Genomic DNA, 69,175 nt, shown 5'->3' with positions numbered 1-69,175 from the left:
CAGATAAGGATGCCACAAGCCCTAAGAGAGTCCACCAGTGAGAGCAGTAGGCCTCCTGTCTAGATCTACCCTCTGAGCCACCGTGGGCACTCACTGGGGACAAGGACAGCCTGAGGACGGTCCCAGCCACTGAGATATGGAGCCATCTAGAGAAACTAGCAAGCCCCAGAGCCATGCGTTCTTCTCTAAAGGGCACTTCAAAGCTGGTGTCATTAAAACCAAACTCTAAAAGCTGCTGGCCCACTGTCACTGGTGACAGGCTTCCCTGGTGACATTGGGCAGTGGGTAGGCGAAGAGGGAGAAGTCCAGGATATACTTAGGCAGCACATCTTGAAGCAGGGCTCGTGGGGCGTTGCACAGGTGGTAATGCAGACTTTCTGGGCTGGCCGGCCGGTACCAGGCCTGGCGGGCTGGGAACCGGACATGGGGTGGGGCCCGCACCCACTCCAGCACCTGGTTGGCATCAGCCTCCAGCCTCTCATAGGAACCCACAAAGTCGTAGTGCACAGCACATGGTTGGCAAAGGTGGTAAACGGGCATCCAGTGCTCATTCATGTGCTCAGGGTCCTCATCCACCAGGTATCTCAGGAACTCTGGGAAGGTGACATCGTCCCCCGCAGGACTGGGGCCAGCTCCAGCCCTGTAGCGCCGGACAATTTCAGCTCCATAGCGCTGCTGGTACTCCCGGATTTCCCCAAACTTGTTGCGGTAAGCAGACAGGAGGCGTTCCAAGGGGTCTCGCACAAATAGGAACTTGAAGTAATGCTGCAGACGGTAGCGAATCTCCTCAGGCCGCAGGTCTGCCAGAAACACCAGGTCACTGCGGTGGTCCATCTTGAGGCGGACATCCACGTTGTCCAGGACACCCGCCAGCACCTTCAGCACGCGCTTCCAGTTAGAGCAGGCCACTTTGGGGACGTAGCAGTAGAGGAAGCGGTAGCGGTCACTTACGAGGATGTGGCGCAGCAGGGTGCGCCGCTGTCCCACCGGCAAGTCCCAGGGGTCCCGGGGCATGCCCGGTTGTCCGCACACCGCCCTCATGGTCCGGTTTCGGACGTCCTCCCGCACTTGTAAGTCCGAGTCCCCAGCATCCAAGGATAGGCCTCCAGGCTTGGGAGCTGTCCCACGCCAGGCCGCGCCTTTGTGGCTGGGAGGGTGCAGGGGAAGGGGTTTCATCTCCGATAGGATGCCCCGCTCGATCATGAGCAGTAGCCCGCTGGAGGCCACGATCACTGCAAACATCAGCATGGACGGCAGCAACAGGGGTGGTCCCCCGAGCCCAGCGCGGGCCCTACTCAATGGGGCCCGCCTAGGCGTGCGGCCCAGGGGCTCGGCGCCTTTTGGGGCCGCCAGTGGGGTTAGAGGGCGAGGGAACATGGTGATCCGGGCAGACCTCGCCGATCTCGGGGCTGCTGAAGAGGCGACAGCAGCTGGGGCTGGAGATCTCGGGAGGGGAGGGTTAGTGGGTGGCCAGCTCCCGGGTGCAGCGAGGGACCAGGGCCGGATGTCCCGCCCGGCCGCTCTCCACCCCGCCCCCCGCCCCGCCGCGATTCAGGCTCGAGGGCGGGCCCACGTTGGGGGGGCGGGGAGAGGGGCGGGTGCCCAAGTCGTAAGAGCTGTCTAGGGAGGCGGAAGGCAGACCCTTGCCCAGGAGAGGACGCTTGAGTCAGGGCCACTCCAGACCACCGGGCCTGCGGACAAAAGCTCAATAAGACCTGGAAAGCGGGAAAGAGCTGAGCTGAGGTCCCGCGTCTCGCAACACGTGCCCTCTGGGAGCTGAACATAAGACTTGCACCCACCATCCTGCCTTAAACTGCCCTGGAAGAGCCGTCCCTCCAACGATGATCTGAAGGCAGGGCGACCCATCACTGCGGGTCCAGACATAAAGATCTATCCTGACTGGAAGCACGGTCCTTAGCCGCCCTTACCTCCCTCAGTCCAGGACAGGGCCACTCTGTCAAGCCCCGGCTAATGTCTCCATGGTGACATTTTGGTTTACTAATTCCTGGGGACCACAATGCTTATCCACTGAGCAATGCTGATCTATGTCTGTAAATGGAATATCCCCTCCCAAGTCTGAAGCGGTAGGCTAACTGGGACATTCTGGGCAGGGGCTAAGGATAAGTACCTCGAGACCAAGCGTGGCCAATATCCACTTCAGGATAACCTGCAAGCAGACAGAAAAGAGCCTCGTTTGGAGCTAAGATGTGCCCAGTGGCACCAGGGTGGCCATGTGGGATACAGTCAGATCCCGGAGTGCTTTGAAAGGCAGTATTCAACCAGTCCCTGCCTGAATAGAGAACATAGCTAAACACTCAAGTTTGACTCTACACGTGGGGCCCCAGGAAGGTTGTGAAATAGAGACAACAGGATTGGAGGCGTCAAAGAAGGTGCTAAAAGTTTTGAATTATTTCCTTTAGTCGGTACAGTCACTTGACAGGTGGATTCTGGGGGTAGCTGCGACAAGTTTTTGTTGTTGTTTTTTTTTGATTGTTGTTACAGATTATTTTAAGGGTTTTGCCGAGGAGCCAAGGCTGACCTTCCTGCCTTAGACTCCCTAGTGCTGAGATTACAGGCATGTTCCACCATGTCTATCTCTGCTGATCTTACTCTAAAACAATGTCCAGTCCCGATAGAGCCCAACACTAGACAGGAGGAGGAAATGTTAACCTCAGGACAGGTTATATACCCAGAGGGTGAGGGAAGGACCAGGAAGGACTACCCACTAACGGTGAGATGAAGCTTGTTCATCAGGCAGACGAGGGCTTCTGAAGTATAAAAGTGTATGTGTGTGTGTGTGTGTGTGTGTGTGTGTGTGTGTGTGTGTGTATGTGTTCACGAATAGCTCTCCAAATCCAGCCACACAGAGAACACAGGGTAAGGGTTAGAACTGGGAGGTCCCGTGGCCTTCCGACTGACTCCCTGGAGCTGGCTTGCTACAGCCCAGCTGAATGCTGAGGTACCTTCTCAGGCCACTTCTGACCCTTTACCACACTGTGGTTGGCTTCCAGTCATATATACACAGAGATTTCTGGTGATGGAATTATTTGGCACCACATCTGTCTGCAAAACGAGACCTCTTAAAACTCTCGTGGGCAACACACTGATGACTGCCCCTTTCACGAACCCCCGTAGAGAGCACTGGGGACGGCAGCTTATGCTCTGCCTCTCACCATCACTTCCAATGTGGATTTGGACGGGGCTGGCAGGTGGGGCCAGGATCCACAGCCACCCACCAGCCATAAACGCTCAGACCCAATATGTGCTCCTGCTCCTATACCACACAAGGAATGCCAGTTGCAGGACTCTGAAGCCAGAAGTTTCTAGCCAGACCCCAAGGTTATGATAATGCTATCTTCAAGATTAACTAAAGTCCCACTCAGCTCAGTGACCAGGCCAGGGCTGGCAACCCAAGAATTCCACAAACCCAGGAGCTGTGGCTACCTGGACGTTAACTTCAAGCTCCCATTTCCTGTCTTTTCGCAACTCTTTTCTTCTGGCTTTGCACCCTCATTAGCCTTAGCGAGCACTTGTGCTGCCAGGGTACCTAACTAGGACCCGAAACAAGAACGACGAGCCCCAAACAAAATCAACTCTCTCAAACAAATACCCCAAAAATGACAAGACACACAGGAAATGATTCTTTTCTAAATCAATACAATTTCTCAAATTTATTTATTTTTCTTAAAGAAGTACTTCTAATCTCTGTCAAAAGGGAGGTTAGGAAAGGTACCCCCTCCCTTGTAAACACTGAAATACAGATCTGGGAAACCAGGATCGACACACACAAAAAGTGCATTTTACAAAATATCAACTAAAATATATTTTACATGGATTATACTTCCATTGAAATTCTACCAGCTGCATTTTCATGTTCGAAAAAATATTTCCACATCTAAGAGATTCCAAAAGCATTTAACATTTGGGCAGCAGCCCCTGCCTGTTAGGAGAGTCTTATCTCCTTCCCTGTGGGTGAGGCTGGGCTCCTTGGCAGCACCCTAGAACAAGCAGGCTCTGAAGGGGTCCACTGCCACTCTGCCAACCTCTTACTTATGCCTCGCTCTTCCAGACTGATGCCTGCCTCCAAAGAGCATATTCAATACAAAGTCTTCCCTTTGGGTTTGGGACAGGGCTTCCAAAGCAAAAATTAACCTCTGAAGCCTTCAGGCCCTCACCCAGCCTAGTTACCCATCAGGAGCAATTTATCTTCTAAGAATCAGGACCTGGACCTGGAGGTGCCAGGGCTTTACCTTCAGGGGTCACTCCCACCTCCCACTGTAGCCTGTGCCAGACTGTACCCACCCCAGTACCATCTCCTCAGACTGCTGAACCTGTGTCTCCCCTCCAGGGGAGGACCCAGTGCCATCTTCCACAGCATATGCCCCTGGAGCATGCCTTTGTAGAAGTATGGTTGGCAGGTTCCCAGTGCAGGGCCCAAACCCAACCACAGTGCACCCACCCCAACCCCCATGCTCCTCTTTGGTACAGACAAGGTACAAATAACCAGGCTTCTAGCCCCTCGGAGAGCCTGGACAACGGGGCCTCTGGTGGGGAGCATGAGGCGAGAACCAATCTCTGGGCAACAGGAAGAACTTAGAATGCAGGTCCTAGCTCCTCGGTAAGCAGCGGCTGCAGCTCTGGTCTGTGGACTGATACAGTGTTGATTCTCACTGGGATGTAAATTAGTGCAATCTACAAAAGACTAAGGTAAGGGGTGGCAGGGCAAGGGGAGCCACAGCACTCCTTTGGTTTGATTTCAGGTGGGTGTGGCTTGAAGAGTCACGTGTGAAGTTCTGCAAGAGGTTTCCCAGAACCTCCAAGTATAAGGCAAGAGGAAAAATCATCAACGATCAGGTAGCAATTTTCCTTGTCCCCTGCCCCCCACCCTCTCTCTCTCCCAGCACTCATCAGCTCTTCCAGACACGACAAACTCCATGTTGACCAGTATTCTGGGAAGCCAGACCTGCTGGGTGGCCCTCAATGGAAAGCTGACAGGCGGCAGACACCCATGGGTGGGCCGGGTCAACTTGTGCCAGCACCAGTGGCTACTGCAGGGGTAAAGCCAGGGGAAAGGCTCGAGTCCAGGAAGAGGAAGTCAAAGCTTGGCTCTCGACTCACTAGAACAAGCCGGAGCTGCGCTAGAATCTGCAGAGCCTGGTCCCAGGCTGACAGGGAAGCAGCGGTCACAGTGGGTGAGGTAAAGCTGGCTCCTGCTACCCTTGGAAGGCCTGGGGAGGCTAGAAAGGAGCCTGGTGGGCCTGTTTCTGGAAGGACCTTACCCTTTCTACATGCCTCTGCCCTTCCTTGGCCCATGACCCTCAGGTTTGGCCCAACTTCAGGGAAGACTGAATCTTCGGGAGTCTCCACCCTGGGGTGCACAGATGGGCCCCCCAGGCCAAACTGAGGGCTCAGATGCCTTTCTCATATCCTGGTCTCCCTTTCTCCCATGTGGTCCTGAATCTATAGGACCCCTGCCCTCCCTCCCCCCAAGAGAACCACAGGCCAGCAACCTATGGCCCCTTAACCAAGTGCTGTGCTTCAAGCAGTGCCCCCCCCCAGGCCCCACTCTCCCGAAGGCAGCCCCAGCGTGAGCAGGAAGAGGCTACTGGGGGTTCTTGAGGATGCGGCCATGGCGGAAGTCATAGACATGGCGGCAAAGGAACACCAGCTCAGGGTCCGTGTCCTCTGGCACTGTGCGGTGTGGTGGGGTGGAGTAGTCTGAAGATGGGGGCACCAGTGCTGTCTTTCGGCTGGGAAGGCCCTCGCCCCGGCGCTTGGCCATGGCACAGAATCTGCAGCAACACACCATTACTGTCGTCAGCAGTCACTTCCCGAGGAAAACCAGCTCCTTCCCCGCCCTGCCCACTGAATGGGAACCGAGAGGTGACATTGCCTCTGTTCTTATCCCCAAGGCTGTGTGCGCTCTGACAACTTCCAGTTGACTTCAGCTTCCCCACACACGTGCCTTCCAGGGCTCCTCCCCAAACACCTCCCTTTTCCTAGACTTCTCCCAGAACACTAGTGGGCCACAACATGATCACGAGAGCTGGGTTAACCTGTACTCTCCAATTACTCTATCTCAGGAGGGGACAGTTCTATCTGATAATCGAAAAATAAAATTCCAGCCAAGTGTGGTGGCGCACACCTTTAATCCCAGCACTTGGGAGGCAAAGGCAGGCGGATCTCTCTGAGTTCGAGACCAGCCTGGTCTACATATTGAGTTCTAGGCAGCCAGAACTACATAGAGAGACTGTCTCACACAAAACTAAAAAAAAAAAAAAAGGTGTTAGAGCAGTGGATCTGAATCTTCCTAACACTGCCACCCTTTAATACAGTTCCTCATGTTGTGGTGACCCCCAACCGTAAAACGATTTTCATTGCTTCTTTGTAACTGTAACTTTGCTAGTTATGAATCACAGCGTAAATATCTGATTTCTGAGGGCCTTAGGGGACCTCTGTGAAAGGGTGGCTTGACCCCAAGAGTTTCTCAAGAAACTCTTGGTGTTAGAGGGAAGGTTTTAGGGAAGAACATTTTGAACCAGTAAGATTGGGCCCAGAGCATAAAGTGATTTCCTTGGGAACTCCACACAGTTCCCCCAAATTACCCTCACTGAGCCCAAGGGGAGAGGCCAGCCACGGGCACAGGGTACTACCCACCTGCAGTACTCGGCGAAGGTCAGCACATAGCACTTCTCTTCAATGCAGGCCACACTGTTCTGGTCCTGATGTCTCGATGCAAAAACTTCATTCTGCAAAGGCTCAAGGGGAGATGGGAGCAGGTTCGTTATGGGAGCTAGAAAGAGGCACCTCACTCCTAGAACAAGGCAGGCATGACTCCTCTGCAGGGAATGCTGACCTGAGCCAATACCAGCAAGCAACAGAGTCAGTTTTATCTAAGTCTCGACCCCTGGCTGCCCACACCAGCCCTAAGAGGAAAAGAAATTGGTCCCTTTCTCCCCCATGAGATTAAAAAGTCCCACTAAAGGGGGTGGCACATGCCTTTAGCCCTAGCAGATGCATCTCTGTAAGTTCAAGGCCAGCCGGGTCTACCCATAGCAAGTTCCAGGTTAGCTAGAGCTGTATGGTGAGACGCTGTCTTGACCACAAAAGAGAGAGAGACAGACAGACAGACAGACAGACAGAGGGAGAAAAGTCCCTTCCAAAGAAAGGAAATAAAAGGTAAGCTCAGACCCCTCTCAGCCGCAGGTAATAAAAGGGTTAGGTGCACAGGGCCACCTCATCCTGTTGTTAGGACGTAACTGCTCACTCCCATCTTCAGGGTACTGGGGCTCAAGGGTCATTACTCCCATTTGGAACCTAAGTTGGGACAGTGTTTGGGAGAGGCTAAACCCCAGATGACGTGGAGGAAGACTTGGTTATTTCCTAGCTGTCCTTTCCATATGCCATGTCTTAATCCCACAGCCTCATGTGTGTGCCACCCTGCTGCACCCCCTTGCCAGGCAGCTCACCTCATGCATGCTGGGGCTGCGGCCTCCCTGCAAGTGCTCAGGCCTGTAGTACCACAGGAGGCTCATCATCAGTTCTCCTAGAGGGGACAACGGAAGAGGTCACGGCTGAGCTGGCAACCCTGCTTATTTAAGACAGGCTGGCCACCTGCCTAGAGGTTTGTCCAACCCCAGCTCCTGGCCCAATCCTGTGGGCTCTGGCCACCTGTGTCCCCTGACCAAGGCCAAGCACTCAGCAGCCTGGAATGCTGTCCGACATGGAGATGGACAGGAAGGCACTGACGGGTAAGGCATGATGGGCAAGTGCTTGGGCTCTGGTGGCTCATAAAGCACATGGATTCAACTTAAGTCACAAGTTGCTCGAGTCTCTGCAGCAGAGACCCCAGCTGAAGGGCAGGCAGACTGTCAAGAATGGTGGTCTTGTGCAGGCCAAATTCTAGGCAGGGGCCAACTGAAGGCAGCTGTCCCTTGGGTTCCCAGTCTGAGGGACATGTACCTGACTCAGGGTTCTCCCAGAGGGCGGAGATCTTGGCCACATAAGGTGTAGACGTCTTTCTTGGGCCTGACTTGAGGAGAACAGTGTCTCGGACTCGGATTGTCTCTCCATGCCGCTCAACTGCCTGGTAGCTCTTTCGGATGGCAGGTTCCGGCTCATCCTGGGCAACGAACCAATGGCACAATTAAGTCTGGAGAGCTACACTACAGAGTGAGGATGGAGGAAGCAGAGAATAAAATCCCCTCGACTTCAGGACAGTCAGCCCCCTAAGCAGAGCTGCAGGGTGGGTCCTCCTCTCCAAGTCTGGCTTTTGAGGGCAGGGGTGGGGGTGGGGGTGGGGGTGGGAACGCTTATGCTTGGAAACCAGTAATGTGAATGTGGCAGGAATGTGGCTGGCTCTCTAACCATCTGGGCTAACGGAGTGGCCTGAGTTTGAACCCTTAGATCACCATTTTAGGTGGCAGAGCCTTGGGAAAGTTAGGTGAGCCTCAGTTTCCTTCCCTATCAAAGGGACCGTAGGGTGCACACTACATACGGTAGTGGTAATGACTAAAGAGGATGAAGCGTGCGGAGCATTTATCTTAGTGCTAACATCCAACTTCAGAAGTGCGCACGCATTTCAGTCGACACAGTTTTCTCTCTCCTGGTGTTTTCCATCACTTAACTTTCTGGTCCACCCCAACTCCCCTATACAGTGTGGGTCGGAAGGTGGATCGAGCAGGGATGAGAGGCTGAAGTGTCCTGTGTCTTACTGCCCCCCCCCCCCATCAGCTATGTGCTAACTAAACACTCACCAGGACATACACCGCCTTCTCACAGGCAGCGCCCACAGGCACCCAACCATTAGTGCGGCGGCGACGGCGGCGGCGAGGACGTGGGCGCTGGGCACGCGGCTGCTTGGGGTGGCTGGGTCTGCGGGCAGCCTTGCTCCTCACAGTGTACCTACAGCTGGAGCCTGTGCGCAAACCAGACTTGGAACCGCTGGGAGGCTTGGCACTCTGAGGGCATGCCCGGGCTACCGTCTGGGGCTCCGAGGTGGGTGTCTGAAGATGGGGGATGGGCTCTGCTGCAGGTGGCACACTGGGCACAGGGCATCCCAGGAGGGGGTGAGCAGGTGAGGCTGGATGGCCAGCTTCTGGGAGAGGAAATTCCAGCTGGCCGAGGGACCTGCAGCCTTCTAGAAAAAGGAGAGTGGGTCAAGGTAGGTAGACACCCTGCAAGCCTCCAGCCATCTGCTTTCAGGTCCCAAGCCTGGCTTAGTGCCAAGGTGCAACTCAAAGGCCAGTGAGGCGGGGTGGGGGGGTGGGGGGTGGGACAAGGGCCTTTCTTCACCTTGGAAACTGGCCAACAGACATTTGTGTGTCCCATTCTAACTGGAAGAAGTGACAGCAAAAATATCTTCGTTAGCTCTGACTTAAGCTTCTCCAGGGTTTCCAGAATACTCAGGAGCAGGGGTTCTGGAGTCAGACAGCCTGGGATGTGAGCCCCACACCTACCACTTACCAGCCATGTGACCTCAGGCAAGTCACCCTGGCCCCTCTGCGCAATGTTAAGTAATGCTTACGAGCATGACACAGAATTTTCCTTATTTACATATTAACTCATTTCACCCTTACAACATCCCCCAGGTAGGTACTATTACTGCGGCTTTACAATGGAGGAAACAGACACAGCAGTTACTGGCTTAGCCAATGGTCATGAGGAAAGGGAGCTGCGGAGAACATTTCAATCCAGGTAGTTTGGTGGAGTCTGCCTAATTACATGCCTTGTGACTGTGTGTCAAGGACTGGGAACGGTGCTTGGCACACAGTGCTTATGGGTGGTCTCGCTTATAAGGGTAAAGGGTAAGGGTCTAAGAGGAAAAGCCAGGAAGTAGCCTGCTCTTGTTTCTCAGGACTCCAATCCATGCTGGAAGCTGATATAACCAGTCTGGCCAGAGCCAAGTGGTCTATAAAGCTGTTTTATAGACCCCGACATGAAGGGGCGTGGGGGAGGAGCGAAGAGCCCAGGGAAGGCCCAGCCCTCACCTCCCTTGCACAGGGCAGACCTGCTGGTCAGGATGGCTTTAGTCACCTCCTTTCTACCCAGGGGCTGGAGGGAGCCGGCTGGGGAGAAGGTGCAGACGACCTTTCCAGTCCGGGGCTGCTTTTCCAGCTGAGCACGGACCGTTCCTGAATCTCAGATGACAGACTGAGGGTACTGAACCCCCTGCAGCATGCCGAGCACTGATGGCCTCTTGAGTGTGCCCGCCCACCCACCCTGTCTACACCCAACTATCCACACAATGCCCTATCTGCTCTCCTTGTCTTTTTCAAAGCCTGCAGAGCCAGGGCAAAGCTGTCCCACCACACCTGGGGCTGCTTCCTCAGCCCAGAACCGCCAACCTTCCTATGAACGCTAAACTCACCAGCATGGAGACTGACGGTCTGAACTCCTGGACATGAAGGATGTTAAGCTTTCCAAGGATGAGGGAGAGCCCAGGATATGAGGGACATGGGAATGACTTGGTAAAAGTCTTAGTTTGTCCCCGCCCCACCTCCCACGATTGGCGACTGAACCCAGGACCTCACGTATGCTACGTAAACCAACACTCAACATCACTGAGCTCCAGCCCTTTTTCTTGTTTCTGTGTGAGAAGGGTCTCTTTCTTGTATGGAACTCCTTATCCCCCTGACTCAACCTTCTGTGTAGCTGAGCTTACAGACTTGAACCACAGGGCCTACCTAAGGCCCTAATTTCTGTATCTAAGAGTCTAAGAAAGGGAATCCTAATGTGGGAGGAGAGACCTTGTCCCGTTACATAGCCATGTTAACTTCCAAGCTAAGCAATCTCACTGATGGCTTGGGGAAAGCAGGGCCTAAGAGGTAACCGTGGGGCCCTTTCCTGGGGTGTTACTAGGCCCAGAACATTGCATAGATGAGTAGACCTCCCTTCTCCAAGTTCCCTGCCTCCTAGGTAGTAGCTAGACTTAGCAGAGCCCCCTGTCCAGAGCTATATCCCAGCCTCCTGGGATGCCATGCCTTAAGAACTCCCCAGTATACGGTGTGTCCCCTACAAGGCTTACCTGCTGTAAAAGGCATTTTGTAGGGGCAGCCGCCACAGGTAGTGCCAATGTGGGTGAGAGACAAGGGTAACACTCCACAAATGCTGTAGCCACTCACTCCGGTGTCCTCACTGGAGCAGTATCGAGGTGAGTTCCACGGCGGGTGCTGGAACGGGATGCCAGAGGGCACTGAGCTCGGAGACATGAGGAGCCCCTCACTGGGGGCTGCCACGGGAGACAGCTTGCCTTCTGGGAGCATGGGGCAAGGGGAGTAGCTCCCACACTGCAGCCCGTCCTGGCCACAGTACAGGTAGAAGCTGCCTAGTGCAGTGAGCTCCGGTCCCCCACACAGACCACTATAGTCGGCTGGATTGCCGGGCAGCGGCAGTGGAGACAGCTGAGGTGCTGGGAAAGAGGGCTGATGCAGTTCCTGCTTGGGGGCAGGCGACTCTTCGCCTGGACGCCCAGGCTCTGGCTTCAGGGATGCCTGCCCACCCATCAGCAGAGGCAGGTGGGGGCGCAAGGGGTCCTCCAGAGCCTTGCCTGGGGCCTGGTGAGATGGCTGGATGGGTGGCCCACGAGGAGTAGCAGATGGACAAGGCTCATCAGGCTGTTCTTGCCAGCTGGGGGGCCCTGTGGTCTCCCCAGAGCCGGCCCCCTGCCGAGCCTTAGGACAGTTCTTGCCGTTGACCTTGGCCCACTTTGGCCGAAGGATCTTGGGTGCCAGGGGCTCAGTGGAGCGCCCATCTGCTTCTGCCTGGGCTCGAGAAGGTCGAAGAGGCAGCTCCCGCTCCTGGCTGAGTTTCAAGAAGGCAGCTGCGTTTAAGCTAGCCAGTCTCTTGGGAGCTGGGTCTCCATCTCGACGGGCAGCTTCATCTGGGGCTGGCTCTGGGGACAGGTCCCGACTTCCTTCTCCAAGATCTCCCAGCCGAGGTCGCTTCTTAGAGAAAGACCAGGCCCCTATGGCCCGGTCCCGGCTCCGGTGAGAGTCCCCCCCTCGGCTTCGGCGGGCACCTGCCAGGCTGCTCGTGTCCTCTCGCTCCAGTAGCAGATTATTGAGGGCCTCTGCATTAAGGGAGGCCAGGCGCCGCTTTCGGGGCTGCACAAGACCAGTGTCCTCACTGGATGGGGCCGGACTAGGGGGCTTGGGCAGGTCAGGGGGCAGCTCGTCAGCCTCGTCTGCGCTTCGTGGACCAGCCACATTTTCCAGGCGAGTCAGCAGCACTTTGCAGGCTTTGGGCTTTTCTGGAACCAGTGAACGTTTACGCAATGGGTAGTTCTTGCGGCGCCCTGTGAGGTGCCCAGGGCTCTCAGGCATGCCTGGCTCTACATCTTCACCCCCCTGCTCCATATTGCTGTCTTCCATCTGCAGGGGCTCCCCTCGGCCAGTGGGGCCGGAACTAAGCATAGGAAGGGACTTCCTCCGAGTGTGTGTCATGGAATCCCTCCAACCTGTGGAAAGAGGGGGCAGGCAATGAGAAGACATGGTCACTGCCTCCTTTTTCCTCCACTGCAGCCCACCCACCCTCACCTGTAATTACTCTGGCTCACTCCTACTCTGTCTCCCTTGGAATTTCCTAGGACTTGTCTTCCAGGCAGTCGGACTACCAGTAGTTGTGAAGCACTGGCCCCCGCTCTCCTTCTAGCACCTAGTCCCCATGAAATAAGCCCCAGAAAGCCTGGTAAGTGACACAGGGCACAGTCTCCAGTGCCAAGGCACAGGAGGAGCCAAAGGCTACGGTCAGACCTCCTCTTCTGCTCCCGCTAGACGCTCAAGAAGAGGAGGTCTGAAAACACAGCCAGAATGGGGCTTAGGTGATAGGGGCCTTTTAAGAAACAGGACCAGCCGGGCCGGCGGTGGCGTACACCTTTAATCCCAGCACTCGGGAGGCAGAGCCAGGCGGATCTCTGTGAGTTCGAGGCCAGCCTGGGCTACAGAGTAAATTCCAGGAAAGGCACCAAAACTACACAGAGAAACCCTGTCTTGAAAAAACAAAAGAAACAAAAAAAACCCCACAAAAACCAAAAAACAAGACCAAAGTACTACCAACTCCTCCCTCAACTCTGGGCTTCCAAGACTACCCATAGGAGGATAAAGAGATGGGCCGAGAGAGGTGTTGAGAGAAGAACCTGCCTGCTGGGCAGGGGAGGAGGTTCCCTCCACCCAGCAAGAGAGCCATAACTTCTCCTTCTGGAAAACCCTAAGAAAGGTGAGGCCCGAGCCTGCCCTAGGAGGCAGCCCCCACATAATCTGGTCAGATTCTAGGGAAAGGCAGCTCAGAGTGCCAGGGTTGGGAAAGGACATTAGGCTAGGATCAAAACTGGCACAGGAGAAAAACCAGTGGTCCTTGTAAGCCTTGCTCTGCCCCTCAGTTTTCCCTGATAGGAAAGATGCCAGGTATGGGCAGGAAGGGGGTGGGGGAGGTCTCAGGAAGCCTGGGAATGCCCATGACCAGGCATGATTCCTACCTTTGGCTTTGCAGATGTCCCTACTATATACACTCAGGGGCAGCCTGATCTCAGTTCTCAGTAATAAAGGCCGGAGCTGGCTGCGCGGTGCACACTTGTACCATGAAGGCTATGCAGAACCGCAGGGGTGAGGGAGGGCGGCCAGACTCCAGAGCCGTTCACCTCCTATCTACTCTCTACAGAGCCAGGCTGCCAAGCGAGGTGCCAGACAGTCCACACTTCTCCTCCCCAGGCACCTCCGGGACCCCTCCCCACCCAGCAGGCCAGGCTTTTCAGCTTGGTTTCCCCACTATTGTTATTCATGCCGGGAGAGGTCCCTGGTGGGCGGGGACTTAACCCCGAGGATCCCAAGCCTGAGGATTTCCAGGCTTTGCCTGGTTCTTCCCAGTTAAGTTTTGTGGTCTTCGGCCATTAGTGGGGATCACTGGGTGCCTTCTCTCCACAGACAAGCTGCACTAGCCTAGAAAGGGTGTGGAGAAAACTCAGCTGATGGGGCAGTGGACATAACCCTCATGGAGAGAGGACTGGGAAACTGCAAAAGGAAGAGGCAATGGGCCATGTGTGGGGACCTGCTACTTGTCCAGAAATCAGGCCCCAGGCATGAGAGTCACAGGAGGCAAATCCATTCATTCCTAAACGGCAGAGCTCATAACAATCCCAGGCATCTGTGAGGCCTTAAGTCTCTTTTCTGCTTTCAATCAGTGACCGACCGCTGTCCTGGCTGCTCGGCATACTCGCCAGCATGCCCCTTTCACATTCAAAAGCATCCCAAGTGCAGACAACCCACAGACCCCTTTCTCTAACCAGGAGGCACCCTGTGCCAGCGGTGGCGGAGTAACCAAGAACAAGCAGCACCACAACTTTATCTGCACTTCTGGGCAAAGCCCAGTCCTGTTTCCCCACTCCCAAGGAGCTTGGAGATGCAGGATGAGTGAATAGACAATGCAGCTAAACACGGGCTGAAGCCCCTCAACAGGCCCCAAGTCGCCAGAGCATCTGGGCCTGGGAATGGCTGGGGGCCAAGGGTGAGGTCACCTGGGCCTGTGGCCTTTGAGGACATGGACACCAAGCACAGAGCAAAGGGGCAGGAAAGAGCATAAACATGCGAACAGGACGGCTAGTGAAGGGCTCTGAACAGGGAGGATGGCTGCCTGCCGGAGGCTGGTGACATGGTGGGTTGACCGTCCTGGGATACCTGTCTGTCTGTACTCAGTCTTTCCCTCTCGGCTCCCAAAAGGTCCCAAGCAGAGAGGTGGGAAGCAGCAGCAGTGGCCACTTTTAGGAGCCTGTTCCTGGAGTGTTGTGTTCCCTGTAGAGATGGTTTCACTTTAATCTCCCATTCAGTACTCCAGTCTCTCAGGGGGCCACTGCCCCTGAGGGCTGGACATCCGGTAAACCTCTACATCACAGGGTGCAAGTCCTGTTTCCAAGCCAAGCACAGGAGCCTCCTGCTTGCCTCCTGTGCATCTGCCAAACCTCCTGTCACTGGCTGAGGACTACTAGAGCCATCAAAGCACATTGCAAAATAACCCCCGGCTTTCATGTGGTGCCTCAGGTGGCGGCGGTCTTGAGGAGAGGCTGGGGTCTCTGCTGCCAGCTTCTGCTGTTCTTGGATATGAGGAGAGCTGGTGTGAGTCATGCTTTGAAGCACCTGTGAGAACCTCATCAGCAGCTTTTCCCTGGGGTGGGGCTGGGTGGAGGGGCTTGCAGTCTGCCAGGGCCCCTCCGAACTTCAGGAGGTGGCCCAGCAGCGCCAGTTGGGGGTGGGATCCCAGGTGCACAGTAGCCCTGGCCCCCCATTCCAGAAGGATAGACGCTCCTGCTGACCCTCTATTTACATTAGTTCAACCAGGAACTTTCTACTACTGTCAAGTGATGAGGCTAGAGCAATTCAGCACTGCTCTTCTGCTCTCTGGAAGCCCTGTCCCTGCACAAACAATCCTGGCCCCTAGAGAGAAGGTTCCTGGGAAGGACACCCCCAGGGCAATTACCTTTTACCTAGCTGGTGTCAAGCAAGCTCTCACTGGGAAAAACCAGTCTGACTGTCACCTGAACAGCTGCCCCGAAGGACAGTGGCTGGCCAGAGGGCTTCTAGGTCAAAGACCCCACAAGTTGATCCCCAAATCCCTGTAAGTATATGCCAAAGTTGGCAAGCAAGCCATCTCCACTCTAGGTACATCAAAGGCTCAAAACTGAGGGGGATCTGAGGCGTCAGGGTGCCAGAGGCTAGGCTCCAGTGGGACTCAGATCTGCCTAGGGCTAGCAGGAGCCATCCCCGGAAGCAGCAAAGGCAAGGTGTTCGGTCACCACATACCACCCTGATCTACAGAGGCAGTGCATATGCTGGCTGCTACGTGTCCAGCTGAAGGCTTCAGCAAGGGAGGTCAGAGGCCTGGACCACAGGTCAGAGTATGCATCACTCCCATAAACTCAATCTAGCCCTGGGTAGAAGAGATCCTTAGAACCGCCTTCCGCTCCTCTTTGCACACAGTGCCTCCGTCAGTGTCCTTGGTCTCAGGACTGGGGCTGTTCTAGCCCTGAAGGGAGTAACCTTTGTCAGAAACACCGGCTCTCTGGACTCTTATCGAAGCAAAGCAACAGGCAGGCAGAGGCAGAGCAGCCTACGGTAAGGCCAGGCGAAGCTGCTGCCAGGTCTTCCCATCTCTTTAGTGAGAGGCGGACAGACCCGAGAGTCGAAGGGCGGCAGGCAGGCCTGGCTCTGGGGCTGGCTGCAGCTCAGTGGCAGAAGGCTTGTCTACCACGTACAGGGTCCTGGGCTCCACTTTCAGCTGAGCCAAAGTGCAAAGCCAAAGCTGGCTCTGACCCAAATGAACAACATACTTAAACTTCTCTGAACTTGAGGTTCCTCGTCTGAAACTGACATACCAAAATAAACCTTACCTCTCAGCACTAACAAGGATGGCAATACACTGTGGGGAAGCCTGGTGGAGAGCAGAAGCCTTCCTCCCCGTCCCGGCCACCAAAGAGGTACCTAACATCAGTTCCCTACAGCAGGAGCCCAGGACAGCCTGGGCGAGAATCCAAACATCCAGCCTGCACTTGAACTCTGCTCTGGTACTATTCTGCCAAGGACACCCACATGTCTATCCCTTTCCCTTGTGGAGTCAGTACGGTGTGAATGGGGGGAGATGGGAACACATTCAGGGCGGGGCCAGGAGAGCAGGTGTTCTGCCCACCCCAGGATCTGACCGAGGATCCATGGCAGGTACCCACAAAAGCTCTGGGAACCACCCACTAAGAACGGTGCTCTGGCCACCAGCCCCCAGTCTGGCATCGCTCGCTGCAGGTACTCACCTTGCACCTGAGCTTAATTATAGAAACACCCGGGCAGGAAAGGCAGCACAGTGCACAACCAGAGGGAACTGGTCCCACCCATCTGAGGAGTCACACCTGCCATCCAGAGGTACCAATACTGTCTAGAGCCCATAAGACCAACCTGCTCCTCACGGGACACACTGAGGCCTTTAGGACACCAGAGACCCAGAGTGAGTAGCTGCAAAGTCATGCCCATCCCACGTAGGCAGGGTCTGGGTATGTCAGCTCAGCTCAGCCCCACGGCTAGGTCTGACTTTTTTTTTAATCAGTTCTGACCACCCCAGCATGAGAGCCAAAGTCAGCCAGCCAGGCCTCTTCCAGTAACCGTAAAGGCACATGGATCCACTGGGAGGGAGGAGTTCTAACTCAGGCTACGGACTCCCATGTCTGTCAGAGATCAAAGTGTAGGGTAGTCACAACAGAAATACTAAGTTTTCTCAGATGGTCAGAAACTGCTAGTCCTCAGTGTGGAGCTAACGCCCTTCCTCCAGGTAGGAAGTAAAGCCAGCACCTCTCCCAACTAGAGGTCCCTAAGCAAGGGCAGTCAGTGGGCAGAGAGTACTGTGCTGTAGTAGTTCATTAGTAGTATCCACATTCTGCTCCACAAAACAGACAGATTAGAAGGTAATCACATGCAATACCAACTAGTCTTTAGGGGTTTTAACACTTTTTTGGGTATGTGTACGTATGGTACGTGTGCATACACCAGTAGTGCGTGTGGTGGTCAGAGGTCAGCCTGTGGGGGAGTTGGTTTCTCTCCCTCTACTAGGAGGGTTCTGAAGATGGCACTCAAGATAACGTCGGGCTTGGCAGCAAATGCCTTCACCCTTGGAGCCATATTGTTGGTCCTAGAAGATTTGTATAAAGGCCAATTTACTCTCCCCCAGCTCTTCCTGGTGCACGCAGGGCACCCACTGCTCATTCCCAGGCACACAGCACTGCTTGAGATCTCTGTCCCTACCGCCAGCCCACACAACAGAGCAGAGATTCCATCAGGACTGGAAAAGAGCCTGAACTCCAAGCCTTGCTTGGTTTACTTTTCAAAGCAAGACTATTTGTTTTAAGGATTAAATAAGAACATGTATAGAGCGCCTAGCAGAGTGCCCAGTATACACCAGGCAATTAATACAAGCCCATCTTTTTTCTTATTTCTAAAAATTACTGTATGTGAATCAGTGTTTTGACTGCAAGTATATGTCCTGTTTGTGTGTCTGGTGCCCCCCAACCCCCAAATTCAGAACGGAATGTCAGATCCTCTGAGACTGGAGTTACAAACAGCTGTGAGCCACCACGTGGGCCCTGGGAATCGAACCCGAGTCCTTTAAAAGAGCAATGAGTGCTCTCAACTGCTGAGCCCCCTCTCCAGCCTGAGCCCATCCTTTCTCTCCCCTTCTACAAGTACCAGGCTAAGGTATGAAAATCAAAATACAAGAGGCAGAAACAAGAGTGTGGGCTAGTGGAGCTGGGGTAAAGCGGCATGAGGAGGCTGTGATGGGGAGCCCAGGGCTTGGTGGAAGGGCTTGGCGGAAGGGTTTGTGGAGGGCACCTCTACTGCACACCAGGTGTACTGGAGGAACAAAAGCCCGGCGGGGAGGTCAGCACTAGAAACCCCTAAGTACCAAGAGGCAGGAAGGTAAAGACAGGTCTTAAGATGGCAGCCAGAGGGAACTCCCTAGATTCAGCCTGATGAGTTCCACAAGTCACTCCAAGGTGGGGCAGGATTTCCAAGCCAGGCTCCCTCAGACCCTACTATCCATATGCCACACTGCCCAAGCCAGGCTACCGGAAGCAAACTTGTGCCCGGGGCAGGACCCATTACTTGTTAGCAGTAGCTAACAGTTTTGGAGACAGGAACAGGGACAGAGCATCCCATATCTCAGCAGTTGATTTTTATCAACCCAGGAAAAAACCTGGTGCTAATGATGCACTACTCTTCCTAAGAGTCTGAAGCTCATCAACCTCTCCTGTGAGGCTGCCCAGGAGCAGCACAGAATGTGTGTTGGTTCGGCCACCAGGACAGAGTTCGGATGAAGCTCGGAGGGAGAGCACTTCCTGCCTAACACTTGCAAATTCCCAGCATTAGTAAAAAATTGGTGGGAGAAAATTTCAAGCCAGGCTCAGCCACCTAGGAGTTTCGGGTCAGCCTGGGTAACACGGGCAGACCCCAATAGCTTGTCAGCTATCTCCCAGTCCTGAACAGAAGTAGACCACTGGGCCATGAGGAGAGCTCCGCCCCAGACCTGCCCAACAAAGAACCTCCTGATTGAGGCAGCCATGAAAACAAGTCCCAAGGCCAAGCCTTCCAAACATGCCACTGAGGGAGGGAGTCACAGGCAGACTCCAATGCTACTTCAGCGGGTGGCGAGCCTGGGGAGGTCAGGTGGGCTGCCTTTCCCACTACTAAATTCCATCTACCGGCTTACCTGGCTGCCAGCTCACTGGCCTGACTCACAAGGGTTGAAAACCCCTTAGTCAAAACGCTTGGATCTCTAAGTAGTTTAGATTTCTAAATGTACATATACTTTACTAGTTGCACATCCAAAATCCAAAAATAAAAAGCAGACTTTGCTCCCAAATAAACAGCTTTTGAAGCAATCCAAGGACTTCAAATGTATGGATTAGGGAACCCTCTGTGCCTGTTCAACTTAATTAATGAACATTGATTCATTAATTTGCATTTACTCAACTCTTTCATGATCACCCCCCGCCCCGTTTTCTCTCCCAATTTGCCCTAGCTACCTCAAGTAAAGAGTCTACTTGTCCCCTCGCCCAACCATCATGAGTTAGCATACACACATTTATGACAAAGAATGCTAGAGACAGGACAGGCTGGGGATGCACAGCTGTAATCCCAGCGAGTTGGAGGTAGGATCACAAGTTCAAGGTCATCCTCGGCTACACAGTAAATTTGAGGTCTACCTGGGTTCCACGAGACCCTGTCTCAAAACAATAAGCAGCCAATCTAGAAAAGACAAGGAGGTGGAATCAGCGGCAAAGAACCAGGGTAAAGATCAGTCCCCAAGGTCTCTAAGAGGGCAGGGGCAGGGCACTTGATTCACCAGGGGCTCCTACTATACCAGGAATGCTACTCTGTATTCTGGGTACCCGGCACCAATTAGCACATGACGATCACTGCATCTACCTTCACAACAGTCCAGGGAAGCCGCTGTTACCATCCCATGTTCAGGAGACCGAAACAGGTACAAAGAGTTCAAGGAAGGAAGGAAGGAAGGAAGGAAGGAAGGAAGGAAGGAAGGAAGGAAGGAAGGAAGGAAGGGGTGTGCGTGTACATGGGGAGCAGCTCTGCAGGTGAAGGCACACACTGCCGAGCTTGATGACCCAAGCTCAGTTCTCCAGATTTCACGAGGTGGTGGGAAAGACCCGACTCCCGCAAGGTGTCCTCTGACTTACACATGTGCGTGCACACACCCCCTCCACCCTCCCACCCCACCTCCTAAGAAAACCCTGCCTAGTGCTGCCAAAAGCAGAGGCAGAGACAGGGCATCCAGGTGTCTCAGAGCCCATTCTTCTACATGTTAGCATACTGCCACTTTCTAGGGCCTCACAGGATGGCTGCTGGGTCACAGCCCAACATGATAGTGGTTTTTCCTGAATTCTCAGCTTAAAGAACTGCTCCTACAGACAGGTATGTTCACACACCTGTAATCCTGGCACTCAAGGTGAGGTAGAGGACAGAGCGCTCTGGGCAACTGGGCTATATAGGAAGTACAGGATCTGTCCCAAAAAATCACCATCACCATCTATAGAAAAGTTGGCTCAAAGTTCTGAGTAAACTTTTTTTTTAGACAGGGTCTCTCTGTTTAACAGTCCTGGCTGTCCTGGAACTCGATTTGTAGACCATCCTGATCTCGAACTTACAGAGCTCTGCCTGCTGGGATTACAGACACACACCACCACTGCCTGACCAGAATAAACTCTTCCATACCTTTTTTTAAACAAAACCATTTTATTACTTAGAAAGTGGTGAGCGCTCCAGAGAGAGACAGTATTTTACAGTAAATCCAGAGAAAGAACTTTTCCCAAACCTCTACTCTAGTCTACAGGCCTGAGGGAAATCCCCTGCCCCTGGCTTAGACCGCAACCGAGATGGAAAGTGGCCTATCACAGTGGAGACAGGCACCTTAATTTACAGAGAGAGACACAGCAACTGTTCCTGCTCTCCTCTCTTCAGAGCGCTAATCCTAGTACTTTCAGTTTTCTTTAAAGATCGTTTCCTCTCTGTATAATCTCTTCTACATTCAGTGGGAACTGTGTGAGCCCCATAGGTACAAAGCAAGGGACATCAACTCAGGGCTGGGACGCCACCACTGACCCTGCTTCGGTGGTGATGTGGCTCTAACTCTTCTGGAGAACCTGTTAGGATCCCCTGGCATGAAGTGGCACCCTGGTACTGACTATTCTAAGAACACACTTCTAAACCACCTGGAAGCACAGAAACCTGATAAACAAATGGTGTTATCCCCAAACATGCTGGACAAGTCCATTCCTCTCTTGAAGAAGGGTCCATTCCTCTCTTCTGCAGCAGGAAACTGGAAAGTTGTATTGGTGGAGGTAGAAACTAGACACATACCTCACTCCAGGCCAGAGAAATCAACATATCTGTCCTTCCCAAGTCCCACAGCAAAGGAGCAGAGGCCAGAGAAAATAATCAGTCTCATTAAGTCCTTAGCTAGTACTGATGTCATTAACTATGAAAGGCCACCTGTCTTTTCATTCAAGTAACTTGGTTATGGTTCCTTGGAAGTTACCAGTTCATAAAGCCAGACTGAGAGACAAACCCTGGTTCCTCCTGGCAGACCAAGCCTGTGGAGGAGCCCAAGGACAACCACCCGACTGAGTCAGATGAATAACCACCCTTGCAGGGATTTCCCACTGTGCAGAGAAATGTAATGAATGATCACTACTCCAGGACACCAAGTCTGAGAAATGACTACACTCTGGGTCCTGTTCTCCCAACCCAGCAGCCTCTGATCGCCAGCTTTCACACCAAGATGCCTGGGACAGGACACCGACACCCTCACTGGGACCCCAGGACTTGGCAGCCCTGAGCAGGAATGTGCGGCACCCACTGCTTCTTCCACCTTTTAGCCACCTTACAGCTCATTAGTAGCAAAACCAGGAGAGGGGCTGAAGAATCATAAATAAAGGAGCTGAGATTCAAGCCAGTCCATTTTATTCCAGCTAGATGCCTCCCATAAAATCAGGGAGGATCTTATCATCCAAGACCTCCTGGGCCGGACCTAGGAAGAGCTAAGCAGCCTGAGGGGTCAGAAGCTGCAGAACTAGGTGTCAGGAGCCTCTGCTGCTAATTTTCACAAGCTCTGGACCACACATGATATTTTTCCATCTTTTTAGGACTAATGGACACTGTGTTGGTCCATCAAGACAAGGCCAGGCCCACAGAGCCAAAGCACACTCTCCTCACACTCCCCCTGCCCCTCCAAAGTAGAAGGCACAAAGGAAATAAGCCTTGCCAGATTGTGCTAGCAAGTTCCCATAAATACTAGGGCTGGGGTGGTGCTGCTTATGTAAAATGCTTCCCCATTGAGAGATGCTGCTTTATTTACATTCTTCACGACCCATTCACAAAAAGGAGGCCCTTTAATGTCGGGACTGTTCATATAATGCTCCATAAACTCGCCAGCTTTGGCTGGCAGCTTTAGTTCAACACAGACTACTTTTGAGCTCTGGGGATTTTTTCCCCCCTTAAGACTTTTTTTCTCCTCCTTAATGACTCACCTTGAGAAGGGGCACCGAGGCCAGATGTTGCCTGAGCAAGGTCAAGAGGAACAACAGTAGATAAAATGAAAACATTCTAAGTCCTCTTAGATGGAGAGGTGGGGAGAAATGAAAATAATTAGCAAATTTTCACTGAGCTCCAATTTCAAGTAGATATGCTAGGTTGACTTTCAGGTCTACTGAAATTTCCTTCTGAGGTGTCAAATGGTACCCAGTTCATACCTCTAAACACTGGAGAGCACACAGAGGGCACTTCCTCTATCCCTAAAGGAGAAGGGCTCTTTCTAGATTGTAATTTGCATCATGGATGAATAAATTTAAAAGGTTGTGCGGACGATTCTAGACCTGCTGGGTCCATCCAAAAGAGGCAGAATCTGCTCAAGGTACTCAGGCAATGCCCCTGAACAGGGACAAGACTATGTTCCAGGATGCACACTTGCAGACAGAGCAAGTTGATGAGGAGCACACCCAGGAGAGGCGTTCTGAGGTGGCTTTTCCGTTACAGTAAAGGAAGAGAAGTAGTAGGATTTTTTTTCTTAATTGACGGGGGAGAGGTCTGCATTACCATGGCAACTGTGCGGGGTGGCCTTCAGGATTGGAAGGGAAATGCTGGTCCATTAATCATCAAACTGGGGCACAAAGAGAGGTTTGGGGGAAAGAGGATGGATGCAAGATATATGTTTCTTCATCACCAAGCTTCAATCAGTCATCAGTCTTCTCCCATGTCCCTCATGGTCCAGGCTTGATCGCCAATACAAATCAACTTCTAAGAGCTGGAATGGTAGCATTCCTTCCTTGAAGGTCCAATATGGGACAGACCTAGCTCCCAAAGTCAGTAAAAACACTTCCTCTAAAAGGAACCCTACAAAGCCCATCCACGGGACTGGCCCAGGTTTATTTTTCTTCTCTGTTCTCCGAATAGTGTTTTCTCCCTCATTTACACCCAGATGAGAAGAGGTAAAACATATGGATTCATTTAGCATGGACAACAAGTAAATTGCCAACGAGCGGCATAGCTGGGTAGAGAGAGAATGGCTTAGTGGGGACGGGAGGAAAACAGGATTACAGCCCCTTTCCAGTTCATGTCTGTGTGGTGTCATGTGAACAATCTACAAGACCGACTCTTCACCAGCAGACGAATGAGAAACAGCAGCTAAAATGCCCATGCCAGAGCCTCACAAACATGCCCTATTTATATACCTTTGACATAAAAGGTCAGAGACCTCCAAGGACTGAATCCATACAGAGCATTTCTGGACAAGCCAAAGGTTCCTCTCACTGAATTCCAACTATATTTACTTATTCAATAGCAGCACACACAACACTGGAAGATTATAGACTGCGCGCACACATGCGCGCGCGCACGCACACGCACACGCGCACGCGCACACACACAATTCATTACCTCATCCTTAGGAAACTTCCAACTTGCAAAACATCTGAGAAGATGCCATGTTAGAAAACCCATGTTCACAAGCTCACTGGCCTGAGCACCAAGACAATGGACAAGTGTGAGAGAAGGAAAGGATAGGAGCAAGGAGCAAAGGGCAGAGAGACAAATGTGCACCGGGTGACTGACTGGTGAACAGCCTCAGGGACACTGTCTAGGGTCAGAATGCAGGAAAAAGAGAGCAGCCACAATTTAGTGAGTAAGAAACCGACTTGTGCAAGGGGTCCTTTGGGGAGAAAGATCTGGAAGCTGTGTACAGACTGCATCAGAAGAGCCAGAGGGATCAGGAGGAAAACGACATGGGAACATGGCAACAGAAGGGAGGGAGACACCGCAAAGAATGAACCGAAACTAGCATGGTGGTGCACACAGGTAATTCCAGCACTCAGGAGGCAGACAGGAGGATTGCTGCAAGTTCCAGGCCAGCCTTGGCTACAGAGATCTAGGAAGGAAGAGGAGAAAGAAGGACGGAGAGACAGAAAGGAACAGACAGCAAAAACATACCTCACTCATGGCTCCGCTCTGCAGAGCCAGCCTTCCTAAACACAGATCTGATAGGCAGGCGTCTCCTGCCAGGTAAAACCCCTAGCACAGAGGGCAATGTTATTTTGACAAACTCCTTTTAACCTTCCAGCAGCCAAACCAGGTCACCCTTTCTGACTGCCACCAAAAGAAGTCACGTACAGTGCAACCCCAGCAAAAGCAGATTCTCCAGCCTTCTCTGGATTTTAGACATACAATTAAATTCTCTCAAACAAACTTCAGTCTCTTGTGTGAAGTAATACCTGCTTTCCCCACAAGCCTCAACTCCACCCAAGCTGGGGTCCAGACTCTCCTGGGGAGAGCGATGGGGTGCTGTGAATGAACTCCATACTCTACTGCCCCCACCCCTTTGGCAGAAAGACAGCTTTCTCAAGGTGGGCTTACAGCCAACCACAGACCAATGGAGCTCCTGACCCGTCCCACTGGTGTGCCACTCCAACCCAGATTTTTCTCAGCAAAAGGCCACGTTCTCAGCTGTCATCAGCTGGAGTCTCCTCTCTTCCTGTTCCATACATGACCACATGGGGAGGGGGCACAGGAGCTGAGGGTTTCTTTTTTTTTTTTTTTTTTTTTACAAAATGATAAGCAGCATACAGCCTAGAGCTGGTCACTGCTGGGCTTAGCAACACTCACAGCTTAAGTCAGGGATTCCAAAGTGTCCTTGGACAGGGCTGTCCCTGAGAAATGTGGTCCCTCAGAAGCTCTTTTCTGCTTTTTGGTAGAAGATATGGAGGTGTAGAAGATGGGAAGAAACGTGTCAGGTGGCACAAAAGAAGAGAACTGGAAACCTTATTTTATCTCATCATCAAATTTCTCCCTGGATTTATGGACTCAGCTTATCATGTCCTTACGTGGGTACCTTCTCGGCTAAGGAAAACTGCTACAGCAGTAGTGAAGGCATCACCAAGCACAGTGGGTGTGTGTGTGTAGGGGGGTGGGGTCCCTTAGTCCCAATCCAAGTAGTCAGTCGTCGGTGCTCTTAAGACTACCGACAATGGGCCACTAGGAGACATCCCAGGTGGAGTTAAACCTCTACCGGTAGGCAGACTTGATGAAACCCTCTCCCGGCTAGCAGGCTCTGCTCGCCTCCATGAGTCCACCAGCCGGTTCGCCACCGGCCAGGGCACTCGGTGCGCACACCCCCCACCCCTGCCCCTCCGCCTTGGCTAAGTCGACCCCACTCTTCCCGGAGCCGCGAGGCGATCTGCGGCTAGAGCCCAGAGCCAGTGCCGCAGCTCCTCCCGGTGGACGCCCCGGCCCCCGCAGTCCCCAGGGCAGAGTCCGGCCCCGTCGCCCGCCCCTTGGGGTGGGTGCCCCGGACTCGCTCCCCTCCCCGATACCATTACCTGCGCCCGCTTGGGCGCCGCCTTTGTCCGGCCCTTCACCGCCGAGCGGGCCCCTCGGGCCCGACCTGACCCGGCCCCCGGCCCCGGAGGAGAGGCGCCGGGGCTGGCAGGGTACAACCAGGCCGGGCCTGGAGCACCAGGTCCTGCTGTCACTTGGAGGCGGTCTGACAACTTCGATTGCCCCCGCCCCACCTCGGACTCGGCCGCCGCCCCGCACGGTCCCCACAGGGCCTCCCGCGGCCCACACTCGCTGTTCGAACCGGTCCCCTTCCGTCTTCGGCGCCTCCCTTCCTCCAGCCCGACCCGATCGGGTCCACACTACCCCTCGCCCTGGCGCGGCCCCCATCCTCACCCCCCCCCCGCTCCGGCAATAGCCGGTCAGCTCCCAACCCGGGAGGGCGCCCCCCACCCCGAGAGGGCGATCCCGCGGCGACGCCCCCGGCCGCGGCCCCTTGCCTCGGGGACCGCGATGGGGGAGGGGGCGCGGCGGGGGCCTTGCCGCCCGCGCACTCGGAGGCGAGCCGGCTCCGCCGCGGCGAGGAAGCACCCCGCGTCCTCCCGCCCTCCATAGCCCGGGACGCCCGCGCCACCGCCGCCCGGCCAAGCTGCCACCCTGCGGCCGCCACCCACCCCGCCCCCGGCCTATGAGGCGGGCGCCCCCCGGGGACTGTCACCTCGAGGCGCGCCGCGCTCCCCGATGGCGGGACCGCGGCGCCGGACCCGGGGGAGGGAGGCGGCGCGCGCGGGCGGGCAGGCGGCCGCACCTGCTTCTTGTCGTCCGTCCGTCCCTTCTCGGGGCTGGCGGGGGCGGCGGCGCGGCGCGCTCGGCGGGGCGCGCTGACGGGCGGCCGGTCCTCTCCCTTTTGCTAGTCCGCCTACCTAGCTCGCTCGCCCGCCTCCCCCTTCCCCCTCCTGGATCCCGGCCCCTCGCTCACCGGGACGAGCGACGCGGACGGCGCGGCTTTGGGCGCCCGCAGGCCCCGGCCGGGCTGGAATCTGGCGGCTGGAACCCCCCGGGGGCGCTCAATTCCCGGGCTCCACGCTGCTGCGTCAGCGCCTCCTCCTGGGGGCCGGGGCCGGGCGGGCGGAGCGGGGGCCGCGGTCGGGCGGGGCCGTCGGGGGGGGCGGGCGCGCCTGGCCGGGGCCGGCGGACGGCAAGGGCCGGACGGGCGGGGCAGGCGGCCGGACGGGCAGGCAGCGGGGGCCGGGCTCCGGGATCCGCTACGCCGCTCGCGGTTCCCCCACAAACTCCCCGAGAGCGGAGCCTCCGCCGCCCTCCTTCCTGCTTCCTCGTACTCAGCCAATCAGCGGCGCGCCCCTCGGCAAGCTCCTCCAATCAGCCGCCCCGCCCTGCGCTGGCCCCGCCAGCCAATCCGGCCCTCGGCTCCCCCTCCCGGTATCCAACCAATCAGAATCACGGGTCGGTCGTCCCGACGCAGGGGGCAGCACGAGGCGGCCGGGGGAGGCGGTGCGGGGAGTGGTGGGGCTTGGGGGGAGGGGTACGGTGCCAAGGGTGGTGGCGGGGGATGATTTTTCTTTGCCGGCTTCTTGGGTTTTCTCCGCGTCTTCGGAGCCGGAGTCCGTATCCCATGGTGACCTGACCCTGAAGCCCCAGCCCCTCAGCTGCAGACCCCCACCCTGAGAAATCTTAGCTCGCCCCCCGCCCTGACCGTCACCCTTCCACATCCCTCTTCCCTGGTAACCTCTCTAGCACCCGCTCCAGTAAACTGCGGGCCGAGGGACACCCCACCCTCCTCAGGCTGCTGCCCCCGGGGCAAAGCTTCGGGAAGACCAGCAGAAAAATCAAGCAAGAACAACACCCCCTTTCCTGCTGAAAGGGCCCCAGACTCGCGCGAAAGGGCCCCGACTGCTGAGAAGCCCCTCCCGCCCTTGCTTCATCTTTCCGACTTCCCTGCTTGCCACGTCTCCTTTCCTCCCTAGCAAGGTCGGTCCTGGCTCGGTAACCCCTCACCCGCATCTCTTTTTCCTCTTTCTGCCCTTCACCTACCGCCCCCCACCCGGGCTCCCAATTCGCCCTCTTTCAGAAGCCGAGTGTGGAACCCTCATCCATTTCCAGCTGACAGCAGAGCCTGGTCTGTGAGTCCTTGACACCCACACACCCTCTTCCACCACCGCGGGGAACATAGAGCTCTTCGGGGGAGGGGGAAAGGGGCGGGCAGCCCAGCAGGCGCGGCTGGACACCCTCCTTCGCGTCCCCAAGCCAGCGTAGAACCGAGACAGACACTTACCTAGCTTCCCCATAGTCACCTTCTGCTGTGGCTCCGTCTCTCACACCCACAGACGTGCTTCTCCAAGCCTGAGCACGCTCTCGGGGTCAGCTGGGTGGGTGGGCACAGCAAGCTGAGGTCATACGAAGGGGTGGGAGGTCCCTGTGAGGTGCGGGAAGGAACTGTGTCCTGGACACCTGGTAGCGCCAGAGCCAGCCAGCCCCGGACTTCGCTTCAAGGAGCTGTAACGTGCACACAGTAGGTTCTTGAGAAATGCCGAGTCCACCCCTGAACAAAGCCTCATTCCCAATTCAAGCGGGGGAGGGGCGCTTTGGGAGGTAAAGGAGCAGGAGCAGAAAGGGTAGTGTCACCCGAGCCTGGGAACAGCCGGGGAGGGGCTGGGCCCTGGAACGCCTAGGGCAGAGAAGCGCCCAGAGTGCTGAGGAAGCCTGGTTAATAAGCAGGAAAAGCCGAGCCTTAAAGAGTGGCTTAGGGGCTCCTCCTGCACTATATACGATGCCCCACCTTTCCCAGACCATGCTGCTGGAGCACTGACCCGGGCAGCTTTGAAGGTAACTAGGGCTGCCAGCCCCTGTGGCTGGGCAGTAGCCTCCCTTGCAAAAAAGAAAAAAGAAAAAAAAAAAAAAAAAAAAAAGACAGCTCCTTTGCCTCCAGAACTGCTCCCGGGCCCCCAGACTGCCCAGCTGGTCTACAGGACATGGTTTACCAAAGGCCGTGCTAAACCGTGGTGCACAAACTTCTCAAAGGGCTGAATTCTCTTAGGACCACTACCCTTACTTCTGCTTCCCACCCTTAGAGAAGGCAAAATCCCAAACCTTGGAAAGTAGGACACTGAAGGACTTCTCCCTTCTCTGAGCCTCCCAAGGCAAAGATTCCCAGCAGTCCTTCCCAACACACACAGGCCAGCTCTACTGTCTTGTCTCACAAAATTAGCCCCTCTCCTCAGCCAAGTCCATTATCATGTCTCATGGTAGACCTCAGTCCTCATCAGATCGGGAGTAGAGGGCACCTATGCCCGCCGAAGCTTCCGAAGGTTGAAGCAGGAGAGGGGATAAGGCAGCCTTTGACACAGCTGCTTTATCTCTGATAATGGGGGGATTGGGACTGCGAATCAGGAAAGGAATGTAACTGGTCACAGGGAGGGAGCCTCAAGTAGCAGGCCACTTTCAGCCTGGGAACTGACAGAGCATTGCTGGAGTGGACTTCTCCCTGGCACCTTCCGGCAAAACCCTTGTGATCCTGGTACGAGAGGGAAGAGTTGACATATTTGGGACCCACGTAGGAAGAGAGAATCCTGACTTTGGAGGAGGCAAAGCCCCCAGGAGCTACTTAGACTGCCCAGCCTGCTCCACAGCCAAAGGAAGTGTCCTCAGAGCTTTCCCTGTGGCTGGCTGGCTCCTTTGCCCGAGGAGGCTCAGGGTCAGTGAGTGGGCTTATGACCGGGGGCTGTGGGGGGATTGTAGCACAGGCTTGCTAAGGGCACTTGATGTTCCTCCTTTAGCAGCCCATTGATTTCCTGGGTCCCCTTCTCTCTTGCTTTTTAAAGCTGGTCAACAAGCCAGCTAAGAGGAGGCCGGAGTTATTATACAGGTTGCTTGTACCCCAAAGGGTACTTTCTGGCCTCCTGTCCTCTTGGACTCCATTTGCAGGAACCTCTACATCTGGACCATCTTCCTTCCCAATCCAGAGCCTTTCTCTCCACTTCAGGAAAAGGCCCCAGCTCCCATAGTTTCTCCAGCCTTTCTTTAGAGCATGCTGCTCCTCCACCAGAACAGCTGTGCCAGTGCCTGGGGGCTGTCACCTTTCCCCTCTTTGGCCAAAGAAGGGTTTGTCACTTGGTCTGGAAAGAGGAATGGATCCATCAGGTCTCCAGAACTACCACCCCCACCCCCGCCCTCAGCCCCGCCCCGCCCCCGCCCCCAGCAGAGGCTTGCTCTCTACCTAGGCACCCCCAGACCCTTCAGTAAGGGTTAGCTGCCTCGGAGCAGGAGAGCCTCGGAGATGGATGCCTGGAGGAGAACATCCAGGGCCACGGAGAACATGCTGCACACCCCTCCCCCACCAAGTACAACCAGACTGACAGCAGGGACAGACTGGCTGCTCTGTCATCCCCAGTTCAGCCGCGAGGCACCTCCCCCCAACTGCCGCTGCAGTCCCAGCAGACCGCCTGCCCTGAGATCCAGCCACCTGGCAGGGGCAGGGCACCCAAGCCCGCAGCGCAGTTTCTGTGAAGGTGGCACTGACCACTTTCACCTGCCTCGATGTTATGTCCAGGTCTCCTTTCCCGGTGTGGGCAGGCAGCCCTCCCCTGCCTCTCCTCAGAGCCTCCAAATTCCAGGTCCCAGAACACTGAGCAACCTGGCCCCTAATCTCCACTGGACAAGATGAGGGACTGGCTCTCTCGTGGAGGGACACCTTGGCATGGATTAAATTCGATGCCAACACTTGCCCCCTTCCCCCGTCAAATGAAGCCCCCAGAGGTGGGGAAATAAAGCTGGTCTTCCATAGTCCTTTTGCTGGGACCCCGCTCCCTCTTAAAGGGATCTCCGAAAATTATTTGCCCCCCAGGCAAAGCCAAGTGTAGAACTCTGGTTATTACCTGCTGTGGCGTCTTTTCCCTAGGGATGGGAGAGTCAGAAGTACTCCCTTTCTAACTAAGCCGGAGGGGATGGGCCCCCTCCTGCCACCAAGAAGCCAGTTGTTGAGTGCCCATCAAAGAAGAGGATCGTATCTCTTCCCTAAGGACACCTATTGCCACAGGCTGGGTCCGGGGGGATCAGGGTGAAGTGGGGGGTCTGTGTGGGACCAGTCTCAACACAAGCCGCATGCGCTCAGACTTTGGGGGCCGCATGCCATGGTGCTGTGTCCAAAACCCCCATCTGCCCAGCGCTAGCCTCCAGATTGCTAGCCAGGGAGGTCTTTGCAGCTGCCCCTCCCAGCGAAAGCTGTTTCTGCATTCTCCTTCCCTTGGACACTGGACTTCTACCCTCGTTGGGTCCCCTGGCCTTCTCTTTAAGCGGCATTCTCTACCCTTCACCCGAGTTGCCTCCCTGCAATGCCAACAACTGCTGCTTACACCTATTTCAGGCTCCTTCCTCCCCTCGTTGGCGTCCCTGGGGTCCGCCTGCACCCCCACCCGTCAAGGGATGTGGGGGGGGGGATGGGCACACCTCGGCTCCCTAGAGCGCCGCAAAGCGGCATCTTCTTTCTACCGCCCGCTTAGGCACCTAGGTTCATCCAGCCCTTAAGGGTAGAAGGGGGTGGGGGGTGGGGGGTGGGGGGGCATAAATGGCGGAGAGAGGCCCGAGGGCACTTCAGCCGGAGAGGGACAGTCACAAGTCACATACACTAAAGCCACCTCTTCTGCATTCTCCCTTCGCCGATGGAGGGTCGACACTGCTGGGGGAGGCCTCTCCTGACCATTGGGAGCCCTCCAAGGCCCCCACCCTTGCCACCCCCAGGAGGAAAGACTCCCCCCAAGGGCTGGAGTAGTGAGCCCCCCTCCCCCCCGTAGCTGCGGCAGCCTCCGGCTGAGGTCAGGCTCCACCTCCTTTCTCCGGATGGAGAGAGCCGAGGGTTGTTTGTTGTTGGGGTGTGTGATAGAGAAGGTTCGAGATCACCTGGCTGGGTGGGCACGCCTCTGGGAGTCGGAGCTGAGCTGGGTGGGCTGGGTTAGGCTGGAGCCTGCCCTAGAGGGCGAAGTACTAACCTACCCCCGCCCCCATCCCAAGGTTCGGGCTGGGCAGCCAGGTCGGCGGCTTAGGTTCTGCACCGGTCCGCGTCCCCCTCCCCCCCGGCTGCGCTCCATCCCTTAGGAAGTGACCAGAACGTCCCAAGGCAGAGGCCAGTCGGAGAGTGACTTCCTACTTTCAAGATGCTTCCACCAGTCCGGCACCCGGATGGGTTGTGGGTAGAGGGAGGAGGAGACTGAAAACTAACTTTCTGTGAACATCGTGTAATGGCTGCTGGGGAGGGGCAGGTGCCAGGGTCTGTTCCCGGGTGTGGGGCTGGGGGAAGGTGCGGGTGTTCTGACAAGAGTCCACAACCACATCGCGAGCTGATTTTGCAGAGGAGCCGACATTTTTTTTGGGGGGGGGGGCAGACCTTCGGGAGCAGGAAAGATGAGGACACCGGCGGCAAAGGTCTCTTTTAGCATAGGCAGGAATCTGTGAGACCCACTCAGAGTAGGACACGAAGCTGGAGAGCCTCTGGGGCCACTCAAGTTTTCTCTCCGCCACGCCCTGCCCCGAAGGCGTTGGGGACACTCTAGATCATCCGAGGAAAAGAAACTCTGGGCCTGAGATCCGAAATGCAAACTGATGGAACTTCCAAGATGCTTTCACGCAGGGACAGTCGGGTTGCCCCTCGGTTTCCTCCTAGCTTAACTTTTGGGTCTCTCCTTCTTTCCCAGGTAGGAAGTTGGTGGAAAGGGTCCCTCCTAGGGCACAGACCCCTCAAAGACGCTGCAACCCTAACTGCCCACCATACTCGGGAAAGATTGAGAAAGGCAAAAGCGATTTCATTCTCCCCACTGAGGCAGTCAGCCTTGCTAGCCCCAAACTATGGTTTACTGGAGAACCTACTGTTTTTCAGATGCCTAACATGGAGACCAGTGCTCCCCGACCCCCCCCCCCCCCCTTTGAGATTAGAACTCTCAAGCCGTAGCAGTTATAGACAGACCAGTATGGTGGCGACCACACTCCTCTAATCCCATCCTTTGGTAGGAAGTGGCAGGTCAGCCTGGTTTACATAGTGAGTTCCAGACCAGCCACCGCTACTTAGTGGGACCCTCTCTACCAAAAAAAAAAAAGTAGTAAATGGAGAAAAGTGAGTTGGTTCCTCATTCTTACCCCAATCCCATTTGGGATACAGTTACTGGGGATGATTCACAGATGAGGAGACCCACGATTAAAACAGCAAGTGCCTGTCCCTAGTTACAGAAAGGGACTTACAAGCCCTCCTCTTGACTCTGAAGTCAGTGCTCGGCATCTACCTGGAGCTGTCGCGCTTGCCCCAGCCCACAGCTCTGCCTTCTTCCGGCTTGAAGGGCATGTCAGGGCCTTGTTATGGCCTAGCCACCCCCAGCTGGCTCCCACCTCAGTCTGGGGATCGCTGTATCTCACACGACAACATGTTGGTCTCAAGGAAACCCCATGCTCTAGCACTGCCTTTTCCAAATAGGATTTAACCTGCCAGCAAATTCCCTGGGCACAGGTCATGCCTCTTTATCTATTCATTGGTTGAGGCAGGGTCTCACTGCATAGCCCAGGCAGGCTCAAACTTTCTTTGTAGTCCAGGCTAGCCTCAATTGCCTTTCTCCGCCCCAGCCTCCAGCATGTTGAGGTTACATGCTTATGCCCACTTTACCTGGTTTCTGTTCAATTTCTTTAGCTTCCATTCTGGAGCTCTCTCGAATTCCTGCCTCTGGAATTGCTGTTCTCCAAGTCAACTCTGCCTTTCTGGAAAGATCTTCTAAAAGTCAGAGTTCTAGGAAGTCCACAGAGCTCCTCGCCTCTGCCTTCTGGGTGGTCTATTGCTTTATCTGGGCCTCTATAGTGAGTCTATGAACACCTGAAGAGCAGGTCTATGGCTTCCACATCCTCTTTGGTAGTTTCCCATAGGTGCAGCACAGTCCTGGCCCCAAGGAAACATGGTCAGTCCTTCAGCCTTTGCCCTGGACACAGCCCTTCATCTCTACCCTCCCTCAAATCCACTTGGAGGTAAATTAGTCTCTAGGAACAATAGCAAACAAGTAGTGTTGGTTTTCATAGGACTCTCAAAAAAGACTAAAATTAGAAGCCAATACTGATTTTTTTTTTTTTTTGAGATTTAAAGTTCCAAATTTCTCCTGAAAAAAAATCCAAAGATCGGCTACTGTTTGCTCACACTCTATTACAGTGATAGGCAGGTAGGAAGTAACAAGTGCCGTCTTACAGAGTGGGCATACTCTGGTTTGCTCACGGTCCCTCCTTTCCCACCTGGGGTACTTGAGATGTCTTAACTCTGAAGGTTTCAAGTTTATGATTCATAGCCATGGAACATCTACCTCTTTTGGACCGTCTTGGAGATCCTTGTCACAGTCTCATGGCCATCTCTAAAACACCTTCATTATTCCCCCAGGAACGGAAGTTTACTGAACATACTTTTTCTAATACCCACAGACCATGTTGCTGCTGCTGAAGGGGACATTAAACAGAATTAGTGGGCTCTTCCAGGCAATCACTCCCATGAACAGGGCATACTATCTTAGGAGAGTTGTAGGTGCCACGTTATATTTTGTGGAAGGATCAGCAAGTGATTGGTAAGGAACATCAAGAGTGAGAGGGGAGGACCATTCCAAGAAGTGTGAAATGCCTGCGATGAACCAGATTCAGGTTGCTTGCAACCTTCCTTCCCAGGGTCAACATCTTCATCCTCAGAATTCATTCCTGAAGTACTGTGGTGGAGGCTGGGGAATAAAAAACTAGGGTGCATATCCTGTGCTTCCATGAGTACAGACCTGGAGCCCCTGGAAAGATGAGGACGTCAGATCTGGAATGGGTATTACCCTGAGAGCCTCCAAAATCAGTGATGCTGCAGAAGGCATGGATGGACAAGCATTCAACTGGCTTCTTTATTTAACCCTCAGCAATCCTGGTGGGTATTATGCTCAAATTTACAAATGAACAAGAAAACAGAAATGTGAACAGTCTGAGTGACTGCTAAGATCACAAAGGCTTGGAGTGGTTCCAAAAGCTTTGATTTTGCTGTTGTTGTTTGTTTTTGATATGGCATTTAACGTAAAGGTCAAGCAGAAGTTGAATCCTTTATAGATCTTTGTTTTGTATTTATTTATTTATTTTCTGTATTTCACATAGTATAGTTGTTAAGAATACAAGCTCTGAGGACTGAGTGCCTTCGTAGATGTCCTAGCTCTTTGTCCTCTTAAAACATTTAAGTGTTTTTGAACAGTGCCGGAGCCTAGCCAAGGGCCCCCCAAAGCACTAGCGGTTGTGAACCTTTTTCTCCTGTCCTCATCAGGCTGTGCCTACAACCTGCTGTGCGTCCAGACCTACATCCTCGGTCTATGCCCTGTCGGCTCCCATCTGGATCCCCAGCCACTTGGTGCTTGTGGCTGTCTTCTGTCCACCCTGCGGCAGTATGTTCCCTTCAGGATTTAGTCTGGCTGATTTAGTGGCTTCTTTTGCTGGGTCTGGCTGGCTTTTCTATGGCTTCCCTACCATCCAACTCTACCATCCAACACCAAGACTGATTTCATGGCCCCAGACACCCTCCTTTGCTTTTGGAAATATTCTCAGTGGCAACCTCAATTTCATTTCTCAGAGAAGGTGACTGTACCTGTAGGCTTTCCCACCAATCTCTCTTGTCTCCAAAACCCAGAGCAGAGGGAGAATCACCAGAGTTTCTATTGGCCTCTTCCCTCCCCTTCAGTGAACTCTCAGTAAGAAACAGGACCAGCTCCTGCCAGTAGAGACTAGTCTAGGCCACAAATATTGTTAGGCACCCAGCTCCCAGCCTCACCTCTTTTAACCATTCTCCCATCATGTATTCCTAAATGAGCTTACCCAACAGTTCCCTGTTCTGTTTTCCAAAGGTCTGTTAGCAACTCATTTGAATTTTACACGTGAAGTTGCTGTGAGCAACCTTCCTTTCACTATGAGATTGGGGCAAAATGTTGCAAGTGGGTTGCCCTATTTCTTTATCAAAAGAATATTCCCTTGGCAAAGCCTGATCAAAAGTACTCTTTCCCCACCCTCTGCACTCGCCTCGACACTGAAACAACAATGGGTCTTTGAGGAGCCTCTGATACACTAACCCAACTTCTAACTGCAAGAGGACCGCTGCTCTCTCCCCTGCTGCTTGCAAGGGCACCTCCTCCCATCCAGTTTTGAAGAGCAAGAACTTCCCAGTCATCTTTTGCACTTCCCTCTTCCTCACCAGACATTGCCCCACCTGTCCACTATTATCATAGCTCACCATCCACCTGTGTGAATCAACTTCACATCCTCTCCAGCCCCAGAGACCCGAAGCCCTGACTTCTGATTGCTCTCCTCAAGCCAGAAGGATCTCAGTGGGATCATTCCAGAGAGCACACCACTTCATCTCCATGGCCCGCTTAAGCTCTTCATGTCCCTCCCTACGATCCAAATCTGGAGTTGCCTTCGAGGCCCCCCAGTCAGGGGCTCTCTTATCTTATCCCTGGGCTCAGTCTCACTCCTAAACCTATGATGCTCTCTCTCTCTCTCTGAAGTCAGCCTTGCTGTGACTCCTCAGCACCACCTGACTTCTGCCAGGCACTCATGCCCAGTGTCCCGGGTTGCATGGTAGCTCTCAGTAGGCAGTTACTCGGTGGCTAACAGAGCCTGGCAGGCACGCTGTGGTATATGACTCTGCTTGGCCAGGTGCATGCAGCGTTATCCTTATCAACATGGAAGCTAGCTTGTACAGCCACAGTGTGTGCCAGCTCTTCCCACTGTCCTAGGCTCCTCCCGACTTGATTGATAACTTTAGTTGTGTTCTAGAGTAATAGCAATGTTATCACGGCCTCTGAATTGCCTCTTGTAGTTCGTTTTATTTATTTCAAGATTGATGCATAGTTTTTGCTATAAAATCAACTGACTTCACTCACTCAACCACTTAACAAAGGATGTGGGTCTGACACAGTAACAGCAATCTTAATGAACCTGAACCCCCAAGTTACAGTTTGGGGCTTGGGGTATAGTTCAATGATAAAGCATGTGTTCAGCTGTTCAAAGCCCTGGATTCCATCACTGGAATAAAAAAAAGTTATTCTGGCTCTGCCTTTCTCCGGAAGGCAGGTGCTGTGAACAGAACCTACTTTTCCAGCGGCACTGAAAGACTGGAAAGGAGAATTCAGTTCAAGGCAAAGCCTTGAGCGTCCCTTGCCTACCCTCTTCCTCCCTTCTCTGAGGCTGCCCTTGACGTCCAGTTCAGTCTGATTTCATTTAGATAAGCTTGCTGGAGGGCCTTGGGAAGAGAGATGCTTCTGATCGGGTCTGCAGCAACCTACCACCACATTTATTATGCAAGTATTTATTGTAAAGGTAGTCTGTGCCTGCAATTCTAGTACTCTGAGGCAGGAGGATCAAGAGTTCTAGGGTATTCCGGGCTGTATAGTGAGATAATGACTCAAAATTAACTACCTTTTAACAAAGATTTTATTTATAATTACATGTAAGCATATGTATCCTGCACGTGAGTGCATGTGCCTGTGGGACCAAAGATGCCAGATTCCCTGGAGCTGGAGTTACAGGCAGTTGTGAGCTACCTGACCTGGGTCCTGAGAATTGAACCCTGGTACTAAGCTGTTCTCAAGACCCAAAATTAGTAATTTTTAAAATGTAGTTCTTGGAGTTGAACTGCTGCCTGATGCATGCTAGGTAATCTCTCTCTCTCTCTCTCTCTCTCTCTCTCTCTCTCTCTCTCTCTCTCTCTCTCTCTCTCTCTCCTGAGACAGGGTTTCTCTGTGTAGCCCTGGCTGCCCTGGAACTCACTCTGTAGACTCAGAGATCTGTCTGCTTCTGCTCCTGAGTGCTAGGATTAAAGGCATGAACCACTCTTTATATCATGTTTCATCCCAACCCAATAACTTCAATTAAAAAAAAAAAAAAGATTGCGTGGGCAACTCCATTGAGCCAGGGATAGGGTGCTGGAGAGGAATATCAAGCCTCACAGGTAAAGGGTTGGGGTAGTGCTCATGCTAGATCATAAAGAATACCATTAAAATTGGTTGAAGGGTTGCTGATACAGCTCAGTTAGAGTACGTGCAAGGTTATAGGTTCAGGTCTCAGCTCAGCAATCCTAAAGCTTGCAATACCAGCACTTGGGAGACTGAGGCAGGAGGATTGCTATGAGTTCCAGGTTAGGCTGGGCTTATATAATGAGTACCAGGTCAGCTACGGTTACATAGCAAGATCTTGTTTTGACAACAACAAAATAAAACTGATAAGGTGATTGAAATAAGAAATGACTTTGTTGTTGTTGTTGTTTTGTCTCTCTTGTCCTAATTTTTTTTTTTTTTTTCGTTTTTTGAGACAGGGTTTCTCTGTGTAGTTTTGGCACCTGTCCTGGATCTCGCTCTGTAGACCAGACTGGCCTTGAACTCACAGAGATCCGCCTGGCTCTGCCTCCCGAGTGCTGGGATTAAAGACGTGCACCACCACCGCCCGGCCTCTTGTCCTAACTTTTCAACTCTGCCTGCTTCATAACTAATACTTGTCATTGCCCCTGGTGACCACACAGTGGCAAGTCAGCAAATGCCAATTGTTCTTAAACGGAGGATTGGTGCAGGTTGGGCGGATCACTTAAGTGGCCTGAGGGCAGGGTGCCTGGAGAAGAGGCTGGCCAAAAAAACACCTCCATAAGCAGGGTGGTGGGAAGTTGCGGTGGGCACAGGAGGCCTTGGCACGTCCTCTGAGGTATGGAGCAATGGTGTCCTATGGACAGTAGGGCGATGAGCTGAGTAGCTGTTCCTGGTGGGAGTGAGCTTCTCAGAGGATACTGAAGAGGAAGCCTAGCATGGCCAGTGGGGTTTCTCACCTTAGAGGAGGGATAATGTGGAAGAAGAACATGGACTAGGAAGGTTTACACTCTAGTCAGGGAACTGCTATTGGGATTTATATAGTAATAGCTCTGATGTCTCAGGCAGATGTCCCTGGCAGGACTGAGGCTGTGTTCTCTGGGGAGACCTAACAGCCTCTCCTGCAGAGAACAGTCTTGTTGCTTCTTGGTGACAGGCTCCACACTCTACAGAACATCTAGAACTCTTGCCACACGCCCATGACCTCTCCCCAGGAGTCCGGAATAGAGGGGTTGCTGCCTCTGTGAATGACCAGATGGCAAGAGCAGAAAGCCACAACTATGTGTAGGTCAGCGAATGGGACACAGAGATGTGTGTGCCTTGGGCATCCTGGCCACAGGACAGGCCCCAGCTGCCTTCCGTTGAGGGCTTGTCCATTTTCCTTTCTGGGGCCAGGCAAACCCTAGGGAAGGAGGGTATCCAGGGGATATGGAGCCCCTGAATGCCAGACTGTTTCCCCCTCCTTCGGCAGCCTCAATAGATCACAGTATGTATTCTGTCCCGAAGCGGGAAGGGGGATGGCGGTAGGGGAGAGGCAGGTGGGGGAAGGAAGAGAGGGGCTGAGAAGGGCTGGGATTTGCTGAGTTTAACTAAGTGGCAATTCTTTAGCCTGAACTAGCTAGCCCAGGGCCTTGGAAACAGTCAGAATTGGGGAGCAGACCTCAGTTCCTCTAAATCTACAGCCGTATGAAACGGTCTTACGTCCTGTCTTAGTGAGCAGCCTTGCGAGGACCCCAGCCTCTACCCTTCCACTCTTGGCCAGGAAGCTGCAGGCTGACCCGGAAGCACAGTAGCCTCTTCTTACTGGCTTCTTGCCTGTTCAGATTCTTCCATTTAAAAATTTCATTTCACTTCTCTCCTCTTCCTTCCCTTTATCTTCCCTTCCTCACTCATTTTATTTTATTTTTTGCAGAGCCAGGGATCCGCTGAACCCAGGGCCTCAAGCATGCTAGGCAGGCACTTTATCACCAAATTACACTCCCAGCCCAGTTCCTCATAGCAAATTTCATTAAACTTTTCTTTAACAACTGAAGGAGCTCACGGAATACCTGATCCTGCTGAGCCTGCCAGCACTAGCCACAACCCAAGTTGGACTGAGAGAATTTGCTACTCCATTCCTGTAAATAGAACAAGCCCTTGAGGGTGGGGCAAGGTGCCCAGGCCGTTCTGAAACACAGCACGCTGCAGAGGCTGCCCCTGGGGAGCCCAGACAGATGCCTAAGGTGGCTTTTCAGGCAGGCCAGGCAGGCGGCCCCCCAGGCCGGGCCTTATCTTCCACCGACAGCTGTGTGTTCACGCTCGATGCTTCTGCTCCTACAGCGTGTCTGACAGACTCTCGGCGTGTGTAGCGGTATGCATGTCCGTGTGTGTGCTCACCCATGTCTGCTCCAGACAGGCACAAGGCACAAAGTGTGCTCGGATGATCTGGTGTTGTGCCTTTCTCTGTCAGCACAAGCAGACCTGGTCTTCTTCCATAAACCCCTGACTCACTCGTCTACTTGCCGTCTCTGAGGAGGGAGCTTGCTCCTTCCTGGGCCTGGAATAGCTTTCTTCTTTTCAAGACCATCCCCACCTACTCATCAAGCGCTTCTCTTCCCCAGGGCAAGCTGAAGTTCTGGGCTGCCTGGCAGAATTCACAGACACGTAATTGTCCTTCTGAGTTTGGTCTGGGCTGAGTTGTCCTTGTCTCCACACTCCTGGCTCAGTGGATGACCCTTAGTAGTTTGTCTAGAAAGCTTTGCTGAGTGTGTGGGTTATGGGCTTGACCAGGGAAGCAGCAATGAACATTCATAAACACTCGGAGCTGGCCCTGGTCTGGGTGCCTGCCACCTCTGTCCTGAGTCACCTCCTGAGGCGCTGGTCTAAAAATATATAGCTATACCAACACTTTGCTTTAAAATGTTCTAAATCACATCATCATTCTGTATTTGTGTTGTATGTTTGTGGGTGTGCATGTGGAGGTCTTCGGACAACGTGCGGGTGTTGGTGTCCTCTACCACGTGGGTCCCAGGGGTTGAACTTGGGTTGCCAGGAAGGGCACAGTTGAGCCAGCTCACCCAACCCCACACCACCACTGTGGAAAACGGCTTTGGATTTCCTTTTCAGGTTGGTCATGTGTACAGCCTACAGTAAAGAAATTCCATCCCTGAGGATGTACCTAGAGGCACACTTGCTCCAAAAGGCGCCTATAGGAATACCCCACAGCAATCTCAGACCAGAAAGCCCAAATGCCCATCAGAGTAGACGGAACACTCAATTGCAGAATTTCCACATGAGGGAGCACTAGACAAGAAAAAAGTTCAACAGATTATAGTTCTGCTCATTAGCCTGGAAGAAAAACAGTAACACTATACCACGATGAACCAGACAGCAACACACACACACACACACACACACACACACACACACACACACACACAGTGTGAGAACAACTATAAAAAGGTAAAAACAAACAAACAAACAAAAAAACAGCTGGGCGGTGGTGGCGCATGCCATTAATCCCAGCACTTGTGAGGCAGAGGCAGGCGGATCTCTGTGAGTTCGAGGCCAGCCTGGGCTACAGAGTGAGTGCCAAGAAAGGTTCCAAAGCCACACAGAGAAACCCTGTCTCAAAAAACCAAAACCACAAACCAAACCAAACAAACAAAAAAATTAGCATCCAACCGGGGAGTAGTGATGAATGCCTTTAATCCCAGCACTCAGGAGGCAGAGGCAGGTGGATCTCTGTAAGTTAGAGGCCAGCCTAATCTACAGAGGGAGTTCTGGGACAGCCAGGGCTACACAGAAGAACCCTGTCTCAAAAAACTAAACAACAACAACATCCCCCCAAAACAAAACAAAACAAAAAACCCAAAAAACTAGCATCCTAAAGAATGTTGTGTAGAGATACACAGACAGGTAAGAATCCACCTAAAATAAGAAAGTACGCTAGCACACCTGTGGGAGAGTAAAGCAAGAGTCCAGCCCGAGCCTGGAGTTCAAGGCTACCCTGAGCAAACAGTGAGACTGTCTCAAACGCAACAAATAAATAAACAAAAGTGTAATAATTGGGTCCTGGTGGTGTAGTTTGGAGGCAGAACCCTTGCCTAATATGAACTAGGCCCTGGATCCCACCTCAGCACCATAAAATAAAAAAGTAAAATAAAATAAAATAAAATGGAGGAGGGCTTCGAAGTCATTTGAACTTATTTAAACAAAACAAAACAAAACAAAACAAAAAAACCATGGTCTTGCTATGTAGCCCAGGCTGGCCTGGAACTGGCATTCCTGCTTCAGCCTTGCAAATGAAGGGTCTGCAGGTGTAAGCCACGGAGCCTGCTTCTGCCTCTTATCCTTGACCCTGCATGTACGGGCTTCCTACACATTTTACTGTGGAAAGAGCAAGCAGTGTGTGGTCCCTCTCTGCCGCCACCCCCCTTCCATCTAGACCCCATTCTGTCCCCAACCGGCGGAGGAGGGGCCAAGGTTCCTTATAACAGCTCCTTTCTTTACTTCTGAGTGGGTCAGAGGAATATGGGGGGTGAGGGCCTCCCTTCTGCAGCTGGGCCCTGGCTACTCCAGGGTGGGAAGGACCGGGGAGAGCAGGGTCAGACGATGCCGGCTGGTCCTGCTGTTTGTGCCAGCTCTGGATTAGGCCAGGGCTCTGGCCCACCTGTTGTCTCCCTCAGCCAGCATGAACACAGCCACTGAGTACTTACTACAAGCCCTGGGTGCTGCTGAGGGTTCAGAGAAGTGAAAGGGTTTTATTGTTGTTACTGTAGTTTTTTGTTTTTTCTTTCTTTCTTTTTTCTTTACTCCACTAACACAAAGCCCAGGCTGGCCCCAAACACAAACTCTTCCTGCCTCTACCTCCTGAGGGGTGAGACTATGGACTCTTGCCATTGTGCCAGGTGAGAGATGACTTTTGAACTCTAAGATCTGTCGTATTTACTAGAGGGGACCATACCCCAACTAACTATGTTATCAGCAAAATGTGGAGCAGACATCACGTGACTGCCCACCAGAAGCTGTGCTGGTGATGCCGCTGTACGGACAGTGAAATCGCAGCTCTAGCCCTCGAGCTTCTGGTCTAATGGGAGAGAAACAGATACATCCAATAAGTACAACCCGTTGTGCGGAATGGAGGCTTCCTCCCGCTGTGCACTCTGTTGGCTTAATCGAACAGCAATGAAGAGCCAAGAAATACTAAGTAGAAATGAGGCTAGCCTCTCTGAGAGGGGGCGGGTGGGGCGTGCAGAAGCCATATTCTAGAAGTGTGCCTTGCTGGAGGAAGGAGGTGGAACACGTGAAGAAGAGAGCCCCACCTCGCCCTTGCACACTTGCAAGCCCACGGATGCACATAGGCCAAGGCAAGAGGAAGGTCATGGGGCAGGGGCGGGGGTGAGGAGGAGATGGAGGACTGGGGAAAAGGCTGGAGAGTTCTTCTTCTGGAGGAGTCCTGTAGCGAGGCTTTAGGGATGACGCAGGAACACTGTGAAAGGCTGGACTTCCTGGATGGAGGAACCAGCCGGGGCAAAGGCACAGGCTAGGAAATAAGGCAAGGAGGAGAACACAAGCGCATGCTCAGCAGCGGACAGGGGAGCTACAGAGAGATAGATCAAAGTAGTATTTGTGTTTGCCTTCAGATCCTTAGGTCACCTCTGCCCTCCCTCCCTCTCTGCCTCCTTCCCTTCTTTCTTTCCTTTTTTTTTTTTTGAGACAGGGTTTTCTGTGTATCCTTGGCTGTCATGAAACTCGCTCTGTAGACCAGGCTGGCCTTGAACTCACAGAGATCCACCTGGCTCTCCCTCTACTTCCTGAGTGCTGGGATTAAAGACGTGAGCCACCACCACTGGGCTTTTCTTTCTTTAAGACAAGGGTCTCAATAGCCCTGGATGTCCTGGGACTCTCTCTATAGACTAAGCTGGCCTTTGAACTCACAGAGACCCTCCTGTCTTGCTTCCCAAGTGCTGGGATTAAAGGTGTGCACCCCCATGTCTGACCTTCCTCCTTTTTTTTTTTTTTTTTTTTTTTTTTGGTTTTTCGAGACAGGGTTTCTCTGTGTAGCTTTGCGCCTTTCCTGGAACTCACTTGGTAGCCCAAGCTGGCCTGGAACTCACAGAGATCCGCCTGGCTTTGCCTCCCGAGTGCTGGGTTTAAAGGCGTGCGCCACCACCGCCTGGCGGCCTTCCTCCTTTTTAACACTGGGTCTAGTGTGTTGCTCAGGCTAGCCTCAAACTCCTGGACCTAAGTGATCCTCCTGGAGGGAGGGACAAAAGTATTCTGCTGAAATGGTAGGTCTTTATTTGGGGGCATTTTTCAGACAGTTTACTTTTATATAGCCCAGGCTTGCCTTCAATTGGATATGTAGCCAGCCCAGGCAGGCCCCAAACTCACAGCTATCCTCCTGCGTCAAGCATGTGAGTGCTAGGAACATTAGATGCACCGATATACCTAGAGTGAACTTTGATCTCAAATATGCCAGGACACATGGAAGGCTTTAGGGGAGGCTTGTTCCCTCTGGAGCAGCCTGCCCTGGAAGAAGGGAAGCAGATTGGTGGATTGTTGTGGAGGAGAAGTCAAAATTCCAGAATGGTTCCTGGTTAGAGGAAGTAGGTGGAGCACACCAGAGAGCCTCCACCCTGCATAACCGTGGCTCTGAGTTCCTGCACTTAGGGCTGAAGGCAGGCAGAAGCAGAGGCTGCTGCTGTGTAGATGAGGCTCCTGCCTTCATCTTATCTAGGGTTTTTCTAAATGCCTGCTGGTGGACAGGACTCATCCGAGGAAGTGAAAAAATACGCACATGTAACAAGATTGTCATAAATCACAGTTATAGACATTAGAGCGCTACCCTTAGGAGAACCTACAATTCAATCAATCAATCAATAAAACACTTAGAGGCATGAATAGCCAAAAAGAAACTCCTTACAGACTGGAAAGTGGTTTTGTCCTGGAGGTGTGGGAATGGTACAGGAGAAACAAGAAACAGGCTTTTCGTTTCTATAAACTTTCCAAAACTTACACTGTTTTGAACTCTCGGAGAGATGACTCGGTGGTTAGGAGCTCTTGTTCTTTCAGGGGACCTTGGTTGGGTTTCCATGTACCCACATGTCAGCTCACAACGCAGTCCCTAAGTCCAGTTCCAGGGAATCCAGAGTCCTCCTCTGCTCTCTGCGGGTACCAGGCACACAAACAGAGCACATACATACATGTAGGCAAAACACTCATACACATAAAGTAAGTTTTGAAATAAAATTAAATTACAGCTTTTGAAACAGTGACCATGTTTTAAAAAATACAACACTCGCCTTTGTTCTGTTTATGGTCTCCCTATTTTGTTTGGCTTTCTTGTATGAGATGGTGGTGACAGAGAACGATGCTCTTTCAATACCCTAGTTCAGTAAAATACAATTCATTATGAAATTCCTGACTTGGAAATCTGCATCCGTCCAAAGCACGCAGGCAGAGTGAGAAAGTGGAGTGGCCACATCCATGCGACCCCGCGTATGGTCGGCAGGGGTCAGGCGAGCTCCACGCAGCGCCAGAGCAGGTCCCGCGAGTCATTGCTGCGCGGCTCGCAAAGCTTTAAGGCAGGAGGCGGAAAGAGAGAGCACTCTGGATCTGCTGTAGGCTGCGGATCGTGACCGACGACCATTCAGGTCTGGGGGTCTCAGCTCCCGCCAGGGCACGCGATGTGCCAGGCGCTCCCCTTAATCCCTCAAGCTGCTGCTTTACTCGGCCTCTGGCTCCACCCAGCCTCTCCGGCGTCGGGGCGTGGCTGACTCACCCTTGGTTCCTAGGTTTAGGAAACTCACCTTTCAGGGCTTTGCATGGGAGCCTTAAGCAATCTTGCCTCGAGCACTCGGCTAGTTGCAAAGGTCAGGGAAGGAGATGATGTGCCAAGTGAAGCAATGTTACAAACGTAAAGGACTACCACTTCGTTACGGGGTTGACTCAACTCTCTGGGGAGAAACTCCCTCCAGGCCCAAGTTGGGTGGCTGTAAAACTCTGCGGCTGCCTTAACCCAGTGTCGCTCCCCAGGGGACCCAGGTGTCTACATTTAGGTGTCACTAGATTCCAATAAGGAGCGTGACCAGGCCACACTTATCTTATCTCATTAACTGCCCCCCACCTCATCCACTTTTCAGGCTACATAGTTTGTTTTGTCTTTTATTTTAAAACATTTCTTGTGCATATTACATAAATAACAAAAGCACCCCCCCCCCCCCCAGGAAAACAACCCCATTCTTCCTTTCTGTTGCTATAGCTGGATGCACACAGATCGGGTAATTAGAGAGATTTAGCTCAAGGTTCCAGAAGCACGGGTACTCCCATCTCCCGTATCTTCTGATGCATCATTGCCCGGCAGGGGACCTCACGTGACAGAGTAGGCACACTTGTTTAAGACTCTTACAGGGCCTGGGCCCTGCTCTTCCAGAGGTCTGGAGTTCAATTCCCAGAAACCACATGGTGGCTCACAACCATCTGATGCCCTCTTCTGGCGAATAGACATACATGCAGACAGAACACCGTATATAAAAAAAAAAAATCTCTTATAAAGCCAGTAAGGGTCCTACTACCCAAGCCGTTCCCTGACATGACCGGGTGACTTGTGGAAGTCAGAGGACAACTTGAAAGTCAGTTCTCTCCATCTGGACCTCGGTTCCAGGACTCCAACTTAGATTGTCTGTCTTGGAGGCAAGCCACCTTATCTTGCAGGCTTGCTGGTCCCCGGCCACATTTTGAACATATTCCGTGGGTCATTCCAGTCATCCCTGCCTCAGCGGACCACCATTTCTACTGCATTCATGAACACAGCAGGACTCAGAACAGCCAAGGTAAGGTGCAGCCATGAGCTCTGGGTCTTCCCTGAAGATGGGACTGGATTGGGGTTGGAAAGGCACTAGCTCCACCCGTCTCAAGCCTCAGCACCTGACTGTAGGCCCGCACCGCTGGGCTGGATCCAGGAAAACCAGGTTTACCTTTGGGAACTGAGAAGGAGAGGGACAGTTCAGATGCTCTACCTAGGATGCTACATGCAGTAGCCCCAGGTTGGGATGTTGAGGACTCTCTGTTTTTGCTATGAGCCCATCTGGATCCTAGATCCAGTTCTGACCTTGAAAAAGTCAAGTTGTCTGGATATTAAAAAACAAAACCACCCTCAAAGATTGGGCTGGGCATGGTGGTGGCCCACGCCTTTAACCCCAGAAGTTGGGAGGCAGAGGCAGAAGGATCTCTGAGTTTAAGACCAGCAAGGGCTATATATTGAGACCAAACAAAACTCAGATGTGCCGGGTGTGTGTGTTCATGCCTGTAGTCTTGGCACTAAGGAAGCAGAGGCAGGCTAGATCCTGTCTCAAAACCAAACAACTCTCAAGGATGGTCTCCAGAAACTTACTAAAGTTCTCCTTCTCCCTTCCTCCACTGGAGCCCCCTTCCTCAATTCCTTTAAGAGAAATCACAGTGAGGGGCATGAGGCTCATGCCTGTAATCCCAACACTTGAGGTAGGGGCAAATATACAGTTCCAGATCTTAGTTCAAGGCCAGTTGGGGCTACAGGGAGCCCTAAATAAAACCATGTAGAAGTTGGGAGGGGAGGGAGGAGACAGCAGACTCAGTGTTACAGGGCTTGCCTAGGCACACTCCACGTTTGACCTCAGCAAAGGAAGAGAAGTCACTGGGAGATTCGGGTCTGAGACTTCCCATTCTAGCCTCCTGTCCCATTACAGAAGGACAGAACTCTTCAAGGACACTCAGGATGCAGGCAAAGGGCAACAGCAAGTGGCTTGCTTCTCCTCAGAACAATGCTTTGGGCGCAGAAGGGTTCGATTCGCAGTATGTTTAATACAAAATGGCAGCAGCCGCTGTGCGGCGGTAACAAAATTAGCCACAGGGTGTCTAGAGAAATGTGCACAGGCAGGAGGGACTGGAGTTGAGCCAGGCAACCCAGGCTGGCCACAGGGCCTGTGCCTGCTGCCCAGTCAGCTGCAGGAGGTCACATGAGCAGGCCCAGTGCCAGCCTGTGACAGAGCGATGCCGTCAGATTCAGGTACACCAGGGAGGCCAGCGAGAGCCAATCTTCCGTGCTGTCGTGGTTAGACCAGGACTCCGTCCTTCCTTTGGTCTGCCACAGATGTTGTGGAGCTGTTTAGACCTTAGGATAACAGCGAACAAGGACAAGGTTGTTGCCTTTTCCTCAAGAAAAGAGACCGTTAAAAAAACTGAAAGCAGCCGATGCTTCCACTCAGGTGGAAAGGGCTCCCTGCCAGAGGCTTGCCCAAGAAAAGGAGTCGGATACCTACTAAAAGGTGCCATCCCAGAGAGGGAGAACATCAAATCCAGAAGTGGAGAGTGAGGGCACTGTCACGGAGGCCCCCCCTACAAGCCCTAGAAAAACCAAAGTCCTTTTGCAGTCCGTCTTAAGCTTTCCCGACTGACTGGCTGCCAGGGCCGGAGAATCCGACCTCCCATGGGCAGAGAGCTGGTGTGAAGGACAGCTGAGCCGCAGAGCTCCCTTGGACAGGGGCAAGGGCTGCCATGCCTCTGCTTTCAAAGAAAGGCCTGGGTGCTAGGACCAGGGCTGCCAGGCCATGGGGCTAGCGGAAGTCTGCGTTGAACGCTCGGCCGATGATCAGCCGCCTCACTTCACTGGTCCCGGCTCCAATCTCATACAGTTTGGCATCTCGAAGGAAGCGGCCCATGGGGAAGTCATTGATGTAGCCATTTCCACCTGTGAAGCAGATGTGGGAAGAGGAAGGACAGAATTGAAGGCAGCAAGGAAAACAGCCTGGGGGTCATAACCCAGTCTCTTCAGGGGTTGGTTCTTTGCATATAACCTACCTGTGTTCTCCCTCTCCCTCTCCCTCTCCCTCTCCCTCTCTCCCCTAGGGATTGAGTATGGACCTCACACACACACTAGGTAAATGCTCTACCACTGAGTTATAACTCCAGTTCATATTTTAAATATCTCTATCTATCTAATGTGACATAAATGCCATTTAAATAGTTCCGTTGGAATGTTTAGGGATCATGACGAGAGAAGTCTATGTTCAGCTCAGGTACAATTGGAACACGTACAGAGGATAATTTGGGTCAGTTTTCTCCTTTAACCGTGTGGGTCCTGTGAACTGAAATCAGCTTGCCAGGCTTTGCAGCAAGCACCTTTATCCACGGAGCCATGTTGTTGGTCTTTTTGTGCTGGCAAAATCCCAAGCCGCTGATATAATTTTCTTTTCTGAACATTTCCTTCCTTCTTTCCTTCCATTTCCTTTTTGAGACAGGGTCTGTCATATCCTAGGCTGGCCCCCAACTCACAAAATAGCTAAAGATGACCTTGAACTGCTGATCCTCTTACCTCTAACTTCCTGAGTTCTGGGATTACAGGTGTGTGCCACCTGTAATCTATCTGGTTAACACAGGGCTGGGGCATTGGCTTTGTGTATGCTTGGCAAGGATACTACACTGAGCTAGAGCCCAGCTTGGCTGTCTCAGCCTCCTCCGTCAGTTTCCCAAGTGCTGGGAGTCCAGGTGTGCACCTCCATGCCCAGCCTTTTCTGAATATCTTTGATTATTGGTTGAACCCGGAAGAACCCCAGGATATACAGGCTCTGGGGGAAGGACTGACTGAAGAGCAGTAGGGATGACGAGGGAACCTTGTTGGGGTGGGGAAGGCATGGGAGAGCTGCTCTGGAAGGTCTCCCAGAGTGCCCAGGATGCAGACAAGGAAAGAGCAAAACCTGGGCCTGGGACTCTGGAGTGTCCACCTAGCATGCCCCAAGTTCTGGATTCAGTCCCTAGCACTACCACCAGCCAGGTGTGGTGGCACATGCCTGTAATCCCGGTACTCTGGAGGTGGAGGCAGGAGGACTGGAACTTCCAGGTCATCCTCAGCTACATGACATGCTCACATACCTGAGACCCAGCTTTAAAAAATGCAAAGTCAGTGGCAGACATGGGCAAGAGGGATGGGATTCAAACCTAAGCCGACATGATTGAGGCTGCTCTACCTGAGGTGTGTGTCTCCCAATTTTCTGGTGACCTTAGACCAGGCAGGGAAGATAAGGGAAGCTTGGAGCCTCCAGACTTCTTTTTTTTTCCCCATTTATTTTTCTATTTTCTTTTTCTTTCTTTCTTTTTTTTTTTTGTTTTTGTTTTTGTTTTTGTTTTTTTTTTTTTTGAGACAGGGTTTCTCTGTGTAGCCTTGGTTGTCCTGGAACTCACCCTGTAGACCAGGCTGGCCTCAAACTCAAAATCCGTCTGCTCCTCACTCTTGAGTGCTGGGAGTAAAGGCATTGTGTCACCACCACCCAGTTTTTTTTTTTCCTCTTAAAACATTGATTTTATGTGTATGGGTGTTTTGCCGACACGTTTGTCTGTGTGCCACATTTATGCCTGGTGCTCTCAGAGGCCACACGAGGATGTTGGTTCCCCTAGAACTGCAGTTACAGATGGCTGTGAGCTGTCAGGTGGGTGCTGGGAATGGAACCTGGGTCCTCTGGAAGAGAGAAGCCAGTGTTCTTAACCACTGAGCTGTGTCTCCAGGCCCCACCCCCCTTTAAAATAATAAAGGTCCATTTATTTACTGACTATCATTACAAAAACTTCCCTTTCCTCTTCACTGGGGGCAGACAGAGCCTAGAGGTGCCAGCATGGCTGTAGCTAGTTTAAGCAGAGTGAGTAGTGGAGAGGGACCCCAGGAGTGGAGAATGAGGGCCACTCACCTAAACACTGAATGCCGTCCAGGGCTACTTGTGTGGCACACTCGGCTGCATACAGAATCACGCCGGCACAGTCCTGTGGACGAGGCTTTGCTCAGCAGGGTCCCGGGGGATGACCCACCAACCCACCTCTTCTTCCCCCAGAGCTGGCCCTCACCTTGGCAATGATGTGGCCTTCATCACAGGCTTTGGCGACATTGTAGACATACTGTCGACATGCCATGAGGCGAGTGTACATGTCAGCCATCTTTCCCTGCATCAGCTGGGCACAAAGGGAGGCCGTGGGTCACCATGCTGGGACCCTGATTACTGAAAGCAGGTCAGTGGCAAGGACAAGCTGACAGCCAGGGATGAGGAACCAGGGCACAGAGAAGAGATGGGACTTGCCAAGGACAATGGAGACGGAAACAACTCCAGGAGATGAGGCTAGTGAGCTGCCTCCTGTGTGGCTAGCTTCCGGCAGCCTCTTCTGGCAGAAGGGTGGGATTAGAAATGCAGCTCCCTTCCCCTAAACTCCAATGTTCTGCGTGCTTTACCCTCCAGCCTTGCAGTGTCTAGTTCATTCATCTCAAACAGGAATGGGTAGGACAACGTGAGGAACCTCCAAAGCCAGGCTGCATGTGAAAGTAGCTGCAATCACCCACAGCGTACGACTACCTCCTCATCTCCTTTAATCCAGCAAAAGAGGACATTTCAGCAAGTATTCCCCTTACCTGGAACTGGCCGATTTTCTGGCCAAAGGCTTCCCTTACATGCAAATAGGGAATGGTGTGGTCCAGGACAGCCTGCATGATCCTGCCGGAAGAAGAAAGACACTGTGGAAGTGTGATGTTGTCAAATGGGGTGAGAGGGTAACAGAAGAGGAGGAGACTGAAGTCCCTGAGAGAAGAAGGTAAAGGGGCCTGAGAAGCTCCCTGCTGGCACTCCCTGCTGGGTGCTAGCATTGCCTGCCCAGCTCCCAGGCACCTTCCTCTGAGAGCAGGTGGGTGTGGTGGGGCAGCGGGAGGGGTCAGTGCCTGGCCCTCTTGTTTCACAACCACACTGACTACGCAGAGGCAGGCCTCACCTGCCATCTGTCACATGGTGACATTTCCCTCTGTGTAAAGAAATTAAACAGAGGAGATTCTCTAGGACAGAGGATAGCTCACAAAATAGCTTCCTTTGTTCACCCCCCCTCACCCCCTGTCAGGGGGAGGCTGCTAACCAAACAAGGCTGGGGAGCTCAGGTTACCCCAGCCTCACACTCACCCAGGGGTCCACCAGCTTCCTCACATTGGTGAAACTTCATGCCCCAGCCTCACACTCACCCAAGGGGTCCACCTGCCAGCACCAGGCGTTCGAGGTCCAGCCCGCTCATCAGCACGTAGACACCCTTACTCTCTTGGCTCAGGATGTTGGCAGCTGCGGGGATACATGCCAGTCAGCGAGGGCTGTTCATAGCCGCTTCACGGTTATAAAAGGTACCACGTCACACAAGGCACAAAAGTGCGTTACTCGACCTTCATCTAGGGTTTCAAGTGAGAGGCAAAGATGAGCTCTGCCATTTCCAGTCAGGAGTGGAGTTTTCAGGACCCCACACCACGCACAATACTACAGAGCCCCAAGCTGCTCGCTCCTCTTCCCTTTCTCACCCTGGACTCCCCGGGATGGGAAAGAAGAAAGGCTGACCCACCCTTCTTGGATTCTTTCTACACCTGATGTCTACGTACACAGAAATCTGAGAACTTATCGCCCGAGGTTGTGTGCTCGGGTTCAGGGTCACCTCTCAGCAATGTCCATGAAAGCTGCTTTGTCCGTGAGTTAGGGTGACAGTGACAGAAGCCGATGAGCACCTACCCCCCCCCCCCCATAAGGACTTGGGAGACGTGGGAAGAACATTTTATGTAGAAACTTGACAGCCTAACCTGTCTTTTTTTTTTTTTTTCCTCCTTTTTTCCTCACCTGCCTTTAAGGCTGATGAATGATTTTGTTGTTGTTGTTTTTCTTTCTAAAAGTGAGTCTGTATGGATTCTCTTTCCTGGACACTCTTTCTGACCACAGCATACTGTTTCTGGATGGTTTATGGCTGATGCACGAAGCAGTCCTCATTCATGACCAGATCCATGCCCTCAGCTCTCTCACAGTGCTACATAGTGTCACGTTCACAGTTACGGCACAGGGGAGAAAATATTCCTGCGGAATCAAATTACCTCTCCTTCATCGAGTCTGGCTTCTGTCAATTTATTCAGAAGGGCTTTTTAGCATCATTACCGAGTGTAATTCAGAGTGTTGTGGTTTGGACACGAAATGGCCCCCTGCGGGCTGGTGTGCTGAAGGCAGTGTTCTGAGGTGGGGTTTGGGACGTGACTGGATCGTGAAGGCTGATCTAATCAATGGATTAACCTGATGATGGATTCATAATTTGATGGCATTAATGAGAGACAGTGGAAACGGAGACGGGGCCTCCAGGAAGAATTGGCCACTGGGGTGTGTGTCTTTGAGAGTCTAATAGGATTCTGGCCTCTTCTTCCTTCCATCTCTGCTACTTATCCTCCGTAAGATTTTAAAGCAGCTCTCCCAGGCCCTTAGGCCTTCCTGCTCACCACAGGAGCAGAAGCAACAGAGCCAGCCAATGGGCCATAGGCTTGACCCCTAAAACCATGAGGGGAATAAATCTTCCTCCTCTAACTTGTTCCTGTCGGGTTATTTATAAAGGTGACAAGAAGTCGGGCTAGCGCATGTAGGCCATACAGGCGAATGCACAGGAAGTCTGAAGGACGTCAGTGGACGGTGGCTGGCCTTACCTTTCACCGTCCGCTACTGGCAAGGTGTGTTCCCCATCCTTCATCTAGGCAGGCAAGCAAACAGCGGCAGGGCCTGTGGCCAGGACAGACAACTGTCCAGTGGCTCTAGGCCCGCAGTCTAGCCACATATCATGGGACACACAAGGGCAGTGCACCTCTGTAACGAGGAGATGGGCTTTTCCAGCTCGCAAAGGAGTCAGGATAGGGACCCCTTTATTCTCTGGACACTTACCAGGCACTTTGCAGTCTTCAAAGATCAGCTCACAGGTGTTGGAACCCCTCATACCCAGCTTGTCAAGCTTCTTGGAGGTGCTAAAACCAGGCATACCCTTTGCAGGAAACCAAAGGAGGTCCTGGTTAGACTTGCCCCAAGGGGGCCTAAAAAGGGGAAAGCTCACTTCACCTACCGATTCCGATACCTGCCCAGCATGCCCACATCTGCTCTCGAGTTCTCCCTCTGCAAAACTCCAGACTTCGCGCCTCGCCAACTTCCTTCCCAACTCCTCTGCTGCCAGCCTGCTTCTCCCCAGTTCTCAGGGGAGCGGTTCTTCCTCAACAGAACATTCAGTCCCCAGCTCTCCTCACTCTCCCAGGGACATCACTCAGAAGACACTCTCAGAGCCCATACCAATTCCTCTGCCCCCTTCTCTTCAGCCAGCTGTCCCTGAAGGAGCCCCAACTCCAACCACCTACATGCCTTGACCAGGATGACGCAGACGCACGTGTGTTGCCAAATGCCCAGGAGAGCGACGGCACACGCTGCTCCGTTACCTCCAGGCCTTTCCGGTTCCAATCTTAGCCAGCTCCTCCCTCGTGGAGTGTGCTGCCAATCTTTGTACCATGTACTTAAACTTTCTAGCATTCCCCTGGAGCTGGGTTCCCAAGCCTCAGTGGCACCTGCCCTCTTTCCTCACCATCATTCGACAGTTGGTGTGCGGCCAACACCTGTTCCCGGAACTTACACATCTCGAACTTTCTCCAGGCTGGGGCACACGCCTTTAATCCCAGCACTGGGGAGGCTGGGGCAGACAGATCTCTGTGAGTTCGAGGGAAACCTGGTCTAGACAGCGCGAGCTCTAAGCTAGCCAGGGCTACACAATGAGACCCCATCTTAAAACAAAGAACAACAACAACAACCAAAAAAAAAAAAAAAACTCCCCTGGTTTTCTTTTCTCTATACTGAAATTTTGCTGTTTCCTGTTTTTACGTTTTTGAGACAGTCTTTCTATACAGACCTGGACCTCACTACAAGGACCAGGCTAGCCTCAAACTTGCCTCTGCCTGTCAAGTGCTGCTCAGAGTACAAATACACCTTGTCTGGGTCCTGGTTTGTTTAGAACCAAACCAAAATCCAAGTGGAACTCTTGAGTTTTAATCTAACTCCTGATGTATGTTATCCTTGTCCACACTGTTGGAGGTACAGTGTCCAAAACATCATTTGTATTCCCACCCATGCCTCAGTCTCCCCCACAGCTCCTGCTCAGCTCAGTAAGACTATCCCGGGGCTTCTTTTCCATTTTCTTCTTCTTTGATTCTGTGGACAGCTTTACTGTCTACATTCAGACCTGACCCAGCCTCTCTGCGTCTCTCGTCTTTTTCTTTTTCTTTTTTCTTTTTCCTCTGGTGCTGAAAGTTGAACCCAGGGTCTGTACATGCTGGGAAGCTGCTCTCCACTGCTCCCCACTGGGCAACTCTACCAGCAAGGACTTGACTTTTGGGCTGTCTTTTTCAGCCTCTCATCACCCGCCACCTCCCGGGAGCAGAGCACAGAACACTGATCTTAATCTTGACCGGCTGGAAAGGGGCTATCTCTGTCACTACTGTTAGAGCTGGAAGTCTCTCTGATCCCATGCCCACCAGCCTCACCTTCTCCACAATGAAGGCTGTGATGCCCCGAGAAGCTGGCACGGCATTCAGATCTGTCTTGGCATAGACAACAAGGACGTCGGCATCGGGGCCATTGGTGATCCAGAACTTGTTGCCATTCAGAATGTAGTGGTCTCCTAAGGGAAAGGCTGTCTGTGGAAGAGTCTCCTGTCCTGGTTCAGCCAGTCTGTCCACAGAACTGCTGCCGCCCTGCTGGGAACCCAGCAGAGACCACCCCCAACTGCTCCTCCCTCGCCCCGCCCCAGAGTTTGATTCTCTGCCTTTTCCAGCGGCGGCTTTGTGGCAAGAGGCCTTACCTTTCTTTTCTGCTTTAAGCCTCATGGAGACAACATCAGAGCCAGCATTGGGTTCACTCATGGCCAGGGCTCCGATGAACTCACCGCTGATCAGCTACAAGGGAAGGCGAGACCGCCTTGTTAGGACTGTGGAAGCACCCTGCAGCGGCTCCTGGACTGCCTCTTCCTGCCCGCATGCCACCCCCAAACTGCCCCCAGAGCAAAGTGGAGTACCTGTAAGGCCTCTCTTCCCCCTACGCCTGCGTCCACCACTTTTTGGCAGTACTGGGGACTGGCTCCAGGGTCTCAAACATGCTAAGCAAGGGATTTAGTATTGAGCCCTCCTCTCACCCCTCAGTCTTTATATTTTAAAAATTCTATTTTTATTTATTCGTCCTCTGTGTTTATGTGTGCACATAGGCGTGTATGTGTGTGTGCGTGTGTGTGTGTGTGTGTGTGTGCGCGTGCGCGCGCGCGCGTGCGTGCGTGTGTGTGTGTGTGTGTGTGTGTGTGTGTGTGTGTGTAGGAGTTGGTTCTTTCTCCACCATGTGTGTCAAGCTTGGTGGCAGGGAGGCACTTTCGCCCACTAAAGCCATCTCACTGGCCCCTATTTGCTTTTGGAGACAGGGTCTTGCCGAATCACTCACGCTGGGATTTGTGACTCTCCTGCTTCTGCCTCCCAAGCAGCAGCTGAAACTCTACATATGTCACAGGTCACCACATCCCTGACTGAAGGGTCCCCCCCTTTTTTTTTTCCAGACAGGGTTTCTCTGTGCAGCCCTGGCTGTCCTGAAACTCACTCTGTAGACCAGGCTGGCCTCAAATTCACAGAAATCTGCCTGTCTCTGCCTCCCGAGTGCTGGGATTAAAGGTGCGCACCACCACCTGGCCAAGTTTTTTTGACTTAAGTGTTTCAAAACAATCTCAGGCACTTTCTTAATTCTATTTAGTTCACAGCGGCAAGACAAGACTGAAAATCTGGTTGGCCCCCACAAGGGGAGGGCACGTCATGGTGGCCATGTTGAGTTCATGTGGGTTTCTTCTTTCCCATCTCCTCACCTTGGGAAGGTATTTCTCTTTCTGTGCCTCATTCCCATTGCGGACAATCTGGTTGACGCAGAGGTTGGAGTGGGCACCGTAGCTGAGGCCCACTGCTCCAGAAGCCCGCGATATCTCTTCCATCACCAACACATGTTCTAGGTAGCCCAGGCCAGAGCCGCCATACTGAACTGGGAGGGGGATAGTGTGGGAAGCAGAAAGGCATCCAGGTTACACTGGAACACTGACAGGAATCTTGGTAACTGGCAGAAAAGAAACACTCTGGTAGCTATTCCAAGTTCCCCTAGCAAGGCTGCCAGGCTATTGCCAGGGACTCTGCTTAGAAGGACACACGACTGGTTCTGCTTGCTCCTGCCGGGGAGCTGCAATTCAGAACCCATTATTGCCAACTCTGGCTTTATCGCAGACATCTTCAGTGAGGACAAGCAAAAACCTGAGCACCCACTCTTCCAGAAGTTCCAGAAGGAGAAGCAGATGGATGAAGGAAGAAAGAAGGAAAAGAAACATGAAGGGGGTGGGTGGAGAGGGGGCTATGTTCAGAGCACGGAAATCAGTTACACACTGTGTATGTGCAGAGGCCTCAAGAAGGTGAGGTTTTAAAAGACTTATTTGTGTTTTTTACTTATCTCTGCCACATGTGCACGGGTGCCCCCAGAGACCAGAAGAGAGTTCTGGAGTCCCTAGAGCAGCGGTTTTCAACCTGTGGGTCACGACCCCTTTGAGAAACCTACCTCCAAAAAATTTACATTATCATTCATAACGGTAGCAAAATTACAGTTATGAAGTAGCAACGGAAATAATTTTATGGTTGGGGGTCACCACAACATGAGGAACCGTATTAAAGGGTCGAAGCGTTAGGAAGAGTTAGGAAGGTCGAAAACTACTGCCCTACAGCTCGAGTTATAGGTGGTTATGTGGACATCAAGGATTGAACTTGGGTCCTCTGGAAGACTAGGAAACGCTCTTAACCACTGAGCCATCTCTCTGGCACCAAAGGTGAGATTTGATAGCATAGCTTTGGGAACAAAGTAGGTCTGATACATATACATGTAGCATATACACACAGGTGTGCACACGTGTATGCACACACACACAGATACAGAAATTAAAAAAAAAATTAAAAAAAAAAAAAAAGGTTTTCAGGACAGGCACAGTGACCCACACCTGTAACATCAGACTTTGGAAGGTGGAGATGGGAAGATCATGAGTTCAACGCTATCTATGGCTACACAGCAAACTCAATGCTGGCCTGGGCTATCTGAGGCCCCATCTCAAAAAATTAAGAAGAAAAGGTAAAGAAAAGAAAATGAAAAAGAGAAAGAAAGCACGTTTCCCTGTGTCTGGGTCCCCTGGTCCCTTCACACAGCCACTGTGTAAAGCCCCGTAAACAAGCTGGTCTGAGCACTAGGCTGCCCGGTGTGAGCGGAGCGTCGTCAACCAGAACTCCAGGAAGGCCAGTAGGAAACAGAACTCCTGTCTGCTCTCAAAACTCGCCCTTCCGCTGGGGCCTGCTGCTGTAGGCCTATGTCTCAGCCACCTGAGAGCCAGAAAGAACACATTCAAGTCTTACCTGGCTATGGAGGGAGTTCAGGGCCAGCGAGGGCAACTTGGCAAGACCCAGTCTCAAGACAAATCAATAGGAAAGGGGGTGGGGACGTAGCTCAATGGTAGGATACTTGTCTGGCATGTGCAAGGCTTTAGGGTCAATCCCTAGTACAAACAACACCAGTCCTGGCTTTCTTTTTGAAGTTCCCAACTTGAAAGGATTTTCTCTGGTTTCTTGTTTTTTAACTGTGGTTCTGGGGATCAATCCTAGGGCTTCATGCAAAGTATATTCCCTTGCCAGTGAGCTGCATTCCTGCCCCAGGCTACTTTCTTTGCTTCTCTTCCTTCCTTCCTTCCTTCCTTCCTTTCTTTCTTTCTCTCTCTCTTTCTCTTTTCTTCTCAAACTTTTGCTCTTCTTCCCTTACCTCTGAGTGTTGGGATGACAGGCACCACTCTGTTTCGGTCACGATGGAGACAGGTAAACATTCTAGCAATTGAGCTACATCCTCAGGGTCTCATATACCTCAGGGTGGCCTTGAACCTCCAACCTTCCTACTTCTATCTCTCAAGTGCTGGGATTACAGGTATTTATTACATAGCCTGGCTTCAGCCCATTGATTTTATTTATTTATTTATTTCTAGGTTTATTTATTTTTATTTTATGTGCATTGGTGTTTTGCCTACATGTATGTCTATGTGAGGGTGTCAGATCTTGGAGTTATAGAGAGTTGTGAGCTGCCATGTGGGTGCTGGGAATTGAACCTGGGTCCTCTGGAAGATCAGTCAGTACTCTTAACTGCTGAGCCATCTCTCCAACCTGGCCTATTGATTTTAAGTTGCTTTTTTGTTCCATTAAATATATTCTGATTCAGAAGCATATTATGTTGGGCTGGATCCTAAACTCTCAAAGCACAAAGAGAGTCTTGTTTGGGAGTTCCCAGTAGGTCCTCCCGGGAAACTCCCTCACATCAACATGGTTTAAATGAATCATTAAGCAGTTTCATTGTATCACATTCATGTAACTTTCCAGGGTCAACTCAAACCCCAGGACCTATGCTACTCCAGGAGGATAGAAGATGAAATACACAGACACTTGTCAAACCAATACCTGTATCATCGGTTTCCAGACCCATCTCTGATACCAAATCCAGTCACATCCCTTACATAAATAAAACGGCAATATAATTTATGCACACCTGCCCACATCCTCTAAATCTTCTGTTATTCATTATGTAAATAATACATGCTTTATACAGATAGTTATTAGCTTTTTCCCCCTTAAACATTTTTACATTTGTTTTATTGTATGCACATGGTGTTTGCCCACATGTATGTATGGGTACCATGTGCATGCCTGGTGCCCTTGGTTGACAGAAGATCCCCTGCAACTGGAGTCAATGGATGGCTGTGAGCCGCCATGTGCATGCTGGGAACCGAAGCTGGGTCTTTGTAAGAGCAACAAGTGCTCTTCACCACCGAGCCATCTCTCCAGCCACACCCCTTTTTTGAGCCAGGATCTTAGCTCTGTAGCCCAGGTTGGCTCGAGACTTCCTGCCGTAGCCTTCCAAGTATGAGATTAGAAACAGTTGTTCTGCTGGGCAGTGGTGGTGCACACTTTTAACCTCAGCAGTCAGGAGGCAAAGGCTGGTGAATCTCTGAGTTCGAGGCCAGCCTGGTCTACAATGTGAGTTCCAGGACAGCTGGGGCTACACAGAGAAATCCTGTCTTGAAAAAAACAAGAAAGAAAGGAAGGAAGGAAGGAAGGAAGAAGGGAGGAAGGAGGAAGGAAGGAAGGAGGAAAGGAGGAAGGGAGGGAGGAAGGAAGGAGGAAGGGAGGAAGGAAGGAAGGAAGAAGGGAGGAAGGAAGGAAGAAGGAAAGAAGGAAGGAGGAAGGAAGGAAGGAAGAAGGGAGGAAGGAAGGAAGAAGGAAAGAAGGAAGGAGGAAGGGAGGAAGGAGGAAGGGAGGAAGGAAGGAAGGAGGAAGGGAGGAAGGAAGGAAGGAAGAAGGAAAGAAGGAAGGAGGAAGGGAGGAAGGAAGGAAGAAGGAAAGAAGGAGGAAGAAAGGAAGGAAGGAGGAAGGAAAGAAGGAGGAAGGAAGAAGGAAGGAAGGAGGAAGGAAGGAAGGAAGGAGGAAGGAAGGAAGAAGGGAGGGAGGAAGAAGGGAGGAAGGAGGAAAGGAGGAAGGAAGGAGGAAAGGAGGAAGGAAGGAAGGAAGGAGGAAGGGAGGAAGGAAGAGTTGTTCTCTACTGTTTAGGAAAGGATGGAGGGACAAAAACCACTGGTACTGCTCTTATGCCTCAGGAGTGCAGCTGGGTGAGGAGGCCAACAGCTCACACATTCACCGTCATGGCAACCCCAGCAGGGTCTTTTTTCTAGAAGGCAGCACAGAACCAGAATATACCAGCTCCCTGTCTTTCCCCTCAAAAGTTGTAGCATACACAGGGGATATTGGGCAGGCCCAAGAGCCTACTAAAATCCAAGGTCATCATCTGGGTCCTTACTGAGGACCCAGACATCCCTCTTAGTCCCATTTCTAACCCCAAATGAGCTTTGGGGACAAGTTATAAGCAGAGGACTTAGGCCGTCCCTCAGGGACATACTTTTCCTGAAGGTTCCCACTTACAGGTCACTGGTGAGACAGAGCTCAGAAAACACTGAGGGAGGACTGCTAGGACAGTTAGTTAACTTAGAATTTTCTACATGCCCCAAGTCATCTGGAGGAGTCTGAGGAGCATGCATATTCCACAGGATGCAAGGAGGAATCTGTAGAGCATGCATATTCCACAGGATGCAAGGAGGAATCTGTAGAGCATGCAGATTCTACAGGATGCAAGGAGGAATCTATAGAGCATGCAGATTCCACAGAATGCAAGGAGGAATCTGTAGAGCATGCATATTCCACAGGATGCAAGGAGGAATCTGTAGAGCATGCATATTCCACAGGATGCAAGGAGGAATCTGTAGAGCATGCATATTCCACAGGATGCAAGGCTCTCATTAAATCTCCAGCATGGAACTAAAAAAAGCAGCAGAGTCAAGAGTCTGCCTTCTTGCCATCACTAATGATTATGCCAGTGGGTGCTGCCTCGGGTTCAAGGATGAGGAAGTTCTTGGGGAATGAATGATCTTCCCTTTCCATTGATTGTTGATTTCTGTGTGAGTGTATGAGTGTATGTGTGTATGATGTATGTGTACATGTGTATGTGAGTGCACGCTCCTGTGTACATGTGTGAGGCCAGAGGAAGATACCGGGCATCCTCTTCTATCACTCTCTACGCTGTCCTTTTTTGGGGGTGTTTTTCAAGACAACGTTTTCTGTGTAGTCCTGGCTGTCCTGGATCTCACTCTGTAGCCCAGGCTGGCCTCCAACTCACAGAGATCCGCCTGGCTCTGCTTCTCGAGTGCTGGGATTAAAGGCGTATGCCACCATGCCTGGTTTACCTTGTTCCTTTTGAGGTAGGGTCTCTCACTGAGCCTAGTGTTTTTCCTGTGTGGCCCAACCAGCCCCAGTGAGCCTCCAGTCTCAGGCCCCCGGCCCCCCAGTCAGTTCTGTGATTACAGGCACTGGGTGGGACTCAGGCCCCCGAACCCCGGTCAGTTCTGGGATTACAGGCACTGGGTGGGACTCAGGCCCCCGGCCCCCCCGGTCAGTTCTGGGATTACAGGCACTGGGTGGGACTCAGGCCCCCGGCCCCCCCCAGTCAGTTCTGGGATTACAGGCACTGGGTGGGACTCAGGCCCCCGGCCCCCCAGTCAGTTCTGGGATTACAGGCACTGGGTGGGACTCAGGCCCCCGGCCCCCCAGTCAGTTCTGGGATTACAGGCATTGGGGGGACTCAGGCCCCCGGCCCCCCAGTCAGTTCTGGGATTACAGGCACTGGGTGGGACTCAGGCCCCCGAACCCCGGTCAGTTCTGGGATTACAGGCACTGGGTGGGACTCAGGCCCCCGAACCCCGGTCAGTTCTGGGATTACAGGCACTGGGTGGGACTCAGGCCCCCGGCCCCCCCAGTCAGTTCTGGGATTACAGGCACTGGGTGGACTCAGGCCCCCGGCCCCCCAGTCAGTTCTGGGATTACAGGCACTGGGTGGGACTCAGGCCCCCGGCCCCCCGGTCAGTTCTGGGATTACAGGCATTGGGGGGACTCAGGCCCCCGGCCCCCCAGTCAGTTCTGGGATTACAGGCATTGGGTGGGACTCAGGCCCCCGAACCCCGGTCAGTTCTGGGATTACAGGCACTGGGTGGGACTCAGGCCCCCGAACCCCGGTCAGTTCTGGGATTACAGGCACTGGGTGGGACTCAGGCCCCCGGCCCCCCAGTCAGTTCTGGGATTACAGGCACTGGGTGGGACTCAGGCCCCCGGCCCCCCAGTCAGTTCTGGGATGACAGGCATTGGGGGGACTCAGGCCCCCGGCCCCCCAGTCAGTTCTGGGATTACAGGCACTGGGTGGGACTCAGGCCCCCGAACCCCGGTCAGTTCTGGGATTACAGGCATTGGGTGGGACAGGCCCCTGATCCCCTAGTCAGTTCTGGGATGACAGGCATTGGGTGGGACAGGCCCCCGGCCCCCCAGTCAGTTCTGGGATTACAGGCACTGGGTGGGACTCAGGCCCCTGGCCCCCTAGTCAGTTCTGGGATTACAGGCATTGGGTGGGACAGGCCCGGCTTTTCTTAGTGTGAGCTCTGAGCTCTGGCCCTGATGTTTACACAGCAAATGCTCTCAGCTTGAGCTTTCTCTCCAGCCTCTTGCTTTTGTTTTTTCTGAAACAGGGTCTCACTCTGTAGCCTAGGCTGGCCTGGAACTCACTGTACAGCACAGGCTGGCCTTGAACTCTGAGCACTGCCCCTGTTTCAGGCCCCTGAACGTTGGGATTACAGGAGGGCACCACCATGTCCACCTCCCTTCTGCCTGTTTGGGCAACAGAGAAAGCTCTCTGTAGGGAAAGAAGCCATACTCACCAGGGGCTGTGATGCCCAGGACTCCCAGGCTCCCCAGCTGCTTCCAGAACTCCTGTCAACAGCACAGAGGGTGTTTCAAGAAGGCAGTTAGCCACATGTGGCCAGAACAAGCCCAAGCCGTTCAGAGAAAGCAGCTCTACTACTGGAGAGGCCCGTCACCAGGAGACAGCGTGCACCTTTCTAGGCAGCTGTGCAGGGCAGCGCTGCTCCAGAAGCCTCCACTCCACCCTCAACCTTGCAACTCACTCTCAGGTCCTTGAACTCGTTGCTCTGATCAATCTCTTGGGCCTTGGGGGTCAGGTTCTCATGAAGGAACTTCGATATAGTCTGACGAAGCTAGAGGGAGAGAGGTAGACGGATGCTACTGAGACCCAGACCTGATTGCCAACGAGAGCAATGTCCCTGTGGTTGAAGGCGTATTCGGGGAGCCAGGCCACAGGCACTCTCACCGTGTAGCATCAGGTCGGGGCTCAGGGGTCCCACCGAGTTATGTTTCCTTAGAGGCATCAGAGTGGAGGGAGCGTCAACTGAGAAAAAGCCTAAGATCCGGCTGTAGACAAGTGGAGGCCATTTTCTTAATCAGTGATCAATGGGGGACGGCCCAGTCTATTGTGGGTAGGGCCACCCCTGGATGGGGTGGTCCTGGGTTATATGAGGAAGCAGGCTGAGCGAGCCACGAGGAGCAAGCCAGTCAGCACCATCTCTCTGTCAGCCCCTGCCTCCAGGTTCCTACCCTGTTTGAGTTCCTGCCTTGATTTCCTTCAACGAGGAATTGTAAGCCAAATAACCTTTTCCTCCCCAACTTGCTTTTTGGTCATGGTGTTGACCATAGCAATGGTAACCTTAACTAGGACTGTGATCTTGCCCTTTTTCTTAAGGTTCTTGGAAGCTGGGCGGTGATGGTGCATGCCTTTAATCTCAGTACTTGAGAGGCAGAGACAGGTAGATCTCTGTGAGTTTGAGGCCACCCTGGTCTACAAAGTGAGTTTCAGGACAGCCAGGGCTACACAGAGAACCCCTGTCTCGAAAAACCAAAAAAAAAAAATCTTGGTTTAGACATCTTGGAAATGATTAAGACATTATCATTTTATTAATTTTAAGACTGAATTTTGCCCAAGCTGATCTTGAACTCATGTAACCCAGTGACTCAGCTACTGAAGATGATGTTTAAAATGCTGCCTCCCTACATAAAATCACTCCGTACCTTTCTGCTGTACTCAGAATAACACACAAGCCCCTAAGCCAGTCCGCACAGGCTGTCCTCCATTGGCCATCCAGCCTTCCCTGTACCTTTCCGTTACCCACCCATTCATTGCACTCCAGACACTCCCCCTCAGTTCTGACACTTGTCAGTCTCTTTACCATCCTTGAGACTTTGGCTAAAAGAGATTCCTTGATGGGATTAGACATTGCCCTGGTGGGAAAACTAGAGATCTAGGACTGAGCATCAGACTCAGATGTGAAGTGTTTTTTTTTTTAAGATTTATTTATTATGTATACAGTGTTCTGTCTGCATGTATGACTACAGGCCAGAAGAGGGCGTCAGATCTCATTACAGATGGTTGTGAGCCACCATGTGGTTGCTGAAATTGAACTCAGGACCTCTGGAAGAGTAGTCAGTGCTCTTCACCTCTGAGCCATCTCTCTAGCCCCAGATGTGAAGTTTGAGGTCTCCAAAGCAGCTCTCTGCCAATCATACAGCCGGGGACTTCTTTTTTTTTTTTTTTTTTTGGTTTTTTTTTGAGACAGGGTTTCTCTGTGTAGTTTTGGTGCCTGTCCTGGATCTTGCTCTGTAGACCAGGCTAGCCTCGAACTCACAAAGATCTGCCTGGCTCTGCCTCCTGAGTACTGGGATTAAAGGCATGTACCACTGCTGCCTGGCTTTTGTTGTTCATTTTTAAAACCGTATTTATTTATTTTGTGTGTGTGGGCGGGGAGGAGGTCACTGCGCATGTATGGAGGTGAGAGGACAGCTTTTCAGGTCAGTTCTCTCCTGCTACCATGTGGGTCCTGAGAACCAAATTCAGGTCAGCAGATCTAGTGTCAAGTGCCTTTGACCACTGGTCCTTCTTGCTAGTCTACTTTGATGTTTCTAGGAGGCTGAGCAGCATGGCTAAGGTCTCCGGGAGAATCAGTCCTAAGCACTTCATGCGGCCTCTAAGTGACACACCCTCCTTCCCCCGAGCCAGAGTTCTGGTTCGGCCTCATTTATAATCACACTCTTCACACACTCTTCATGCCCCGCCTCCCACCTTTCATTTGGTTACAAGAACACAGCTTACTAGGTTACTTAATATTTAACTTCTGCCCATTTGGGGCCAGAGTTTGCCATGTCATCCAGGCCTTGCTGAATTGCTCTATAAGAATATCACAGAAGGGCTGGATGGGATGGCTCAGCGGATTAAAGGTACACCTCGTAAGCCTGAAGACCTGAGTTTAGTGCCCCCCAAACCTGTGGAAAGGTGGGAGGAGAGAGCAGACTCCACAGAGATGTCCTACGACCTCCACATACACACACAATAATAATACAGCTCAAAAAAATCTTAAAAAAAAAGAACATTATAAAGCTAGTTATAGTGGCATGGAGTTACAGACAGTTGTGAGCTGCCATGTAGGTGCTGGGAATCGAACCAGGGTCCCCTGGAAGAGCAGTCAGTGCTCTTAAGCACTGAGCCATCTCTCCAGCCCATGAGCCATTTCTCCAGCCTGGGCATTTTCTTAATTAGTAATTGACTGGGGAGGGCACAGCCCATTGTGGGTGGGGCTACCTCTGGGCAGTTGGTTCTGGGTTCTATAAGAAAGCAGGCTGAGCAAGCCATGAGGAGCAAGTCAGTAAGCAGCATGCCTCCATGGCCTCTGCATCAGCTCCTGCCTCTCAGTAGTTCCTGCCCTGTTTGAATTCCTGTCCTGACTTCCTTCAGTGATGGACAAAGATGTGGAAGTATAAGCCAAATAAACCCTTTCTTCCCCAAGTGGCTTTTGGTTGTGGTGTTTCACCACAACAATGATAATCCTACCTAAGACTTGCTGCTTTGCAGATAACCTAGGTTTGATTCCCAGAACCCACATGGAGGCTCACAACTATCCCCCACTCCAATTCCAGGGGATAGGACACCCTCTTCTGACCTCTGCTAGCACCAGGTAGGCACATGGTGCCCATACATACATTCTGGCAAAACACCTGTACACACAAAATAAGTAAATCTAAAAATTAGTTGAAAAGGTAAACGACTTAACCAGCAACCATCCAATTCCTTCATTAATGTAGGATGTACGGGGACAAAAATGACACTCCACATGAACCTTAGCATGACTGTGAGAAAGTCACATCCTAAAAGTATGTGAAAGTCACGAAAGCATGACTTTCCCTTGTACACACCCAACTCAGATACACTGTGTGCAAAGCAGTCCCTCCTCAGCACTTTTATTAGGCAGTCTATAGCAATTGCTTAATATAATGTACACATTGCTAGGACCTGAGCCATCCTGGGAAATTATTCACTAGCTTTATTTTGAGAAAACAGTCTTAAATCCAGCAATACGAGTGGACAGGCAATCTGTGAACTTTCAAGATTTGTTCAGCTTTCTGCTTTAGGCCTTGATGAAGGCAAACTAAGGGTGCATTTCAGAATTCCTTAAGTCTTCCACTCAAAACACAATGCCTTGTTGGTTACGGATCAACCACAATTTCAATCATAAATTGAGAACCACAATTTAAAGCCTAGTGCGATGGCCCACACCTTTAATCCCATCACTCTGGAGGCAGAAGCAAGCCGAAGATGAGAGTTCAAGACCAGCCTGGTCTACAAGGCAAGGTCTGGGCTACCCAAAGCTATACATCCAGAGACCCCAGGGAAGGGGGTCGGTACATACAGAGAACAACGGCTTGGAGTCTGGGTGGACTCATGATTGCCACCAGAGGCAGGGCCAACCAACTCTCCTACCCAAACACCACAAAGCTCCCAGGAGCTTTGATCTTTACTCTTCTCTCTCCTTCTAGCAGCCCTGCCTTGCTGTCTGTCTCAAATCTTCCCTCCTTAGAGATAACGATGAGTCAGAGGCTTGGTTGGGCATTAGCTAAGAGTAGGAAGCGAGCAGACCCTCTCCCTGGCTTCTGAGTGACGCTTCCAAGGCCCGGCAGGCACAAGTCACTTGTGCGGTGGGACACGGAGACATGAGGCCTTGGGCCTGGCCTTCCTACCTGCTTCTGTTCCTCATTTAGCCCGTTGATTGCATCGTCCACAGGCAACATCGAGTGAGCTCGCTGCGGGACAGCGAGGGGCGACGGCCGCAGCTTCCAACTGGACACCCGTCGCCCCAGCAGCCGGATCGCAGTCGCCATCTCTGCCTTGCACCAGGAGCTCCAGGGAGCATTAGCTCCACCAATCCTAGTCTCACAACTCCGTCCAATTGGAAGGGGGGGTGGGGCTCCAGCAGCCAACCACACTCGGAGGCCAGCCGAAGGCTGCGCTGCTCTTGCAGCCACGCGAGCCAATCAGCCGCGAGGCGGTAGCCTTCCTTGGCTCCGGCGATTGCCGCCTCCGGTACTTTCTTTCCTAAGTGTCTTTCCTGGGGCGGAAGAGTCCATAATGTAGTATCCGGTGTTGAGATTATAAACTTTAGCTGCAGAAGACTATCTTCGTGGGAAAACAAGCGCTCCAACATAGGACCGTCCGAGCGCCTACTGCGGAGGAATAAACTGTCCAAACAGATGTAGGCTGGAGGAGATCTGTAAAGAGTCTCTGTAAAGAGTCCGCACTGGTTTAAAACAGTAAGATTCGCTTGGTTATTACGTAACAGGTTTTGGTTCCTGTTGTTCTCCGGATTATGTAAAGACGTTTATGTAAAGACAGGGCAGGAAGGGAAGAGCGGTGTTTGCGGTCCCCTGACAAAGCCTCACGTGTGAAGGTTCTACAGACTGATTTAGAACTTTCTGATTATGGAGACTGGGCTGTTTCAGATTCTCAGCCAAAGTTATCTTGGAGACGGGCTGGAGAGATGGCTCGGTAGTTTAGAGCATGTGCTTCTTGCCAGAAGATCCGAGTTCAATTCCCAGCCCCCACACAGGGAGCTTGCCACTACCTCCAACTCCAGCTCCAAGGGAATCTGACGCTGTTGGCCTACACAAGCACCTGTACACACTTACGCACGTATACATAAATAAAAAATAATAAAAGTGTATCTTTTTAAATGGTCTTGGAGTATTTTTAGTTCCTTTAGTAGCTTATCTCCAACCTCTGTATCTGACCTGATATTCTTGACCAGCAGGTAAGAAAATTTAGTTTTTTAATTAATTAATTAATTAATTAATTAGAGACAGGATCTTTCTATGTAGTCTTCACTGTTCTAGAACTCGCTGGCTTTGAACCCAAAGAGATCTGCCTGCCTCTGCCTCCCAGGTGCTTTGACTAAAAATGTGCACCACCACACCCATCTGGAATTTATTCATTTAGCAGATCACTAACTTGTAATCAAACCAAAAACCTACTAATGTCATCAGATAGCATCTGAAATTGGTTTGCAGCAATTCACCTACCCAGTGTTGGCACCAACGTCTTTGGTAAACGCACTGATTTATGGCTCTCCTTGGTTGTGACTATACAGGTACCCTGTAGCTATTCCCACAGCCAAGTGTGTCATTAAGGATGATCTGAATTTTGGTTTCCAGGACAGGGTCCCTCATATTGGCTTAGAATAAACTTAGTACCTTTGGGGGTGAGAGCTGTCTTTTGTGTCCAGAAGAAGACAGACAGTATTGGTGGGCGGAGCCACAGCGCCATTTCAGTCTTACAATGCTGCAGTTTAAAGCAATAGGTTCACAATAAGACTGATTCAGATGGAATAGTTTACAATGTATATAAAAATGTACATAGGCTTAAAAGAGAAAAAGAAATATATACAGTTATATAAACAAATAGATAGTTTTTAAAAATAAAATCTTTAAAGAAACAATAAAGGTAATAAGCAAGATGGCTATCACACAGAGAATCTGGATTATGTTGTCTTTGATATTCGTAACTGAATAAAAACATTTGATTATAAAAGCTGTTGAGTTATGGCAAAATTTATATTTTAAAGGTACCTTGACTTCAAAATTTGGATATAAGGATATGTTGCTTTGTAAAAAAAAGTCTCTGCTTTTGTTTCTACAGAAAGCCAGAGGCTATGGATTTGTACCAGATTAAGATACATCAGGTTTGACCAGCCAAGACC

General features: G+C 52.3%; 3 protein-coding genes and 1 long non-coding RNA gene across 7 annotated transcripts in view; 1 reads left to right on the top strand and 3 right to left on the bottom strand.

Moving 5' to 3' along the window:
• Positions 1 to 1,505, bottom strand: part of Chst14 (carbohydrate sulfotransferase 14) — a 2,237-nt gene extending 732 nt beyond the window's left edge. The window contains exon 1 of the mRNA XM_059259522.1: positions 1 to 1,505. This exon is cut by the window's left edge and continues 732 nt beyond it. Within this exon, the coding sequence (XP_059115505.1) occupies positions 247 to 1,377 (1,131 nt within the window). The 5' untranslated portion in view covers positions 1,378 to 1,505 and the 3' untranslated portion in view covers positions 1 to 246.
• A 2,135-nt stretch (positions 1,506 to 3,640) lies between these two features.
• Positions 3,641 to 28,411, bottom strand: Bahd1 (bromo adjacent homology domain containing 1). Of its 4 annotated transcripts, none has more exons than XM_059261147.1 (7): positions 28,159 to 28,411; positions 11,027 to 12,457; positions 8,757 to 9,136; positions 7,963 to 8,122; positions 7,470 to 7,546; positions 6,658 to 6,758; positions 3,641 to 5,792 (listed from the first exon to the last, which is right to left on the bottom strand). In XM_059261147.1, exons 1-7 carry the CDS (start codon positions 28,169 to 28,171, stop codon positions 5,603 to 5,605), a joined length of 2,352 nt encoding a protein of 783 aa, XP_059117130.1. In that variant the 5' UTR covers positions 28,172 to 28,411; the 3' UTR covers positions 3,641 to 5,602. The 4 variants fall into 4 exon arrangements, with proteins under 4 accessions (XP_059117130.1, XP_059117129.1, XP_059117131.1 ...); XM_059261146.1 differs by having other exon boundaries at positions 8,757 to 9,139; positions 28,159 to 28,410; XM_059261148.1 differs by having other exon boundaries at positions 6,658 to 6,749; positions 8,757 to 9,139; positions 28,159 to 28,410.
• A 10,082-nt stretch (positions 28,412 to 38,493) lies between these two features.
• Positions 38,494 to 39,791, top strand: LOC131908483 (uncharacterized). The gene is made up of 2 exons (XR_009378607.1): positions 38,494 to 38,597; positions 39,672 to 39,791. It is a non-coding gene; the product is annotated as an uncharacterized LOC131908483 (long non-coding RNA).
• A 7,770-nt stretch (positions 39,792 to 47,561) lies between these two features.
• Positions 47,562 to 67,347, bottom strand: Ivd (isovaleryl-CoA dehydrogenase). The gene is made up of 12 exons (XM_059261145.1): positions 67,164 to 67,347; positions 63,209 to 63,298; positions 62,963 to 63,014; positions 56,459 to 56,628; positions 55,421 to 55,514; positions 55,104 to 55,240; positions 53,470 to 53,566; positions 51,762 to 51,855; positions 51,168 to 51,249; positions 50,612 to 50,716; positions 50,458 to 50,530; positions 47,562 to 48,467 (listed from the first exon to the last, which is right to left on the bottom strand). Exons 1-12 carry the CDS (start codon positions 67,302 to 67,304, stop codon positions 48,334 to 48,336), a joined length of 1,269 nt encoding a protein of 422 aa, XP_059117128.1. The 5' UTR covers positions 67,305 to 67,347; the 3' UTR covers positions 47,562 to 48,333.
• Between the last annotated feature and the right edge of the window lie 1,828 nt (positions 67,348 to 69,175).

The sequence above is a fragment of the Peromyscus eremicus genome, chromosome 4, assembly GCF_949786415.1.
Source record: "Peromyscus eremicus chromosome 4, PerEre_H2_v1, whole genome shotgun sequence".
NCBI lineage: Eukaryota > Metazoa > Chordata > Mammalia > Rodentia > Cricetidae > Peromyscus > Peromyscus eremicus.
This window is presented reverse-complemented; position numbering and strand designations above follow the sequence as displayed.

Excerpts from the sequence above, each read along its gene's own strand:
- Ivd (XM_059261145.1), bottom strand. The coding sequence starts at position 67,304 with ATGGCGACTGCGATCCGGCTGCTGGGGCGACGGGTGTCCAGTTGGAAG. Across the intron at positions 55,241-55,420 it reads GCTTAAAGCAGAAAAGAAAG|GAGACCACTACATTCTGAAT; the intron begins GTAAGGCCTCTT and ends CCTTTCCCTTAG. Across the intron at positions 51,856-53,469 it reads TGAAGACTGCAAAGTGCCTG|CTGCCAACATCCTGAGCCAA; the intron begins GTAAGTGTCCAG and ends GTATCCCCGCAG.
- Bahd1 (XM_059261146.1), bottom strand. Across the intron at positions 9,140-11,026 it reads CAAAATGCCTTTTACAGCAG|AAGGCTGCAGGTCCCTCGGC; the intron begins GTAAGCCTTGTA and ends TCCTTTTTCTAG. Across the intron at positions 7,547-7,962 it reads CTGGGAGAACCCTGAGTCAG|GAGAACTGATGATGAGCCTC; the intron begins GTACATGTCCCT and ends TGTCCCCTCTAG.